General features: G+C 53.3%; 1 protein-coding gene across 1 annotated transcript; it reads left to right on the top strand.

The window, feature by feature from the left end:
* Positions 1 to 31,544: 31,544 nt before the first annotated feature.
* On the top strand, positions 31,545 to 52,621 carry Aspg (asparaginase). The gene is made up of 15 exons (XM_052186674.1): positions 31,545 to 31,626; positions 36,721 to 36,829; positions 37,832 to 37,943; positions 39,219 to 39,344; positions 40,802 to 40,885; positions 41,640 to 41,766; positions 45,311 to 45,423; positions 46,230 to 46,412; positions 46,503 to 46,616; positions 47,112 to 47,216; positions 48,349 to 48,441; positions 48,681 to 48,844; positions 50,191 to 50,277; positions 51,470 to 51,569; positions 51,826 to 52,621. The coding sequence occupies exons 1-15, from the start codon at positions 31,545 to 31,547 to the stop codon at positions 51,931 to 51,933; spliced, it is 1,707 nt and encodes a 568-aa protein (XP_052042634.1). The 3' UTR covers positions 51,934 to 52,621.
* The last annotated feature ends 17,775 nt before the right edge of the window (positions 52,622 to 70,396 follow it).

Genomic DNA, 70,396 nt, shown 5'->3' with positions numbered 1-70,396 from the left:
CACCCATAATACACCAGTCTTTTAGACTTTAAAATGACATCCCGCCCAATGACTTCAGGCTTGGTAAACACCAGTTCTCTTTCTGTAAAAATGGAGCACTGAAGTTTGATTGTACAGTAGACTTATATGACCTTAATACAGAAGGTATGTGCTTGAGTTTCACCTGTTTAATTCTGCATTCACATATTTTAAAATAATTGTCATCTTATTTATATGTTATAAAGGAACCTAAAAGTGGCCTAAGGCGAAAGCTTGGCTCTGTCTCTGACTCGGGCTCTTCAAGGGTGGCCTGTTTCCATCTGCACATTCCTTCAGCAAGCACCTATTGGCCACTCGCTGTGTTCCAGGCAGAGTCGGGGACCCTGGAAATCAGGGGTGAGCATAGTGTACCCCGTATCTGTGTCCTGTGGAAGCTCACTGTGCTGTGCAGCCCTGTAGCAGGTGAATTGATTAAGCATCAGTGGGGGGGGGGTCATCAAAGCAGAATAGTGCCAGACAGGGACACAGACAGCACACTGACCCAGGGCTGTCACTGCTCAGCAGACAGGTGGCAGCAGAGCCACTTCACTCACAGCCTTGGGACCAGCCTGCCAAGCCTCCAGCACCAGGGTCAGCTCTGCTTGCTCCAGGCCAGGTGCAGGACCTGTTCTGGGAGTGCTACAGCTGGTGACAGGCAGGGCCTGCTCTCCTGTCCCCAGGGCCAGGTCTGCTGCCCGCCACAGGTAGTAAGAGGTGAGGAGGCTATCTCTCTCTGGTACACACCACAGCAGGGAAACGAATGGTAAGGCCAGCACTCAGACCATGAATATCACCATTCGTGGTAACAGACTCCTGCTGCTACAGGGCCTTGGACCCAGACATGGCCAGGACCCCACCACGGCCTCAGGCGGTGTCACCAGCTGCTCATGTCAGGCTGTTCCTCACTACCCTTGAGTCTCCAGCTCTGCCTCTCTTCACTGTGCCCACATCCTTCTGTTTCTTTCTCTTATTTCTCTACCACTTACTTGCTCCTCTTAGTGGCACCCAAGCCTCTGGAAGTCTGGGGTTGTCTCAGAAGTGGTCTCAGGAGTGTTAGGCCCTGCTTGAGCATTATGACTTCAGGTAGGGGTTCTCTCAAGCATGGCCTGACTGCCCCCCAAGGCCTGCACTGTTCATCTCAGGCTAGCTCCCTGTCTGGTTCCCATGGAGCCAGCCGCACCCATAGTGGGCGCTATCCACTCCGTGTGGTAGCAATCGTTTCTTGCTGCAACAGCCCAAACTATTAGTGTTGCACTATAAAGAAACTTGATACAAAGCAAGTCTTGTCTGGATGTCCCTAGGCCTGGACTCCATGTCTGGATGTCTGCATCCAGCAAGATTTCAAACCCCACTCTTGCTGTGCCAGGACGCTGTGGGCACAACTGGGTACTCTTCTGAGACAGTGTACCTTCACTCTCCGTGGCCATTTGAGCTGCTTTCAGGTTAATTAGTAGTTACACGTAATTACTAATCTCTGCAGAGATGTATTTGATTCCTCTCAGGTAAATACTGTAGGATATGACGGCTGCCCCATGAGGAAGTGTGCACTTTACTCTTCACTGAACCATCTTAGATGCTTTCCAAGGGCAACCCCTTATTTCTGCATGCAGCGTGTGGGGCCTTCACTGCTCCAGACCCCTGCAGCAGCTGGCACTGCAAGTCTTGGACTCTTAGTCCCCCGTGACAACCCTGAGCAGCAGCACACTGCTGGGGACTCAGTAATCATGTTTCTGGGGACACTGGTGGGGACACTGGCGATGTTCATCTTTCTTTTTTTAAGATTTATTATTATATGTAAGTACACTGTAGCTGTCTTCATACACCAGAAGAGGGCCTCAGATCTCGTTATGGATGGTTGTGAGCCACCATGTGGTTTCTGGGATTTGAATTCAGGACCTTCAGAAAAGCAGTCAATACTCTTAACCACTGAGCCATCTCTCCAGCCCCGATGTTCATCTTTTTACGTGGGTTTCTTTTGTCAGGTTTAAGTCCTCCCCATATTTTCAGAACGGGAGTTGGCTTAAACATGAATTTGAGTTTGTTAGATACATTGGGCACAAGTTGTGAGAGGAGTGTGTGTGTGTGTGTGTGTGTGTGTTTGTGTGTGTGGTGTGTATGTGTGTGTGGTGTGTATGTGTGTGTGGTGTGTGTGGTGTGTGTAGTATGTGGGTGGTATGTGTATGTGTATAGTGTATCTGTGTGTGTATGTGTGTGGTGTGTGTCATGTGTGTGTGTGGTATGTGGTGTGTGTGTGTCTGTGTGTGTGTGTGTGTGTGTGGTGTGTGTCTGCTCACGCAGAGGATCTGAGGTAAATTCTCAGCATCACACAGTAGCTCAGAACCACTTGTCACTCCACTTGCAGATCTGATGCACTCTTCTGGACTCCACAACACTTGTACACGCATATGCACACACACAAATACAAATAAATAAATAAATAAATAAACAAATAAATAAATATAAAAACAAAAATCCTTGGAATTGTTTCTCTGATATCCACAAAATAACTTTCTGGAAGTAAACTCTAGGCCGATAGACTTCCTGTCTGTGAACATCAAGTGTCTCCTTGTTCCTTCAGCGCTTTGGCTGTCATTAGACATTCTAGTTTTCCTTACAGAGATCATATACACATTTGGCTACATTTATACCTAAATTTTTGGGTGATGTACTGTTTTATTGTATTTTAAATTTTAAACTCCAATTGTTCAAGTCAAGAGTAGTGGTGTACACCTTTAGTTCCAGCACTCACGGGGCAGAGACAGGCAGGTCAGCCTGGTCTACAAGCAAGTTCTGGGCTAGCCAGGGATACACAGTGAGTCTTTGTCTAAAAGAGAAAGGAAAGGAGGGATGGAGGGAGGGAAGGATGGAGGAAGGGAGGGAGGGAGAAATGGAGGGAGGGAACAAGGGAGGGAGGAAGGGCAGGCCCCTGGTTCACTGTCAGGGAAAGCAACTGGCTTGTGTCAACCTTGTCTGCAGACCGCCGTGACTCCTTGCTTGTCCCAGCACCCCACACTCCTTGGGGAAGATTCTTTGGGGTGTTCAAACACAACACTTACACTGCATGTGAACAAAGGACAGTTTTGCTTCTCTTTGTCCAGGTTACATAGCTTTTATTTTCTTATCTTTAAAGTTTTCACTGACATATGTTAGATTCACAAAACAGCCTTATTTTCTGCATTTTTATGTGTGTGTGAAGTACACTGCTCAGAGTCCCCCCCCCTTCTCTTGTCCCCCCCACTGGCTCTTCTCCCCTTCTTGTCCCCCTCTTACTTTCAAGGCTTAAAAACACCAGGCCGTGTACATGAGAGAAAGGCCGCTCTGGCCGTTGATTTGTGGGCAGCTCTTGTCTGCTCGTGTCCGTGTGGGACTCTCTCTCCTGTCCTTGGATGTCCTTGTCCTTCCCCAGGTTTGGAAGTTCCTTGCTATCGTTTTATCGCGTAGCGTCTGTGCCTTCTTCAGTCTGAATCTTGGTTCCTAAGCTCAGGCTCCTGACGAATTCCAGAGGTCCTGGAGATCGAGGCCAGGGTGGTTTTCCCCTGTGCTTTGATTGACAGCTCTCTCCCCTTGCCCTAACACCTGGAATTCTTCCTGCCCGGCCTGCGACCACGCTGCCCACCAGCTTTTCCCGTGAGTTACCGATGTTCCCATCTCTATGATTTTCATTTCTTCAGAATCGGTTTCCTGCTGAACCCCTCAGCCAGGCCCTGACCTGACTCCCTTTGATTTATTCAATTAAATCCTCTTTGATCGCTGATGATTTAAAACCAGATGTTTAGTCTCTTTTTCTGGCCCTTTAACCGTCTTTCCATGTTGGCGCAGTTTGAAGAGGTGTGAATGTGGAGGAAAGTTGGCTTCCTCATATTCCTGGGTTTCCTTCTTAGTCCACAAGTCAGTTCTAGATGAAAATCAATTAGCGACCCCTCATCTGGAGGCTCAGTCTGCCATTCAAAGAGAGGAAGATTAAGTAAGGTCGAAGTCCACCATGAGTGGTAGCCTCTGAGCTCGGCACAATATGGAAGACTCCTGTCATTAGCAGATCTCCTTCTCTGACTGTGTGTGGGGAATTCTAAGCCCCCATGCTTGCCTCTCCCTGAGGAATGCCATGTAGCCTTGGTTAGGTAAGAACCTGCTCAGTTAGTACCCGAGACTCGTGAAAGCTCCCCGGACTCATGAGGCATTTGATGCCCTAAGGCCTCAGCCGGTGACCTTTGCCAACCCTGGATGTTTCTACACACTGTCCCCCAAAATTTTATAAGCCTTCAGTCACCCAAAGTGTAGTTGATCTGACTCTGTGCAGCTGGTTACCATGTGACTTAGTCACCGCATGTCCTCACAGGGCTTCCGAACCCTGTCTGTCATCTCTGCTCCCTTTGCCCGAGATCCACTAGGGAAGGAAGAGCCCACACTTGGGAGGCAGAGGTAGGTGGATCTCTGAGTTCAAGGCCTGGTTACAGAGGGAATTCCAGGACAGCCAGAGCTACACAGAGAAGCCCTGTCTAAAAGAGATACACAGACAGACAGACAGACACACAGAGAGAGACAGAGAGAGACAGACGAGAACTGCCACATTACCAATGACTATAGAAAATAAAGTAGCAAAATCAATGTAGAATAAGTTAAATAATAAAGATAAGCCTAACAATAATAAAAGAATGGGATTTTTAAAAGGATCCAGAGGAAGGCACGAGAAATGGCAGTTAGGAGTGCTGACCGCTCTCCAGAGGACCCAGGTTCATTATTAGCTCTGATGCTGGGTGACTCACAACTACCTGTGACTCCAGCTTCAGGGGATCTGAAACCTTCCTCAGGTTTCAGAACATACATTTGTATGTGTGAATAGGAACACACACACACACACACACAGAAATTAAAGGTGCACACAGAGAAAGGAGAGTAAATTAAAAGAGAACACTGTAAGAAAGAGGAATAGAAAAGAGCCAGAAAAAAGTCTGAAAAGTTGGAGCTGAAGAAATGGCCGGAAGAGGGAGGGCTGGGGGCACACACGCTTGCGGGTCCGCGCACAGCGCTAACCGTGCCTCACCTGCAGACCCAGCCCGGCGCGCCTGACACATTTTCTGGCCTTTGTAGGCACATGCACTCGTGCATACCTGCTCACATGTATGCACATGATTAAAAATAAAATCAAACTTTAAAAATATGTAAGATAAAAGTGACTAAATAAAATTAGAGAACCGTGGAAAAGCATTTCGTGTGGCTAGCACATACCTTTAGTCCAAGATCTAAATGAAGTCAACCGTAGGTCAAGAGGTCGGGCAAGCAACCAGCTGAAGGTAAGTAACCGGAAGGAGGGATGCTGGGTGGAGGTACTTAAGAGGGTGGAGAAGGAGCTTTTTCCTTCTGAAACGTCAGCAGAGTGGGAGGTCAGCTGGGCGCATCCTCTGCCTCTGAGCCAGCAGGCTTTCACCCAGCACCTGGTAAGATGGAATGTTTGGGATTTTTTTTTTTTTAACAACAGAAAATTAGGAAGAGGAATAAAACAGCTGTTCTCAGTTGGTTCTGGGTTCAAATCCAGGTCCTTACACTTGCGTGGCCTTCACTTGGCTGAGTGCCCAGCCACTCCTGGTTTTGCTCTGATAGTTTTATAGCTTACACTTTTATATCAAGGTGTTGATCCACTTTGTATTAATACTTGTATAGAGGTGAGGCAGATATCCTGACTTCAGCGAGTCTAAGGAAAGCAGAAGACACGAATAGTTAGAACTAGAAATCCAAGTGCAGACTCTAGCACTGAACATAAGCATAGAAAGGCCTCCAAGAGAACACACCTAACGGCTGCCCAGATGGGAGGGCATGCAGACAGCAGGATCCAGCCGCAGGAGGCTGGTCACGTGACAACACTGAGGGGGGGCAGGGAGGAGGCTTTCTAAGATAGAACCTTTATTATTATTATTACTATTATTATTACTATTATTATTATATGAGTATACTGTAGCTGCACTCAGACACACCAGAAGAGGCCATCAGATCCCATTACATATGGTTGTGAGCCACCATGTGGTTGCTGGGAATTGAACTCAGGACCTCTGGAAGAGCAGTCAGAACTCCTAACCGCTGAGCCATCTCTCCAGCCCTAAGACATGCTTTTAGTGACCTGCTTCTTCCAGCCAGACCTCAGCCTCTAGAGTTCCCGTCGCCCCCCCAATACAGTCAACTTTCTATCCATCCATAGAGTCATCACTGATGGTGTCTTGGGATCCACGGAGCAGCGACCACACCCTTGGGAGGCATTTCAGAGTCAAAGCACAGAAGCTATATGGCTTTGTTTCAGGAAACACTTGTTCAGTAAAATCTCACCCCTAGAGATAATGTCGACTGATACACCTTAAACTCATAAGGTCAAAATGGCGGGGAAGAGCCTGTGTACCTTAGCCGGGGTTTCCCAGGCATGTCTCGCTCATCGTCTGCCCTGAGGCCTCAGCTCTGTCTGCAGCTATTCACTGAGTCAGCGCAGGGATTTCTGCAGCTGCAAGGTGAGCAAGGTCAGTGCAGTCTGCGTGGTGGACCACGTGATCTGCATGGTGGACAGTGCTGTCTGCGTGGTGGACCACGTGGTCTGTATGGTGGACAATGCAGTCTACATGGTGGACAGGGCCGTCTGCGTGGTAGACCATGTGGTCTGCGTGGTGGACAGTGCCGTCTGCGTGGTGGACAGGGCAGTCTGCGTGGTGGACGGTGCAGTCTGCATGGTGGACCACGTGGTCTGCGTGGTGGACATTGCAGTCTGCATGGTGGACCACGTGGTCTGCATGGTGAACAGTGCAGTCTGCGTGGTAGACCACGTGGTCTGCATGGTGAACAGTGCAGTCTGCGTGGTGGACAGTGCTGTCTGTGTGGTGGACCACGTGTGGACAATGCAGTCTGCGTGGTGGACCACGTGGTCTGCGTGGTGGACAGTGCCTTTCTGCGTGGTGGAGCACGCGGTCTTTGTGGTGGAGCACGCGCTCTGCGTGGTGGACAGGGCAGTCTGCGTGGTGGACAGGGCAGTCTGCATGGTGGACAGTGCAGTCTGCATGGTGGACAGTGCCTTCTGCGTGGTGGACCACATGGTCTGTGTGGTGGACAATGCAGTCTGCATGGTGGACAGGGCCGTCTGCGTGGTGGACAGTGCAGTCTGCGTGGTGGACAGGGCCGTCTGTGTGGTGGACCACGTGGTCTGTGTGGTGGAGCACGCGGTCTGCATGGTGGACAGGGCCGTCTGCGTGGTGGGCGTGACCACGCGGTCCTCGTGGCAGCCGTGGCTGTCCTGACACCTCCCTCCCAGCCTGCTCCCATCCCTGCTGCTCCCTCTGTGCCCACACTCCTGGCTTCTGCTTGGATTTGCCCTCCTTTTGCTCCTGGGTGAAGCCTCCTCTTTCTCCCAACTTCCTGCAGCGCTGCCTCTGGCTCCTGGATACACTTAAGCATCTCCCGGGCTACAGGATGTGTAGGAGCTGCCAGAATTAAGCAACACGTTGACCCGCACTCATTTTTATCACTGGGAGGAGCTCTGTTGAATGCTGTCGCCCTCTGCTGGCTGGTGCTGGCCTCTCCGAGTCAGGCATGTCCATGTGGGGCTGGGAAGAGAGTGCTGAAGTGCCCAACACCTAATCAGATGAGGTGGGTAGTTGAGGAAGGAATGCTGGACTGTGTGGGCATCTGCCAGGGCAGAGGAGGCAGCAGGTCTATGTCCAGGAATGACTGGGACGTAGCACTCCACATAAGAAGCAGGAACAGTACAACTACCATGGAGACAACCTGAACCCCAGAGCCACCCCAGCAACAGCATCCTGGGGCCGGTTGCTATGGAGATGTCAAAGTGCTATGTTCAGACATGACAAGGACTTGTTCATGTAAAAATGGGTTGCGGCGTTGGAATGACAGCAGTTCACGGAGACTAGCAAGTACAGAAATAAATCACCTCAAATGCAAATACGTTTAGGGAAAACAACAAGACAAACCCAGCTTTCCACAAAATGGAGGACCAGGCTGCTGATAACAAGAGCCTTCCGCCTGGGAAAACTCACAGCTCAGCCAGGAGACAAGTGCCCCCCCCCCACCCCCAGCACAGCCCCAGGACTATACACGCAGAGCTTTCAGCCCGACCTTGCCCTGCTCTCTGATTCAGTGGGTGTGGAGGGCTTTGAAGGAAGGTTGATGGTCAGGTGGAAAAGTAGGCAGCGTGGGACAGGCTGAAGGCATTCTGAAAATGTGTGGAGACTCCCCTCACGTGGAGATGCAAGTGGGCCAGACAGGGTGTCTGGGCTGTGAGCAAAGGGAGGGAACAATGGGGAGGCACAGAGCACGGGGTGACACCAGGTCTCGCCTTCTGTCCCGGACATTCCGGCCCGGTACTGCAGAGGAACACGTGGCGTACAGGGGAGGCCTTTGAAACGCCAGGAGAAGGTCATAAAAATAATGAATCCGGTCAGGCCTGTAATCCCAGCTACTTGCAAGAGGATCACAAGTTCCAGGTCAGCGTGACTTGCAACATTTTTTTTTTTGTGAGAGATTTACATAAAGTGATGTGCTCGACTCTAAAGAGCCACGTTTTTGATGAGAAGAATTTAGAAACCTCGGCTTTCATCATAATCCATTAAAACTGTGCGCATACATAATAAAAGTGTCAGCCTCCCTCTTCCAACTTATCGGAAGATAAATGCCAACAGCACGTTCGTTCCTAGACCGCTCGCTTTTGGATCAAAGAGGAGATCACAGGACATAATCACAGCCAGCCGGAAGGAAACGAGACCTTCTACTGCAAACACGTGTGAAATGCCCAGGCTGAAAGATACCCAGCGTGAGCTCCTTAAAGCTCGGGAAAACAACTGCGGACAGGACCTGTATTTGACAGGCGGAGCTAGCGGTGAATGGGGGTAGGTGTATCAGGACCCAGATCCACAGACAGATAAGCCCCTCACTGGTCTGATTAAAAACCAAGGCGCCCAGACTACTACGCTAAAGCCTCACACTTCCAAGGAAGCTCTCAGAGCGCTCACACAGGCAGCAGAGCTTCACCAGATCCCTGCTTCCAGGCTCCCAGTTTGGTGCAGCCTGTGCGTCCCATAGCACCCATATGCAGATGGAGAAAGAGCATCTTCCAGAAACCAATGAATCAAACCTGAACAGGAGAAGCGAACCATCGGGTCTCCCAATTAGCATGCAAATGCAATGCGGTCCTGACCTAATTAGAACCCCAATGGGTTTTGTTTTTTTTTAATAACTGGGTAAAACCATCTTAAAGCCAGAATGGATGTGAGCTGCCTTCAGCAGTTGGAGAATGGTGGAAGTCTCCAGAAATCCAAGTTTCCAGATGCGCCCACAGGCCCTGCCTTGCCAGTAACTTTTTTGTTTTGTTTTGTCTTATAAACAGGGTTTCTCTGTGTAGCCCTGGCTGTCCTGGAACTCACTCTGTAGACTAGGCTGGCCTCAAACTCAGAAATCTGCCTGCCACTACCTCCCGAGTGCTGGGATTAAAGGTATGCACCACCACTGCCCTGCTAACTTCCCATGGCTTGGCCCTGCAGGCTTTTTGGGTTTGGTCTGTGTTACAAGCAGCCAGACACATCTCCTGTGTGATAAGGTGTGTACCGAAAACAAAGAAATGGATGCACTCCCAGTGAACAAGTGAGGAACGTGCTAACCAGGATCTGAGGCCCACGGAGATGGAGACCAGGACAAGTGTGGAGTGAGCCTCTGTTTCTTCCAGGCTGCTTATTCAGATGTTGAAACTCAAGGTCAGTCCTGACTCAGATCTGCTCCTCCCTCCAGAAAGCAGAGAGCCAGGCCAGGAGGCACACGGTAACCTCAGAACTCAGGAGGCTGCTGCAGGCAGAGCCTAAATCAGCCAGAGCCCAAATCCGAGGCCAGCCTTCAGAATATGACAAAGGCAACACATTCAGAGAGAGGAGGTATGAACACTTAAAACACCAGGACTTGGCTGGGGTCGTCCCTCAGCTGGTACAATGCTTGCCTTGCTTGAAAAGCCCGAGTCTAAGAGCCCAACAAGTGACACATGTCTTAGATCCCAGCACTCAGGAGGCAGACATGTGAGTTCTGGGCCAGCTTGCTCCATAGAGCTAGGTCTAGGACACCCAGGGAAACCCTGGCTTGAAAAGAAATAAAAGAAAAAAGAAAGAAGGAAGGAAGAAGGAAGGAAGGAAGAAAGGAAGGAAGAGAAAAAAGAAAAGAGGAAACTGAGTTTGCCCCGAGCGCCACAGAAACTGGAGATGATGGTGCTCACTGTCCTCGCAGGACGCAGAGGCAGGGGGATCAGAGGGAATCAAGGTCCTCCTTAGGAACTAGTAAGCTTGAAAGCAGACGGCTATGTGAGACCTTGTCCAAAATAAATCAAAACTCAAGTACTCACCTCAAGGGCTTAGAAAAACATGAGCAAGCTGTTCCACAGACCTGTGGGGAGAAGACGGGGGTGGCAGAGGCTGACGAAACAGAGAGACTCCAGGAACAAAGGGTCGAGTAAACAGAGTTGGTTCTTTGAAATTACAAACGAGATGACCAGGCAGTAGCCAAACCAATCAAGAAGCGGAGAAGACCCAGACGATACAAAGAGGGGGCACTAATACATGCTTGCGAAGTCTGCAGCATCTTTAAGGAATATTTTTTAAAATGTATATATTTAAAATCTGGGAAATCTAAAAGAAATAGATGAAGTCTTTGGTATATATGTATGACTTGCCAAAATGTAATCAAGAGAATATAAACAACAGATCTCAGCGGGTCTAAAATGAACAATGACGTTAATATAATAATAATAATAACAATAACAATAATAATCCCCTGACACAGGAAAGGCCAGGACCAGACAGATCGACTGCTGATTCTATCAGACTTTAAAAGAAGAATTATCACCCACACCCCACAAACCTGACCAGTAAATACGAAAGCACTACTGTACAAAGCCAGTGCCATCTTGATCCCCAGACAGGACAAAGGCACAACAAAGAAGCAAACTATAAACTAATTCCCATGATAAACAAATACACAGGTGTTCCCAATAGGGGGCTGGAGAGGGGCCTCAGAGGTTAGGAGCTCTCGCTGCTCCTCCAGAGGCCCTGGGTTCAGTTCCCAGCATCTACACGGCAAAACTGTAACTTTGGTTTCTGGGAATCTGACACCCTCTTCTGGCTTGTTCAGACTCAAGCACACAGGTAATACACAGACATACCCACGGGCAATATACCCATACACATAAAAATAAATACATTTTAAAAATAGAAAAGAAGAAACTAAAAAAATACTCTGAAGCCAAATTTAATAGCTTATTTTAAAAATATATATCATGACTGATTTTTTTTTTCATTCTGGAGATTCAAGGATGGTTCAAAACACATCAACAAATGTAATTCAACATGTAAACGAGTTAGGGGGCAGAACTGATTGCATAATCATTTCAAAAGATGCAGAAGAGACCCTTAACAAGGCTCAACGTCCTTCCCAGTAAGGACCCTGAGGAAACTAAAAATATAAAGGACGATGCTTCGGTACAATAAAGCCTGCGTACTGCAGACCTATAGCCACTATCGAGTTACACAGGGGATGGTGAGAGCGTGTCCTAAAGTTGGGCACAAGATGAAGATGCCCACGCTGCCTGCTCTTGTTCAATAGAAGCTTTAACACACAGCCAGGGAAACAAGGCACAAAGAGAGACCAGGGGGCACAAAGAGAGACGTCAAGTCAAACTCTGTGCCTGTGTGGATGGTAAAGACCTACCAGACACCCAAACCAGCCTCGTTACCAAAAGCAACTCCGTGTACTGGCTGGTTTTGTGTGTCAACTTGACACAGGCTGGAGTTATCACAGAGAAAGCAGTTTCAGTTGGGGAAGTGCCCCCCTCCCCCCATGATCCAGCTGTAGGGCATTTTCTCAATTAGTGATCAAGGGAGAGGGCCCCTTGTGGGTGGGGCCATCCCTGGGCTGGTGCTCTTGGGTTCTATAAGAGAGCAGGCTGAGCAAGACAGGGGAAGCAAGCCAGTAAGAAACATCCCTCCATGGCCTCTGCATCAGCTTCTGCTTCCTGACCTGCTTGAGTTCCAGTCCTGACTTCCTTTGTGATGAACAGCAATGCAGAACTGTAAGCTGAATAAACCCTTTCCTCCCCAACTTGCTTCTTGGTCATGATGTTTGTGCAGGAATAGAAACCCTGACTAAGACAAATTGGTACCAGCGTAGTGGGGTATTCCTATGACAACCTGACCATGTTTTGGGGAGGACTGTGGAAGGACTTTGGAACTTTGGGCTAGATGATCCATTTGGTGTTAAGAGCTCTGTGGAATGTTCTGTAGGAGCTTGGAAGACAATGTTACGAACAGTGCAGAAGATGGAGGCCTGACTTGTGAAATTTCAGAGGGAAGATTAAAGACTCTTATCAGGGCCATGTTTTGATTGCGAAGATTCTGTGGTTTTGGTTAGCTGGGGCTGAAGAATCAGCTGTGATTAACAAGATACCAGAACCACTAAAGCAAACCTTTGTGCTACTGGGACTATTGATGCTGGTTAGCTGGAGCTAAGAAATTAGCGGTGATTAAGAAGAGACCAGCATCACTGAGATGAAATCTTCTGGGAAGTGTTTTCTGAGAGCACAGAGAGTGTGTTCCAGAGATAGCCACAGTTGTATTTTGTGCTGTGGCTGGACTTGGTAATGTGTAAGAGTAACCCAGATGGTACTGGTTTTGAAGGCATGAAGGGGGTCATGAAGAGCAGCTGAGGCTCTTGGCACAGTGAGAGGCCACGGAAGGCCATTGGTGAAGGTATAGCCTCGGTTGCAATTGATTGCCCAGGACTTGAAGAGGTCATGCATAGGAGCAGAGGCTTGTCACCCTGATGAGAGCCTATGAGAGGCTATTGGTGAAGCCTAGTTACAGTGGAAGACAGCACCGTTTTGGAGATGCCAGTACCATGCAATGACCACCAAGAACAGCAGCAGCAGTGGAGTACAGGCAGCTGGAGCCTAGAAGACAAGCTATGTGCTACAAAGGGCAGAGCTGGAGAAGTGACCCACGCCCTTGGAGGAGCCGGGAAGATCATGAGTTGGATCCCAGACATTGAACCATTGGAGTTTGAGTTTTGCTTTTGGTTGTGACTGTGCCCTGATATGTTTCCCTCTTGAAGGAATAAAGTATTTTAGTAGAGCCCACAGTTAAGAGACTTTGAATTTTTAAAAGACTTTGAATTTTAAAAGATATTGGACATTTTAAAGGGATTGAACTTTTAATATGTAAAGACTGTGGGACTTTTAAAGTTATTTAGATCTTGGGAATGAATCAGAAAGTAAGGGTTGAGGCTTAATAGTGATGTGTTTATGTGTCAAGTTGACAAGGGATCAATTGTACTGGCTTGTGTGTCAACTTGACACAGGCTGGAGTTATCACAGAGAAGGGAGCTTCAGTTGGGGAAGTGCCTCCATGAGATCCAGCTGTGGGGCATTTTCTCAATTAGTGATCAAGGGAGGAGGGCCCCTTGTGGGTGGTTCCACCTTTGGGCTGCTGCTCTTGGGTTCTATAAGAGAGCAGGCTGAGCAAGCCAGGGGAAGCAAGCCAGTAAGAAACATCCCTCCATGTCTTCTGCATCAGCTTCTGCTTCCTGACCTGCTTGAGTTCCAGTCCTGACTTCCTTTGTGATGAACAGCAATGCAGAACTGTAAGCTGAATAAACCCTTTCCTCCCCAACTTGCTTCTTGGTCATGATGTTTGTGCAGGAATAGAAACCCTGACTAAGACACTCCGGATTCAATGCAACCCTGTAAAGGCTCCTGTGCCTTTCTCCACAGAAATAAAGCAAAGACATGTGCAAAAGACTCTGGATGACCAAAGCAGTCCGGACAGAACAGCTGACGCTGGGAACCTCACCTCTCCTCACCTCTAGTGATACCACAGAGCCATGGTTTAGAACCCAGTCACGTGCGAGCAGAAAAGACAGGCTGGGAGACAGAGGACGGGGAAGCCACGGAGCTACTGCCACCTGTGGTCAACAGAAGTGCCCCAAACTGGCATCTGAGCAAAGACAGCTTCTTTAACACGTGGAGCTGAGGAAACTGAGTGTCCACCTGTGGAACGATGACTTAATCCCTCTCTATACAAATCAGTTCAAAATGGACGCAAGCCTTAATGACCTTAAGCCCCGACACTCTGAAACCGATGGGAGAAAAATGCTAAAAGCTGTCGGACGAGGACCCAGTGTCTCAGGGAATCAGAGCAAGGACTGAACAGCAGGACTGTATAAAAATTCACATCCTTCACACTGCAAAGGAAACAAGAACAAGGAGACAGGTTGGGAGAAAGCTTTGCCAGATGAACGTCTGATGGTCAGATCTCAGCCACAGAAGCCATAAGCACAGATGGTGGGCGGGAAATGAGCGCAGACAGTCGTCAAAAGAAGCGCTAGTGGTCAGTAAGTCAGCGGCCTGCACATGCTCATGGCTGGGAAAAGACTACCCCTCCCACCTCAGCATCCCTAGGTTTCTGTAGTCCCCCTCCTCCTCCGGCTCCTCCTGCTCCTCCTGCTGTCCCTCCTGCTGCCCCTCCTTCACTTTTGGGAGGGGGTATTTTCTTGTTGTCAAGACAGGGTTTATCTGTTTTAGCTCTGGCTGTCTTGCAACTTGCTCTGTAGATCAGGCTGTCCCCCAACTCATAGAGATTAGCCTCTCTCTGCCTCCAGAGTGCCCACCATCCAGCTGTAGTCCAACTTGAGGCCTTGCGTGCTTCCTGCCCCCCCCACCATGTCTGCCCACCTGTTCGTGTTGTCTTTGTTTAGGAAAGAGCACAATTGTTTATCCAATGCCACATGTTCAGACCTGAAAACAGGTAACTGTTGGATTTATAAGTTTAGGAATACATATAGATAGACAGACAGACAGATATATCTGCAGCAGCAATTAAAGAAAAAAGAAACTAAAGATTTGAAAGAGAATGAAATTATATTTTATATACATATATGTACATATACATATATGTACAGACTATAGTATATGGACACACACACACGCGCGCGCGCGCGCGTGTGTGTGTGTGTGTGTGTGTGTGTGTGTGTGTGTATGGACACTGAGACTCCAGGCTAAACGCAGTAGTTCACACTTATAATCCCTGTGCTCCAGAGGCAAAGGCAGGTGACTCTGTGCATTCAAGGCCAGCCTGGTCTACCTAGAGAGAATCTGTCTCAAAAAACAAGCAAACAAACAAACCCAACCTCTCTTGATATTCCATCTTACCCAAGGAATTTCGAGTTAGCCTGCTACAGAGATGCTTGCACAATGCTTGTTGTGACTCTGTTCTCAGTGGCCATGACACTACATCAGCCTAGGTACCTGTCAGCACAGAAACTGGAAAGGAACACGTGGTGTACACGTTCAATGGGAGTTTCCTTAATTGTTCTGTTTGTTTGTTTTCAAGACAGGGTTTCTCTGTGTAGCCCTGGCTGTCCTGGAACTCACTCTGTAGACCAGGCTGGCCTCAAACTCAGAAATCCACCTGCCCTTCCTCCCAAGTGCTGGGATTAAAGGCTTGTGCCACTACAGCTTTTTTTCCCCCTTAATTGTAAAATTCCATTTTTTTTTTTCAGGAGAAATGGACAGACTAGGCGATCATCCTGCTGAGAATAATAAAAAGCAGAATCAGATAAATGCCCTGCATTTCCCCCAACATCCGGAATCCGGGGTTTTTAAAACATGGACACACGTGGGAGACACGAATGCAGAGTGGGAAGCAGAGGTGTCCCAGAGCAGCTGGCGCTGAGCAGAAGCAAGAGCAGGGCGCACACATAAGGAGGCGGCGTGAGGCCGCTGCTTCCTGGGCTAACTCTCTCTGCCTCTGAGCAGCGCGGGCAGCACAGGCAGGCATCAGAGTCCATGCCAGCAAGCACTCTGGGCATCTTCTCTTTCCACAGAATGGGCACAAAGACCAGGCAGGACCTGTGCCCACCTGGAGCCTCACTGCAGAGGCCAGGCGGCCACTCCACAGGGAAGAAGGTGCTGGAGACAGTGCCTACCTTTCAGTGTGCTGTTTGTTATTTGGATTTCTAAAAGAGAATGCCGTGCTGACCTCAGAACCCTGTAACATTCCAAGGCTTTCGAGGAGTCCGAAATTATACTGTGCTCTTGAAGACCTGCAGCTGGGAAACAGGGTGCTGGCGCTTAGGCGATGTTCTCCCCTGAAATAGTCTTTTCCAATGAGCCAGTTTCAAGAAATAGTCTGGGAAGGCTTAGCTTCCAACTTGGTCATTTGGACCACCACTGCCACCTACTGTATGCCATCCAGCACTGCACTTAGCCAGTACCCGAGTCACCAGGAATCAGTGACATCCTATGAGCACAGGCAGCAGACCTGCAACCAACCCACTGAAGCGGGACTGTTGTTTGTTTTATGTGTATTTTGTTTTATGAGCATTTTGTCTGCATGTATATATGTGCATCCGTGAATGCTCGGTGCACTCAAAGGCCAGGAGGAGGCTTGGAATCTCTTCTTGGAAATGGGCTTGCAGGCTGTTGTGAGGTGCCATGTGGGTGCTGGGAATTGAACTTGGCTCCTTTGGAGGAGCAGCTAATGCTCTTAGTAGTAGAGCCATCTCTCCAGCCCTGGAAGGCATAAAGTTAGTGGTCTGGATATTTTTGTTTGTCCTTGTTGCTTTCTTAGTGTCCTAGTTTCACTTCTGTTGTTATGATAAACATACTGACAAAAAGCAACTTGAGGGTTTCCATCTACACCCAGAGCTGACCCAAATTCCTCCCAGAGAGCTGGTCTCCCAGGAGTACTGACACATAGGCTTTCAGGAAGGACAAGCCACAGTCAGAGACAGCAAGACCAGCCAATGCCAGAGTTAACCAGAAGAGAGGCAAGGGCAAGAACCTTACCAACAGAAACCAAAGATACTTGGCATCATCAGAACCCAGTTCTCCCACCACAGGGAGCCCCGGATAGCCTAGAAAAGAAAGACTCTGATTTAAAATCACATCTCATGATGATAGAGGACTTTAAGAAGGACATAAATAACTCCCTTAAAGAAATACAGGAGAACACAGGTAAACAGGTAGAAGCCCTTAAAGAGAAAACGCAAAAATCCCTTAAAGAATTACAGGAAAACACAGCCAAACAGGTGAAGAAATTGAACAAAACCATCCAGGATCTAAAAATGGAAATAGAAGCAATAAAGAAATCACAAAGGGAAATAACTCTGGAGATAGAAAACCTAAGAAAGAGATCAGGAGTTATAGATGCAAGCATCACCAACAGAATACAAGAGACAGAAGAAAGAATCTCAGGTGCAAAAGAAATCATAGAAAACATTGACACAACAGTCAAGGAAAATCCAAAAATGCAAAAAGCTCCTAGCCCAAAACATCCAGGAAATCCAGGATACAATGAGAAGTCCAAACCTAAGGATTATAGGTATAGAAGAGAGTGAAGATTCCCAACTTGAAGGGCTAATAAACATCTTCAACAAAATTATAGAATAAAAATTCCCTAACCTAAAGAAAAAGATGCCCATGAACATACAAGAAGCCTACAGAACTCCAAATCAACTAGACCAGAAAAGAAATTCCATCACAGTTAAAATACCAAATGCACAAAAAGAATATTAAAAGCAGTAAGGGAAAAGGTCAAATAACATATAAAGGCAGACCTATCAGAATTACACCAGACTTCTGACTAGAGACTATGAAAGCTAGAAGATCCTGGGCAAATCTCATCCAGACCCTAAGAGAACACAAATGCCAGCACAGGCTACTATACCCAGCAAAACTCTCCATTACCATAGATGGAGAAACTGAGATATTCCATGACAAAACCAAATTTACACAATATCTTTCCACAAATCCAGCCCTACAAAGGATAATAAATGGAAAATGCCAACACAAGGAGGGAAACTACACCCTAGAAAAAGCAAGAAAGTAATCTTTCAACAAACCCAAAAGAAGATACCCATACAAACATAAAAATAACATAAAAAATAACAGGATGAAACAATCACTATTCCTTAATACCTCTTAACATCAATGGACTCAATTCCCCAATCAAAAGACACAGACTAACAGACTGGATACGTAAACAGGACCCAGCATCTTGCTGAAAAGATCTTTACCAATCCTACATCTGATAGAGGGCTAATATCCAACATATACAAAGAATTCAAGAAGTTAGACTCCAGAGAACCAGATAACCCTATTTAAAAATGTGGAACAGAGCTAAACAGAGAATTGTCAACTGAGGAAACTCAAATGGCCGAGAAGCACCTAAAGAAACTGTTCGAAGCCGGGCAGTGGTGGTGCACGCCTGTAATCCCAGCGCTCTAGGAGGCAGAGGCAGGCGAATTTCTGAGTTGGAGGCCAGCCTGGTCTATAGAGTGAGTTCCAGGACAGCCAGGGCTACACAGAGAAACCCTGTCTCGAAAAAACCAAATCCAAAAAAGAAAAAAAAAATGGTTCAAGGAAATGCAAATCAAAACAACCCTGAGATTTCACCTCACATTAGTCAAAATTCTAAGATCAAAAACTTAGGTGACGCCGGGGCGGTAGTGGCGCATGCCTTTAATCCCAGCACTTGGGAGGCAGAGGCAGGCGATTTCTGAGTTCAAGGCCAGCCTGGTGTACAGAGTGAGTTCCAGGACAGCTAGGACTACACAGAGAAACCCTGTCTTAGAAACAAAACAAAAAACCAAACAACTCAGGTGACAGCATATGCTGGAGAGGATGTGGAGAAAGAGGAACACTCCTCCATGGCTGGTGGGATTGCAAGTTGGTAAAACCACTCTGGAAATTAGTCTGGTGATTCCTCAGAAAATTGGATGTAGTTTTACCTGAGGACCCAGCTATACCATAAGTAGCAGAGGATGGCCTTGTCAGGTATCAATGCCAGGGCAGGAGGATGGGTGGGTGGGTGGGGGGAGCCCTCATAGAGGCGGTTCTGGAGGGGAGACCTGGAAAGGGGAAAACATTTGAAATGTAAATAAAGAAATATCCAATTTATTTTTTAAAGCAACTTGCGGAAGAAAGGGGTTTATTTCAGTTTGTAATTCCAGGTCACAGACCATGATTGTGGGGGCATCAAGGCAGGAACTTCAAACAGCTCGTCACATCGTATCCATAGTGACACCTATGTGACACTTGTGTCAAGCAGAGAGAAGTGAGCACAGGCACACCCACCTGCTTGCTCTGCTCAGCATGGTTTCTCCCCTCACAGACAGTTCCGGACCCCAGGTTAGACAATGGAGCTGCCCACCGTGGGCTGGGTCTTCCCACACAGCTAATCTAGACAACCCCTTACAAGCTACCACAACACATCTCAACATGGACAGTCCCTCACCGAGTCTCTCTTCCCAGGTTGTGTCGGGTTAACAATTAAACCACAAGGGCTGATATAATACGAAATAGCCCACATGATCAATCAATACGAGTTCAATTCCAACTGAAGTGGAATCAATATGACTTCAACATCGATACTCGTGTTACCTTTCTCACCCAGTGAAAGAGCTCGAGGTCACACTGCATCCACAGCCAGGAAGCAGAGGAGAGGAAAGCTGGGACTGGGCTTGCTGTCTTGTCTTCAGTCTAGGACCACACAGGATGGTGCAGTCCACGTTTAGGGTGGAGCCTCCCCCCTTAACCAACCCCAGCTGGAAACACTTTCACAGACACGCCCAAAGGTCTGCCTCCGAGTTGACGCTAGATCCTGCCCAGCTGACCGTATTCACTGCTGGGGCTCTTCCCGACACCCAGTCTCCAGGAAGCCAGTGAACGGGTGTGAGATTTGGCTGAAGCTGCTTTACCTTTGGCAACTCTGTCAGAACAGATTGTGTGGTCAAAAAGCTGTTTACATTTTGGCAGTTCTTCTGTCCTTAACTCTTTGCTATGGCATGGCTAAAAGCCACTGGCTTCTGGTAATTTACTCCCTCTGAGAGCAGGAGAGGAAATTAGAAAAAAAGGCTTAGTTTCTCTCTGGCTCAAGGGCCCTTCACTGGCCAGGTGAGAGGCTTGGAGTTTGTTAACTCTTTGTGAGCCTGAGAGAAAAGAAGAAGAAAAAGGGGAGAATTCAGTCACACACACACACACACACACACACACACACAGAGATACACATTTTGGCCCCACCCGACTACCTGCTTCAACAATTCCATAAGTGTTTATGCACACTTACATACACACACATACACCTACACACATGTGTATGTACACACAGACAGAGCTATACATATGTTCATTTGGTGAATGGGGCTGAGCCTTTATTTCTTTCCTCTGTCAGTTTACACCTTCTCAGACAAAAGTTCATCGTAAAATTACCTCACAGAGAAAATGTTACACAAAAGGGGACTTACAGAAGGATGTTTGTAGTAAGTTCAAAGCAGTGTTTTATTCTATAAGCTCCAGATACACCAGAAGAGGGCGTCAGATCTCCTTATGGATGGTTGTGAGCCACCATGTGGTGCTGGGAATTGAATTCAGGACCTTCAGAAGAGCAGTCAGTGCTCTTAACCACCGAGCCATCTCTCCGGCCCCTTAGTGTAATTTATGAAAGTTCATTGTATTCCTTATTATACAGCCTTTACTTACTATTCTATGAGGAGGGGGCACATTCTAGTCTCGATTCTTTATTACATCTTTCTGGCAAAACAGCTAAAACCATCTCTTTAAATTTTCTTCTTAAAATTATTTGAATCAAACCAGGAAGTCTATAAAGTTATGAAGTCATCTAAATAGCATTCATTCATGAAAACTCATCTTCATGTTGATCTGCAGGGGATTTTCCCAGTAGGGTGGCCTGATGCCCAGGAATCCTTAGGCTATGTAATAATGGCAGGAAAGGTACATCAGCAGCGAGAAGCAGTCCTGGGGTGAAGTCTCTGGGGCTGTGACCCTCCAGAGTGCACCCATCACAGCCGTGCAAATGGTGGGCCATCTCCAGGAAACTCACTCACCTGTCATAGCTGTTCCTAGACAGCTTTTCTCAACTCACCACCTCAGTGCGCGCGCTCTCTCTCTCTCTCTCTCCCTCCCTCCTTCCCTTCTTCCCTTCCTTTTTTCCTTCCTCTCTACACCAGATATTCTTTCGCCCCACTGCAACTGTCTAAGGTGCATATCACACTCAGGGAGCCTGTAAGTCTGCTCTGTGGCAAAGTGAACCGAGCTGGTGCCAGCCTGTGCCTCCTATACAGGACGACAGGGCGTCCCTGTTCCCTGTGGGAACAGCGCTGCTATACCTCAGAATCTGTGTGGCCCCCTATGGTCACTCTGCTGAGTGTGAGTAAGTGTGTGGAGTACACGTGAGGCAGACCCTGTTGAGTGGACTGTAGGGCCAAGCTGCTTTCCCTCAACAGAATGTTTTTAGGTTTCTTGGGTCATTGTGTAAGTCCCTGTCTGTTCTCCTCAGCCCATTGCACAAGCGTGCCCATCCACATCCGTCTCCCCCAGACAGGCGCGGGGCCTTCTCCTGCTTTTTGTCTGTCACGAGTACAGCTGCTACGGACAAGGCTCTGGTCACATTTTCATTTCTCCTGGATAAGTGCCCAGAAGCTGTGGGGTTACTGGATCATGGAGCAGAGGTAGTTTAAGGTCACCGGAAGTCACCACCTCCCTACGTGGTGTTGCAGCGCTCTGCCTGTCAGCCCAGGGCCACTCTCCTGCTGCCCACAATGGGACAGAGCAGGAGCTCACTGTGCTGTCCCAGGATGCCAGCAGAGGGCTTGGGAGGGCCCTGCAGGAGGGCGGCTGGGCTCACCGATGCAAAGCCTCCCAGGAGATTCTGGGGTACCTGGTTCCCACTCGCCAATGCTCCCCTAGAGTCAGTGTGGGTTAGTGAGGCTCTGCGTGAGTGTGTTGTCCCCTGGCAGCGCCCACGTCCCTTCCTGCTGTTTTGTCTTGTCTTCCCTTGAGACAGGGAGCTGCAGAGATTCGCCTGGAATGGGCCTTGTAGAGCAGGCTGCCCTCGAACCCTCTTCCTGCCTCAGTGTTCTGAGTGCTGGGACCACAGCTGTGCACCTCCGTGGGCCCAGCTGCACCACACACACACACACACACACACACACACATTTTACTCATTTATATTACCTTTCTGCCATGTGTGTTAGGTCCTACGCCACATTTAGGGGCTTGTTGGTTTGAGACAGGATCTCACTCTGTAGCCCAGGCTATCCTAGCACTGTGGTCATTCTGCTCCAGCGTCTTGAGTGCTGGGATAGCAGGTATGTGCCAGCACACACCCATGTTTATGTTTTTATTGAGTTGTGGGGTTATTTATTCACAGCTCAGTCCCTCATGAGATGCATGTCTTGTGGGCATTTTTCTTTGCCTCATTTTTGAGAAAAACTTCAGAAACAGAAAAATTACCATAGTAACTATTTGTGTTTATATAGGTACATACATGTCTGTATGCAGGTACATGTATGTGTATGAAGGTGCACATGTGTTTTGTGCATATACAGATACATATGTGATATGAAGGTACACATGCATGTATGTATCTGTCTGTATGCAGGTACATGTATATGTGTGAAGGTGCAGATGCTTATGAGTTTGTGTGTATGTAGGTACATGTATGTATGTGGAGGTACATACGCATGTATGTGTATCTGTGTGTATGCAGGTACATGTATATGCTTGACGGAGCAGGATTGTGGAGGTCAGAGAACAATCTCACAGAATTGTGGAAAATGAGTGTATGTGAGTACACTGTAGCTGTCTTCAGACACACCGGAAGAGGGCATCAGATTTCATTACGGATGGTTGTGAGCCACCATGTGGACCTTCGGAAAAGTGGTCAGTGCTCTTAACCGCTGAGCCATCTCTCCAGCCCACCTACCTTCTTTCTTAAGACAAGGTCTTTCTGCTTTAAACTTCCCTAGCTCTCCAGGTTGGCTGACCGGCAAGCCTGTCTTCGCTTCTAGGCGATGGGATTAGAAGTACACACCCACCACCCTTGGCTTTCATTTTGCACTGACCGTGAACTGAACTCAGATTCTTGTGATAACAAGTACTGTACTGGGCCAAGCTATCCTCCCAGCCTGATGTAATTCTTAAGTGTGTGGGTCACTAGTGTTCAGCAAGTGTACACATACTTGGGATGGTGCGTGTGCCCGTGTGCCTGTGTGTGTGTGCACGCGCATGTGCGTGCGCGCACGTGCTTTGTACATATGCCTGTGGAGCCTGGAGGTTGACATCAGGTATCTTCCTCTGCTGTGTTCATATTATTTTCTGAGACACAGAACATGAGGCTCACTGTTGTGGCTAGCCTTGCTAGCCAGTGAGGCCCTAGGATCCATCTTTCCCTAACTGAGGTGACAGCTACGGCTGTTTCTCGATCCCCAGGGCTATTTCATCTTTCATATCTGAAACTCGGAGCCCATTCATCAACTTCCTCACCCTCCTTCTCCCAGCCTGGTAACCAAAATTCTATCTTTTGTCTCTATGTGTTTAACTATGCTAGCACATTAGTCCATTTTGTGTTGCTGTAACAGAATACCCGAGACTGTATCAGTTATAAAGAAGAAAAACTCTGAGACTGGAAGTTCATGGCCTGGTATTATGAGAGCCATATCTCTTTATCCAAGATGGTGCCTTGAATACAGTATCTTTAGGTGGCAAAGAGCAAAGGAACCAAGTTCCCTTGGTGAAGTCCTTGAGTGATGGCATTAACCCATGTGTGAGCGTGAGACCCTTGTAACACCTCCCAGAGACCACACATGCCTACACTGTTCACTGCAGGTTCAGTCTCCAGCACATTTGGGTGCCTCGAGGAGCAGACCACCCCCCCCCCTCATGCGTCTCTGTGATGGGCATATATGTCTCTTAACTCTGTCCTAGGAGTTTGTCCTTGAGTCACGTGACAGGATCCCCTTCCTTCCCATGTCCAGTCTACAATTCTCTAGAGCATGTGACTGTGGCCAGACGTGTTGCTTTTTCCTCCAGCTCTTTTAGTGGTGCTGTGTGTGGTCGTGGGTCCAACTGTGGACCCAGCCCCCAGGCGGCTTCCCAGAACCCTCTCTGTTGTAGTTCCACCTGCAGTGCAGGCTGTCCCATTTTCCCCAACAGGCTTTATTTCCTTTTCTTTGTTTCTGTTCTTTCTGTTTTATTGTTTTAGAGTCCTCATCTCGGGGTGGGGTCGGGTGTGAGGCAGTAGCTGCTTGAGGTTTCGCGTGCCACAGTGCACTTGTGGAGGTCAGTTCGCTCCTTCCATAATCACGTGGGTTCTGGTACTGGAACTTTGTAATTACCATTTCAGTAACCATTAGTGGTGGTGAGCCTTTCTTTGCAAGTGTGTTGATACTTGCTGTTTTTAAGTTGGTTATCTCACATCTGAGTGCCTGGGTAGCCATTTCCTTAGTGGACAGAGCCTCTGGACGCCCCCTGCATCTGTAGGCCGCCCTTCTCCTCTGGCTGTTTTCTGCTGATGTTTTCAGTCTCACTCCCGGGTGTGACAGAAGTTCCTTGTCCTGTTGTGTTCTTCTGCGTTCTCCTAAGAGTCTCTTCAGCTTAAATCCTGCCTTTAGAGCTTTAATGTGCTTTAAATTAGGCTTTGCATAGATCTAAATCTCTGTTTTTTTTTTAAAAAAAAGATTATTTTTTTGAAAATTTTTTTGGACTCATGTATTATATGTAAGGACACTGTAGCTAACTTTAGATGCCCCAGAAGAGGATAGCAGATCCCATTATGGATGGTTGTGAGCCACCATGTAGTTGCTGGTATTTGAACTCAGGATCTTTGGAAGAGCAGTCAGTGCTCTTAACCACTGAGCCATCTCTCCAGCCCTAAAAAAGATTCTTTATCATGCATATGTGTGTGTGCCCAAGTGTATGCACGGGCACTGTATGTATCCAGTGTTCGTGGAGGCCAGATGTGGGCACCAGATTCCGTGGAGCTACAGAGGGTTGAGAGCTACTTGCGGTGGGTGCTGGGAACTGGTCCCAGGCCCTCTGGAGGAGCGAGAGCGAGAGCTCTCTACCGCCGAGCCTTCTCTCCCGCTCCAGCCACCACCCCTTCTTTCGCTCTAATTACTTTTAATGCATCTTTTGTTTTTTCTGTTTTTTTACAGTTCGGACTAGGGTCTCTCTGTGTAGCCCAAGCCTACACCACCATTACCAAGGTAGTGCAGAGTTTTTACTGATCGGAAGTGGTTTTCATGGTTTGATTTCTGAGGTCTGAATTTTTGTAGCTGGTTCCTGGCACTGACTCACTGGGAGACAGGCCACAAACAAGTCCTTCTTTGTTTCCTTCTGGAAACTTTGTAGCTTTGGCCTTTTCTCTTGGGTTTGTAAGCCCTTCCTTGCATCTCTGGGGGGGGGGGCACTAAGGCTGGGGTTTGTTTTTCTATGAGAATGTCTTTTGTTGGCTGCCACTAGAGGCTTCTCTGCTTCACATGAGGCTTGTGGGTGCTGTGACACCCCTGCTTCTCCCAGACTGTTGGGTTCTGCTGCTGCAGGAATTTGGAGATGGGGGGGGGCGGGGGGGCGGGGAGGGGGAGAGGAGGAGTCCCAGCTTTCTGTGTTCTCTGGGACTGTTGAAGAGACAATGCCTCACAGACGACACTGTCCTTCAGAGGAAGCTGGAACCCACCACTGACCGCCTGGCTCAGTGGCTGTCTACTGCCAATATGTGACATTTCCGAGTACCCATGTTACAGGGGTGTAGATCTTGAAGGCCTTCCCCTACACACATACCCCATGCCTGCCCAGGTGGCTCCCTCTTCTTTTATGCTTGTGGCCCTGCCAATTCCCGTCAGCCGCTGGGAATGGGGCCATGCGCCCCTGCCTGGGTTGTATCCATGGTTCCAGATGGTCTGTGTGCCTGTTTCTTACCTGCCCAATAGGACAGTGTCTGCGTCAGCACCATGCCCAGGGATCCATGGAGCAGCATTCCTATGGAATTTTCAGCATCCCTGGCCCCAGGCGGTCACCATAGAATCTGTCACAAAGGAAGGCAAGAGAAGACCGCCCCAGTTTGGAGAACCTGCTATATGCTTAGCCAGGACTGTTCCTGCCGATAGCTGTGGAAGAACACTAGCATATTATGTGGTCCTGTACCCCATGGAGTTTCATCTGTGTGATGTAGCTGTGTGGTCCCTAAGGCGGAGAGACCCTGTGGACAGCAGCCTGCCCTGCACCTGCCACAGATGGAGTAGGTAGGGATCTTAGTACAAAGCATTCTGGGAGCCTCCTGACAGCTGTAGCTCTGAAGCGGACTGCCAATTACTATCAGGGCAGAAGTGGCCTCAAAACAAACACAGAGCTGCTGGCTGGACAAAGTAGGGCAGTGGAGGGGGCCAGCAGCGCCTCCTGAACAAAACATTTTTACCAGTTAAGTGCCAACAGAGACCTGGTTGTAAACTTGTAGCAACTTTCGGTGGACCCTGCTTGTGTACAGACGTTTGGTAAGTCAGGTGGACCCAGCTCGGTCCGCCTGGCACCAACTAGTGCCCTGGAAGTTTGAGCTTCAGTGTGCAGGGTGCATTAGAATTCCACGGAGGAGACGGGCCAGCTTCCGGGACTTGGCCAGTGGCTGCAGAGGGGGGACTCTTTCCTGCCTTGGCTCTGCTGTGGCTCTGTGCTTCAGCTGTGGACAGTTCATTCCAGTGGCAGGTTCAGCCTCCACCCACGGAGACCGCCCAGTGACCTGCCACTCCTGGAGTCTGGGAGAGCGGTAAGGATCCCAGCCCTGCCGATGTGTTCCACAGGGCTGAGCCTTGTTTGGTTCCCAGAAGCCCAACGAGAGCTTTGGGAGTGACATTTTCCAGAGCTTGCAGACTTGCTCTGCAATGGACGAGTCCTGGTTAGCTTCCCAGGGCCATAGAGAACTTCGAGCTACAATACTTCTCAGGGTAGTATCAGCTCTCAGCTAGCATCCTACGCTACCAGGAGCTCAAACTGGTTTCATTTAACCCAATATAGCAATCTGTGTAATCCCCTTAGGGTGTATCCCAACTGCCGATAATCTCTCATCTGAAATCCCTATCTGTCCACTGCATTCTTGGAGAAGGGCGGGACAAGAATCCAGTTGGGGACAGGTCTTCTGCACCTGTTTCATTGATGGAAGTCCAGCTCTGTTCGTGGGAACTAGCTTGCTCCTCACAGTAAGCCTGGCCATCGAGGAAAGCTGTCTTCTGTTCAAAGCAGGTGTGACAGCTTTTCCCTGTGGGCCGTCATCCACCGGCTCCTGGGTGCGTGGCTCTTCATCGTGGTTTGTGTGGGTGGCCTCTGGAGGGTGTGCCACAGTGTGAGTTGCTGGGTCCCGTCAACCCCCGAGTCAAGAGGCCCCAGCGTGAGGCCTTGGGTTCCTGCCATTTCCACAAGCTCCAGACAGTGCTGCTGGGTCAAGGGCTACAGTTTGAGGACTGTGCTCTGGAGAAGTGAGTGTAAAACTAAAGTGGGCAGGGACAGAGGGGAGGGAGGTGGGCGGGGCCGGGGCCTGGGGGGGGGGGGGCTGCATCTCCAATGCAGTACTCAGAGGTGAGCATCTGAGAAGGGACCGGATTCTAAGGACTCTGCTCTTGAGAATAAATGACTCTATTTGTGGGTTCACAGCTGGATGGGTTTGGGAGAAGAGTGGGGGTTGGGGGTGAAGGGGCGTCTCCATGACAGAGTGCTTATTTGATTTGTATATAGCACGTTCCATGCTAGTACCACAAGAAAACAAAAATAAAACACACATGCTTTTGTTCTGCCCCAGTGCTCCCACACCGTGCCTCTCTTCTTCTGGGACGGCAGGATTAGAACAGCTCTGCACCCACAGTGTCCCTGTTGTGGTGTTGGGCCTTATCACAGGCCTAAAAGTACCAGTGCACGGAGTACCTTGGAGACTGTGAGCCTAGACACGTCCTCCTTTAAGGTGGTTTTCTTCTGTGTTTCTCACAGTGACAGGGAATTAACTAACACAGTGTCATTAACTGCCTAAGCTTTCCCAACTCAGCAACAGGCTTGCCTGGAGGCTACCTGGCCCAAAGGCCTGGGAGCTACAATGTTTGGACCTGTAGTGTCTCCCAAAAGCAGCACTGATAGCTTAGCTCTCACCTGTGGAACTATAGAGAGGTTGTGGGAATCTTTAGTAGGCAGAACCAAGTGGGAGTGTCTTAAATCCTTATGAGTGTGTCCTTGAGAGGCATACTGGGTCCCTGACCCCTTGTAAGTCTTTTATCCAGAGGCAAACAGATCTCCTATCAGGCATGTACACCATGGTGTTCTGCCTTGATGCAGACCCAAAACAAGGGAGCCCTGGTCAACCATAGACCAAACTTAGGAAACCATGAGTCAAAGTATACATTTCCTCCTATGATTTTCTTTCATTAAGTTTTTTTGGTTTGGTTTGGTTTGTTTGAGACAGAGTCTTAGTAGGTCCCTGGCTCTCCTGCAACTCATTGTAGACCAGGCTCTCTTTGAACTTAAATATCTGTCTGTCTCTGCCTCCCATGTTCTGGAATTAAAGGTACCACTATGCCTGGCTCATTAAAACTTTTAATTCATCTCTCATTTATTGTGAGGCTGTGTGCACGCTCACATGCACCACAGCACAAGTGTGGAGGTTCTGAGGCTGTGTGTGCACGCTCACACACAGAGGTGTGGAGGCCAGAGCACAGCTTTCAGGGTTTGGCTCTTGCTTTCACTGTGGTGAGCTGGGCCCCTCTTGTCTCTGCCATGCTGCATACTCTGGGCTAACTCTCCTTCCAGCTCCTGGATGATTCTTCTGCTTCCATCTCCAGTCTCGGGGCAGAGATGGAGATGGAAACAGAAGGTGTTAGGACCACCACATCTGCTTTTGCTCTTTGATGTGGTTCTCAGTGACCACACTCAGGGCACCAGGCTTGTGAGGCATGGCCCATGCCTTTCCCTCCACGTCATCCCACCCAGTTCTCGATAGCTCGGGCTGTCTTCAGACTCACTAAATATGTACAACAGTGTAAACGTATCTTTTATTTGCCCAATATAACTCATCTCAGAGCCTTACTGCTGAACAAGCTCACCCTTTCTAGTTCTTTCTGAACTCTGGCCGACTGCTTAACTCAGCTGTTCTGGCTCAAACTCCTCTCCAAGCTGACTGATTCAAACTGGCTTCTCTGGGCTTCTTGCTGAATTGCTCTGCTTGGCTTCAAACTAACTCTGGCAATTTGTTCTAATTTGGCTCCTTCTTGTTCTCTGGCTTCAACTGCCTCTGCTCACCTGTCCTGAACTGCATGGACTCACGAACTCAGTTCCACTGCACTGCATTCACTAGACTGAACAGAACTGAGTACAACTGAGATCCGCAACTCCGTCTCCTGAGTGCTGGGATTAGAGGTGTCTACCACTGTGTCAGGGCCTAAGCTTTCTCTTCTTCTTTTCTTTTTGTGGTTTTTTGGATTTGGTTTTTTCGAGACAGGGTTTCCCTGGCTGTCCTGGAACTCATTCTGTAGACCAGGCTGGCCTCGAACTCAGAAATCCTCCTGCTTCTGCCTCCTAGAGTGCTGGGATTACAGGCCTGCGCCACCACCATCCAGCTCCCTAAGCTTTTTCTTTACCTAAAAATTGCACTATACCAACTAGGCTGGCCTTGAACTCAGAGATCTACTTGCCCCTGTCTCCTTGGATTAAAGGTGTGTCTATATTCTAGCCAAATCACACAGACCTAGAAGGTCTTTGGATGTGATCCCTTGCCAAAGCAGCCTTGCTGGATGAAAATTCCTCTACACAACAAGCTGGCCTTGAACTCAGAGACCAGCCTGCCTCTGCTCCCCACACCATCCCCAGTGTAGAGATTAAAGGCACACACGTGCTAGCTAATCTTCCATCTTCCTTTTTTTGTTTTGTTTTGATTTGATTTTTGAGACAAGGTTTCTCTGTGTAGCCCTGGCTGTCCTGGAACTCACTGTGTAGACCAAGCTGGCCTTGAACTCAGAAATCCACCTGCCTCTGCCTCCCAAGTGCTAGGATTAAAGGCATGTGACAGCTGGTGGCCGCACACCTGTGATCCCAGCACCCTGGGAGGCAGAGGCAGGTGGATTTCTGAGTTCGAGGCCAGGCTGGTCTACACAGTGAGTTCCAGGACAGCCAGGGCTATACAGAGAAACTCTGTCTCAGAAAAAAAAAAAAAAAGCTAAATCCAAAAACCAAAACAAAACTAACAGACAAACAAAAAAGAGTGGTACTGCCCACAGTGGGTGGCCCCTCCCACATCAGTCTATCAAGAAAATGCCTGGCAGGACAATCTCATGGAAGCCTTTTCTCAGTTAATAGTCCCTCTTCCCAAACGACTCTAGCTTGTGTCAAGTTGGCAACAACCAGCCAGTGTTGGTCTAGCCTTTGCCCTGGGTACCTGCTCCCACTGCCTGGCATGTCTGTCCTGCTCTGCCCTGACTCTACCATCGTGGAGACTGTCTCTGCATGGAGACCTTGGTCACCAGCCATGGCTGGGAAGCACTGTCATCTTTGGGTTGTGTTTATGGCTGCCGTTGTTTCCCATATCCCCCCCACCCCCCACCCTCTACCCCACCCCCACCCCATCCCATTTTATCCCTTGCTAGCCTGTCTCCAGAGGAGCAAGAAGCTGAGTTCCCAGGACAGGAACCTGGAGACAGGTGACCAAGTCAGGGAACGGCTCCCCGGCTAATAGACAGAGAAGGAGCAGAACCGTGGGGCTGTCACAGCTGTCACAGCTGACTCCTCCTGGCTCCTTCGTGGCTTTAGCTTCTGAGCTGGGATGTCAGCAGAGATGCCTGCTCCTAGCCAGACATGGTATCCTGGGTTTGTAAGTCAAATCGTGCTAAGAGGGTGGGGCATGTCCTGGGTGACAGATCAGTATTGAAGGAGATGGGTTGGATTTGGGCGTCCAAAAAAACGGAGAGACCAAAAACATAGCAAAACATCATGTCCCCTCAAGAGGTCCCAGAAGCATCTGAACCTGTGCCACTGAGGTCTTGAACTCTCAGCCTCTGGGCCTCAGAGCTCCCAGCAAGTAATCAAAGCAGGGGATCATTGTCTGCCATTCCATTTGAGATAGCCCCACCTCTGCCTAAAGCAGTGGAAGGGCCATTCCTGGGGACAGTACTCAGTTCCCTCTGGGCAGCTGGATCTGCTCAGGAACACAGTAGGTGTGCTATCTCTGCATGGGGTCTCCCAGCTCTTAGAGTCCTGCAGTTCCCTGACCTCCTGGTGCCTCTAGATCACAAGTGATTCCGACCCTCAGAAACCCAAAGAGTTTGTGGAGAGGGTCTAGACCGGGACCGGAGTGTGGCCCTGACTGGGCATTCTTGAGGTCCCTGGCCTGAGTTAGGTAAGGCAAACCCAGAAAACCCGCCCCATTTTGAGGCCCCACCCACTATGGTCTCAGCCCATCCCTGGCAGACATCCTTCCTGCCCTTTACAAGAGTCACGCTGTCTACAAGTGTCCCGCTCTCTACTTTGAAGGCGACTCCTCCTCCACCCCAGGTCCAGCCTACCTCGGATCTTCAGTTCCCACCAACCAGAGGAGCCCCAGATCTCCAGTAAGCCCCACCCTTCAGGCCCCTCCGCTTCCCGGTCTTGCTTTCCCTTTGGCTCTGTCCCCGCTGAGGAGTCCACTGTCCCAGCCATGGCGCGTGCTACCGGACCTGAGCGGCGGCTGCTGGCCATCTACACGGGCGGCACCATCGGCATGCGGAGCGAAGGCGGAGGTGAGTCTGTGTCCCCACGCCGTTAAGCAGAACAGCCTCAGGGCTGGGCCACTGGGAACTCCGGGGCTGCCTCTTGCAAGGGTAGACAGGACCCTTCCTCCTCCGGGAGATCTGGTGGCTGGAGTCTGAAGCCCAGGCTCTAGAAGGGGGTGAGGGGCAGGGTAACGCTTCCTGACCTGAAGGATCCCCGAAGCCGGGAGACTCATGGAGAGAGGAGGGACCTCGGAAGACTGCGCTGTTCTGTGCCTGGGGCGCTGGGAAGGATGCTGGAGGATTCCACACCCTCTGGCCTGTGAAAGCCCTTAGGGTGAGCCAGCTTCCTTTGAGGGACTAGCGCGGCCTCAGGCAGCGCTACCTGCCTGCTCTCTCCCCGCAGAGAACCTTTGGGTTTCCTAAACTAAGGGCCCAGCTGGGTGCTCAAGGAGCTTGGGCGCCAGGGTCAGGGTCTTGGAAGGCTGTCCTGACACGGTCTGCTGCCTCTGGTGGGGACACCCTGGTGAATGCCCTTGAGGACACCCCGCTAGCAGGTGAGGCGATGGATGGCCAGTTTGCTTGGTCTTCACTGGTGTGATGGACATAGGGCAATGACAGCCATTAAGGGTGAGCGCCAGAGGGTCAGGTACTGCCAGACCTTGTCCCACCTCTTGCCGCTTCCCCTCTGGACTTCACACACGGGCGACTCCGTTCCTGTTGAACTGGTATGGCCCAAGCTGAGGGACCAGTGGACTCCGAGCACAGTCCCACCAGTGGTGACATTGTGCCTCATGTCCCTCGGATGTTCCCGTGTGTGTGTGTGTGTGTGTGTGTGTGTGTGTGTGTGTGTGTGTGTGTGCGCGCGCGCTACGTTTCTCTTAAGAGGCTGGAAGAGCATGGTAGGCCTGGCGAGTGGAATACCTTGAAGCCCCGAATGGGTAGGGTGTGGATTTTCAGATGGGCGAAGATCTTCTAGGACCTGCTCCTAGATCTGGGATACGCAAGCCCTGGGAAGAGATGGGGGCCGACAGGCATCTGCCCTGGCTTAGGAGCCCCCTCCTCAGGGAGGCAGATACTCCACCCAAGGAGACCAAAGCGCAGCAGGCTTCCGACACCCGGGAGAGGGCAGGCAGCAGCCAGGACAGTGTGGTTCTAAGCTGAGGGCTCTAATCCCCAGAGCGGCTATGTCCAGAAACCCATCCCAGCCTTGATGGGACTCCGCGGCCTCCATGGGGCTGTAGCTACTGACCCTTTTTCCTCTTTAGAGCAACTTTAGTTTTTTGTTTTGTTTTTTTGAGACAGGGTTTCTCTGTGTAGCCCTGGCTGTCCTGGAACTCACTCTGTAGACCAGGCTGGTCTCGAACTCAGAAATCTGCCTACCTCTGCCTCCCAAGTGCTGGGATTACAGGTGTGCGCCACCACGCCCGGCATAGAGCAACTTTAGGGAGCCTTGGGCCTAATCCTCAGGGAACCAGGGAGAACTAGAAAAGAGATCTGGCTTTTGACGACCCCGAGGGGGATCTACACACATGAAGGAGCAGCCTGTGCGCAGTCTCAGAGCCTTGGGCCTGCCTCATGAGGTGTGGCTCTTCAGATAGGCAGATATGAATGGGTGCCTTGACCCATAAAGGGAAAGGGTTTCTGGAAATGAGGCAAACCCCAAAGCGAGGCGCATCGGGTCATGCCTAAGCCTGGGACCTGGGGCTCAGGCATGTGCCCGGCTATGGATTGCTGAACTGTGGGCTGCAGGCGCTGCCTTCCCCGCATGGCCCCACAGGCATAAATGATTAACCAGCTTGGCCCTGCTTTTCGTGGGTCCTGGCCCCTTGCGAGTGGGAGTGGCAGCTTCCGCTACAGGGAAGCTGTTTGGATTGCTGCTGTTGGGACAGCTCGTTCACCTGCTGGTAAACAGTGCCCAATGCCGTGTGGCGAGTCCTGCCAAGGCAGGAGAGGGCAGAGGTGGCAGCGTGTCTCTCCTCTTCACCACCCCTTTCAGGGTTCTGTGGAAATGTCACAAGTCACAAAACAACATGTGCTGAGTGACCCCAAGCCTGGCTTGCTTCAGTGACACCTGCGCACCCAAGGGCGTCCTGTGTTAACTCGGGTACCTCTTGCCTGCTGCCCTTGGGAGTCATTCCTTGCAACCACCGCAGGGCAGCTGAGCTTCTGCACAGAGGAGCCAAAGCTGCTCCCTGCCCAGTGGTCACACTTGGCGCCAGCCCTAGAGCCTAGTCAGGTGGGATGACACGCAGTGTGACCCTTGCACAGGCCAGCCGGAGTTCCCAGGGGGGCTCAGCATCCCAGGGTTATATGCTTTTGGGAGTACCCTCTGTGGGAAAAGGGTGCAGGTTATAAAATCAGAATTGGGAATGAAGGCCAGTATTAGAACACTGAAAGAAATCACAGAAAATTCTAATTTAAACAGAATCCAGAAAAATGGTCTCACCTGGCAGCCCAGGTCCTGCCTTCCTTGACTGTTTCTGTGACGATATTTTTTGTTTTCTAGGATTTTGTCATGTGATAACAAGTTTGTAGTTTCTTCCCAGGAAGAATAGCATAGGAGAGTTTAGATTTCTCTTGGCTGGTTTTAATGCTTGTCAGGTGTCTTCCTTCAAATGGGGCTCCCAGGGTCTGTACCCCCTCAGTCCAGCCCATGATTACCCCAGGAGCCATGGCCCATGGTCAGAGTTAATAGTCCAGCTGTAGACAGAGGACCCTTGCCTGATGCAAACATGTTCACAGGTCCCTCGCCTAAGTACCCTGTCCCCTTCCCCGTCCCTGGAGGTGAGCCGCCACTGGGCTATCCAGTGCCATCTGCTGTCCAGGGACATCTCATGGAGACTGAGGTCTCAGTGTCCTGAGGTTGTCAGCCGTTCAGCGACGAGAGCCTCAGGGCCCGTCCCTCTTTCTGGAGGCAAAGTTTAAAGTCTCAAGGCCTTAACAGCTGAGTGGTTTTCCTGCCGCCTCCACCTTCTGGTGGCTGCCAGGCTCCTTGGTTTGAGGCCACATTCCCCCTGCTGTAATGAGACAGCACCTCTGTTCTGTGTTCTGCATTGTCAATGGCCTCCGGTGTGTGCCCGCCCCTCCCCTGCCTGCCTTTTCTTAGAAGGACGCACAGGTGAAAATGCAGCATCTTCTCTCCCCCCCACCCCCGGGTACTTTACACAGTCATACCGTCAAAAACTTTGTCACAAAAGACAAATGCCACACGCAGGTTCTTAGACAAGGATGCTGGGCGGCCCCTGAACGTGGAGGCAGGCTCACGGGCCTGGTCACACGGAGGGTGTCTTTGGAGGCCCATGGGGCTGACTAAACACACAGGGTCCCTCCGCTTTCTGAGCCCAGTCCACGAAACATTTCCATAAGTGGCAGTGACCACAGACCACACCCGAGAAGTTTTAGGGACTCCATGCTAGGCCGGGGGTGTGTTGTGTTGGAGATGGGAGGGGGGTAGAGAAGCTGGGGCCATGGCAGGGGACAGCGTTGTCAGCTCTGGATTCTGTGGGCTCCTGACCTGCACCTGGGGGCTGGTATAGAAGCGCATCTCATCTGTGTTTTACTTGCGACCGTGGTCTCAGGAATGAGCGCTAGCCTGTAGCAGTGCAGGGTTGGTAAGCAGCAGCAGCAGGGGGTGGGGGTGCGGCGCATGCTCAAGTGTCACCCAAGAAATAGGATGTAGCAAGAGCATCCTCGGGGAAGGTGGGCCCCTGGTCAGGAGGTGGGCTGGATGTTTCCATGGCTGTTGGCATGAGGGTGAGGCAGGCATCAAACTCGGTTGACGCTGGCACTCCGCTGGGGCCCACAGGTCTGCAAGCTGTTTAAGGGGATGGCGAGGGCTGAACCCTCCCTCACCTTGGCACCCCTCAGCACCAGTCGCGCCTTCTGGGGTGAGTTCCTGTCAGCTTGGTTCAGGCGTGGTGGAGAAGTGAGGAAGGAAAGCCCACTAGGCCATAGGTGGGGCTCCTCCCCGTGGTCCCCAGAGGTGTCCATGTCCCCACAATAAGCACAGGGCCTCCCAGCAAAGGGATTCTGCAGCTGTGACCAGGGGAGAGGCAGAGGGGGCCAGGTATTGAAGAGGGGGCACGGGATAAGAGTTGGGAATGAGTCCAGCGGGTAAAAGCCCCTCAGCCTGCAGCAAATGAGGCTGATTCCTGCAGTCAGGGCTTGGCTGTAGATCCCCAGGTAGCAGGCGCAGCGTGCCCACCCAGGGCTGAGAACTGACCAGGCTGTTGAGGGACTACAGACTTGCTAATAGTGATGCAGCAACAGAAGAGGGTCCAGCCAGCAGAGGTTGTGCTGTGATAGGTGACACCCATGACTGACACACCACCACCTCCTCCTGAGGTCTCACGTGCCTTTACTGCTGCGCTCTGGGCCCAGGCCATGTGGGGACACTCACACAGGGATCAGTACAGCAACTGTGTCTGAGAAGGTTACCCAATCTGCCCAAGGTCACGGAGCTAGCAGAAGGTGGCATAGAGCAACGGCTGGGGCTTCAGTCTTGTTTTCTGGGAGCCTCTGCCAGACAGTAGGACCCACTGGGGGTGTGTTGGGAACAGGGCTCACAGCATTCCCTGAGATCTGGGTTCCCCAGATACTAATGCTGCAGGATGGGTTGGGGGTACTTGTGTGCTTGGCCTTTGGGGACAGGACGGGGTGCCTGAACTGGACCTTGGAGAAGCTGTACACAGTCCATACTCTGTGGGGTGGGGCGGACAGGTCAGGACTGTGAGTGTATATAGCAGCCATTGGCTCAACGCCTGGAGAGGACCTGGCCCCACGGACCCCTCTTGGCGGGGTGTACAGACACATTTGATACAAGCAGAGGCAGGACAGAGCAGACACTGGTGCTCGGAGCTTCTGGGATCATCTGGGTTCAAGATTAGGACTCTGAGGAGCCAGCTCCAGAGAAGGGTGCCAAAGTTTCCAGGTGAAACTGCTACCTCAGTTACCTGAGGTCTTTGGGGCAGCCGCGGCCCAGCCCTCCCAGCCTGTGACATCTGTGCTAGTCTTGTCTGGTCTGGTCCGGCTGAAGCCTGACCGGCCCCTGCCACCCAGGAGGAGGGACTGGTGTTTGACTGCGAGCGTTTGCTATGACCCTGATCTGGACTCTGCCCGCAGTGCTGGTTCCTGGACGAGGCCTGGCTGCCGTCCTGCGGACACTTCACATGTTCCATGATGAAGAGTATGCCAGGACCCACAGCCTGCCCGAGGATACGCTGGTGCTGCCGTGAGTGACCACTCTTCCAGGCTCTGTGGCAGGGATGGCGTGCAGCTGTCCTAGGGTTGAAAGGGTGGGCAGGTCCTGCCAGGGCCAGAGGACGCAGCCTCTGGTGTGAGCCCCTTGCATGAGGCATCTCTGACACCTTGAGTTCATGGGCTTTGGCCTTTGCTGTGGTGCAGAGGAGGACCTGTGCCCCATGGTGTGCCCGGGACTCAGCTTACTGTCCAACTTTCCTCCTCCCCTCCCCGTAAGCTCTTGAGCTCGAAAGGGCAGGAGTAAAGGAAGCGTGACAAGGACTCACCCGTCTAGGTACCAAGCGTATCAGACGAGGCTGGGCCCACCCAGGTGGCCCTTCCCTCTTCAGACGGCTGTCTTGTGTATCCTCACTGCCCCAGCGACCTTGTACCCTTCACAGCCGAGTGAGGTAGATTTCTGCCTCACAGGAGCTGGTGGTCTTGACCTCTCTCTGAGCTAGTGCAGGGACACTTCCTTCAGGTTAGCCTGTCTACCTCTTGGAGATGCACTGGAACTCACGGTAGAAGGGAGGCTGGGCTCATCTCATGATATGCTGCTAGTGAGGGGAACCCATTTACAGTAATCATACAGCCCCCTTTCACATGTGAGCCCCTGCTAGGCACAGCCCCTTCCACACCCTACCTCCCAGGATGCCACAGCCCCACCCACACCCTAGCCCCTCCCAGGATGCCACAGCCCCGCCCACATCCCAGCCCCTCCCAGGATGCCACAGCCCTACCTTCACCCTAGCCCCTCCCAGGATGCCACAACCTCACCCACACCCTAGCCCCTCCCAGGATGCCACAGCCCCACCCTCACCCTAGGCCCTCCCAGGATGTCACAGCCCCGCCCACATCACAGCCCCTCCCAGGATGCCAAAGCCCCTCCCAAGATGCCACAGCCCCGCCCCACACCCTAGTCAGAGAACGCCGTGGAGGTGGGGCTTTGGATCAGGAGAAAGGCAGAATGGGAGACTGGTTCTGCCTCCTGCAGCCCGGCAAGTCCTGACCAGAGGATCATCTACACGGTTCTGGAGTGCCAGCCACTCTTCGACTCCAGTGACATGACCATCACTGAGTGGGTTCAGATTGCCCAAACCATAGAGGTAGCGGGTGGGAGTGCGGGCAGGGCAGGAGTGTGGCCGTGGACGGGTCATGGGCGGGGCTGTGGGGTGTGGGTGGGGCCAGAAAGCTAGGTTGGGCTGGAAGGTGGGAATGGACGTAAGGTGGATCCTGGGGGCGGTTATGGTGTGGGAGGGGCTAAATGTGGGCGGGACTGGAGGGCAGGGCAAGCCTCCTGCAGAACACTGGGCAAGTGAATAACTGTGCGCTCATGGTGAGTTTGTGTCCACCTGAGACGTGGCAGTAACGTGCATCGGGAAAGGGCTGGGTCCTGGGCCACGCACTGCAGCCTGATCACCTTTCTCTCATACGAGTAGAGGCTGGTTGCTCACACAGTTCGCTTGTTCCAGTTAGCACTGGGGTGGGAGATGTGGGGGCTGAGTTTCTTTGTGGTCCTGACCCCCTCCCCCGCCCCCAATCTCAACCTTAGAGCGGCCTCTCAATGGATTTAGCTCCAAACCCTCCCTCCCAGTGTCTGGTACTGGTAGTCATAGCGTCGAGGGCAGCTGCAGCCAACCCTCCCTCCCCTCAGCTTTTCTCCCGTGGTCACACACCTAGCTCTCAGGTGCAGCTGTAGCTATGTTTACTTGCCCGCCCCTAAGAAGCCCCAGCTGTCCAGGATAGGGTAATCTGGGCTCTACGTTCCCCAGAGCAGTCTTCCTCACTTGTGACTGACAGAGTCTCCAGGCTAGGTCCGCTTGATGCTACTCTGTCACGAAGCAGGGTAAGCTACACAATCTCATGAAGGCCTGGTGCTCCTCATACCTGGGAAGCAAAGCAGCTGTACCGCATATGGCCAGCAGAGGGCACACTGCTCCACGGGACTGCCTAGCTCTTCTGGTCTTTCAATGGGTCAAGAGGTTCCTGTGCAGCGTAGAGCCTCTCAGCCTTCAGAACTATTGTCTTGGCAGCCACAGCTTTGGCCAGCATGCCACAGGGACATGATGGTTAGAGAGTGTCCACCATGGACCGTTTGCTCCTGGGAGCTGCCAGCTGAAAATTTGGGTAGCTAGAGTCCCTGGAGCCCACATTCCCTCATTCTTTAAAGCAAGTTACAGAGTGGGACTCCAGCAGAGCGTCCAGAGAGGGCCTGTGGGGGCTGGAGGGACGAAAGAGTGCCACACCCAGCCCTCTACCAGCATCCTAGGCCTTTTCTCTTCCTCGTGGCCTGTGAGGAGATACCTGCCTGCTGCCATGTTCCCAGGAAAGGGCCTGTGGTGGAGAGACCTGTCCTGTCCTGAGCTCATTCCTTCCAACAGAGACACTACGCCCAGTACCAGGGCTTTGTGGTCATCCATGGCACGGACACCATGGCCTTTGCTGCCTCAGTGCTCTCTTTCATGCTGGAAAACCTGCAGAAACCGGTCATCCTCACCGGTGCCCAGGTAACATGCCCTCAGAGTCAGAGACCTCCAGGGGACACAGAGCCAGGCCGTGGCCAGCCCTGGGCTTCCCCCTCAACAGCTGTGTCTGGCACCGTCCTTGCTACGTAGAGTGTGTAGACCCTTTAGTGGTGGCCCTGCCTGGCCACCACAACCTTGCTGAGCTTCCGGGATGAGCTACCAATTCATTCCTGAAGCGAGGGCCCCACGGGCTCCTGGAGGTCTTACCCATTCAGGTCTCGAGAGTTCCCAGTGCCCAGCCCGTGGGGCTCTACCATGCCCCTTACAGCTCTACCATGCAGGGATTTTCCCTTCTTTCTACTGGGCTTCCTGTCCGCTGCTCAGTGCCACCTCCCAAGAGTCATCACGGTAGCTGCACGTAGGGCATCTCCTCAGGAGACTCCCCCACCTGCCTCTTGTACCTCTTCTTTCTGGTGCTATCCGTAGCAACCCTTACATTTGACACCCCCTCCTCTAGCCCTGACCAGTATGCCTTCGCCCAAACCAAATGGAATGGAATGCTGTAGTAAATAACTATTTGAGTAGAGGGGTTTCTGTGGCTCTGGGTGGCCACTGGAGCCCAATCCTACCCAAGCCCTTCAGAACCTCCCACGGGGCAGAGGCCAAGGCCTACGTACAGGAAGCCAGCATCTGGGCCCTCCTCTTTGAGCATAACCTGGGGGTCCACAAGGTGGGAGTTCAGCTGTCCCGCATGGGAAACCCTCTTTTCAGAGGGCCAGGTACTGTTGGGAGTGCTGGGTCAGTTGCTCTGATGCAGTCTCTCCAAATTCCCAGAGAACCACATAGTACAGTAGCCCTACTCTGGAAATGTCCACAACAAATCATCCCTAGTTCTTATGATTCCACTGGAGGTCCGTGGCCACAGGTCCTCCCTAGCTCGTGCATGAGGGGGCGCCTCCCTCCAGGGGCGCTGCACTGTCCGCTCCCAGCTGCCCGTTCTCCGTCCAGACGCTCTTGCAGCCCGTGTCCTCTCCATATCCCACAGCGCTCCCGTCTACTTGTGTCCTCTCGGGCACTGCCCAGCCACTCCAGGCGCTGTCTGTGGTATACCTGTGCAGTGAGGGGACAGGCCAGCCTGCTCTGCAGGCCTCAGGAAGGAAGTTCCACCCTGGGTCCCCTTGCCTGCCCCATAGCTCTTGGAGTAGCGAGAGGACTGGACTTTGCAGCTTTGTCATCTGGGGGCCAAAACTGGACCTGGGTGTTTATTGGTTCCTTCCCTTCTGTGGCCACCAGATGGACAGGTCATCCCAGTGCAGACATTCAGAAGCAATGCCAGCGGTTGGCAGCCTTGGGAGTGGACTATATATCTCCAGACCCCAGTCCTCAGCCCAAGCCTTCCTCGGCTCCCCTGCCTGGCTAGGTTGACAGGTTTACCTAGAGTGGGGATCTGGGTGTGCCCTGACTTCCAGGCCTCAGCCACCTCTCCGCCCTCTCTCCAGGTACCTATCCACGCGCTGTGGAGTGATGGCCGTGAGAACCTGCTGGGGGCTCTGCTCATGGCTGGCCAGTACGTCATCCCTGAGGTATCTGGCCTGGCTGCGTGTGTGGCCTGGGTGGGGGTTGGGGGAGTGAATGCCAGGGATGTGGTATGGCACACGCGGGACCCGCAGGAGGTTGGGACATCTGACCCTATCCTCCCAAGTGATACAACCGTGAAAAGCCTGGAGTTGACCAAGCCGAGGAAGGAGGCCCGGCCCCCTCTGCACCGACACCCCTGAGAGCAGCCAGGTTTTATGTTGTAGATACTCTACACTGTGTTGTGTGCATACGCATAGTCCATGAAAATGGACTGTGTCCACCTTAGGCTTGGAGTCTGTGGTGTCCTTCCTCATGGGCTCCTTGTCTCAACTAGCAGAGCAGAAAGACGACACAGGCCTGTTCCTCACAGGCCAGGCTGGGAGTCCTTTTGTCTTTAGCTGCTCCCTGGAGATTGGCGAGGTCATGGTCAGGAATTAGGAAAGATGAGCAGGCAGGTAAAGGGTGGTCCCCCAACCTCGGTCACCTTAGAGGAGTCTCTGGCTCCTTGAGCACCAGCGGAGAGGTGCTGGCCGAACAGCCGGCCAGCGCCGCCGGCAGCCATCTATGTGTTCAATGCCAGGCTCCCTGGGTCCTGGGGGACTTGAGTCTTCACTTGGTGGCATTGGCAGGCAGGTGACCTGGGAGGGACCCTGCCCGCTGGTTACCTTCAAGGTTTAATATGTGGGTGCTGGTGGTCTGGGGAGAGCGAGGGGGTGTCAGGGGCCGGCTCTGAGCTGCTTGCCATCCTGCCTTCCACAGGTCTGCCTGTTCTTCCAGAATCAGCTCTTCCGGGGCAATCGGACAACCAAGGTGGATGCTAGGAGGTTTGCAGCTTTCTGCTCCCCTAACCTGCCCCCTCTAGCCACTGTGGGCGCAGATGTGACAAGTAAGGGGGTCTGCCTGCTGGCTGACAGTGGGGAGGGGGGCTGGGGTCTGCGTGCAGGTGGGAGACTCTGTGGTGAACATCGCTCAGAGCTTGTGAGTCTGGCTCACATGACCCTCAGCTGAGAAGTTCCTCTCAGTGACAGCCTGTGTTTCACTGTGTACACTGGGCCTTCTTAGAACCTAGCTCTTTGTAGTATAACATGACCCTTAGGAGTCCCAGAGGGTCCTGGTCTTGGAGCTTCCAGAAGGGAGTAGCTATGCCTTACCCTAAGTGCAGAGTGACCTCTGATGCCAGTCAGACTTTGACTCTAATGGCCCCCAGCCTCCCATCTTAGATCTGTATCCTCCTAAGAAACGGTGTCTCTATCAACTCAGGGCAACTGGTCTTTCCCTGGCCTGTCCTAAGCAGGTATAGAGGAGACTTGAACAGCCATCTGATTCTGGGGCAAGTGGCCCCACTGCTCACTGGTCCCAGGTTCTTGAACCCCTCCCACGCCTGCCTATAACTGAGGTGCAGACCTGGGCTCTGGTCCCTGCCCTGTTGTCTTTGGAATTCCATTAGGGTCCTGCACCCAGTCACACTGGGCTTCCCTGTGCATGCTCAGGTCGGGCTGCTAGTCTAGAGCCAAAGCAGCTCTTCTTGTCTGGCAGGATGATTGGCACTGTCCCATCTCTCTAGGAGGGTGGAGGCAGCCCTCACCCACACTCTGCGTCTGCCAGGGCACAGTAAGTCCTGTGGGTGGGACACAGCATTGCTGGGACCTGCAGGTTCTTGGTACTCTTCCTTGGCATCAGAAGCTGTTGCAGGTTCAGGAGAACCTCCAGGGAGGGCTGGGCTACTTCCTAAAGGCCTTCCCTTCCCCCTACCCTGTAGGCAGGGAAAATCCCCAAGCCCGAGCACCAGGGTCTCTGGGGTGGCAGAGGTCCGCTTGTTATCTCGGGCCCGGACCTGTCGAAGCCTCCTCGGAAGAGCCTGCTTAGACTGTGGCTTATGGTGATCTAGCTCTTAGCCCATGCTGGGTGGTGGCACTAGTGGCCCAGGGAGGGAGCAGTGGACACCGCTCTGCAGCTCAGCTCTCTAAGCCTGAGTCGTTCCTTATCTGGGCTCAGGACTGGAGATTCTCCTGTGGGCAGATAGGCCTTCACGCTGGTTCTAAAAGACTCCTCCACACTGGGACATCTGGCTGCCCAGCCCAGCCCAGCCCAATATCCTGATCCATCCTGCTGTGTGGGTGTGTGGGAACCTGCACCTCGCTTCTAGCTATCGGCAGGCTGCCCAGCCAGTTCTGACATCTCATGTGGAGAAATCTTGGGTTCTGCTCAGGGTGTGGTTGGTAAGGCCAGGGGAGGGAGGGAAGGAGGGAGGGAGGGAGGGAGGGAAGGAGGGAGGGAGGAGGGAGGTGGGGTTCCTGCATACATGTGCCTGCCTCCAGCCAGCTGTCCACAGGACAGATCCCTGACACCACATGATGTGGGCCTCCTGAGGGCTGCCATCGACTCTTCATGCACCCTCTGGGAGGTGAGGGGTCCAGGGACCATCCTTAGTGATAGACAGGAAAGATGTAGGCCGTAGCTGCTCAGTCTGCTCTGCGCCTGCGCAGGGATACGGTGCCTGGGGGGCGGCTAGGCCTTACTGGCTCTGCTCATTCCTGTGTGCCTCCGCCATCTCCCCCTCTTCCTCACCCCTAGTTTGCTCCTTCAGCTCTGCCTCTGCAGGGGAGCCTCCCAGCCCCCCCCCCCCCAGAGCAGAGGAGCTGAGGGAGGGAGCCACATTGCTGCAAAGGCACCCCTTGATCTTGCTGTCCACTAGCTCGGGGTCTTGCGCCATACCTTTGACACACAGACATGTGCCCTGCTCTGTACTTAGGAGTCACCTACCTCCTGCCAGAACCGGCAGGGCCACCTCAGACCCTAAGGCTAAGAGCAGGCTAGACTACTGGGCTAGATTGATCTCTCTGCCTGGAAGACAGCAGGGGCTCTTAAAGGATCAAGGTGACAGTCTAGTTTAGTCACTGCTGCCTTCCCCTTTATGTCCCCAGAGCCCCCACCCACCCACCCGCAACCCATCATGGGGAGGACTTAAAGATTCCAAGGAGAGACTTCCGGACTCATCAGGAGAGTGGCTGGCCATGGGGTGCTCCTTTGTCTGCGCAACCCCACCCCCACCCCCACCCATAACTCTTTTGATGGCAGCAACTGCGCCATCCAGCCTTATCAGTCTGCCCAGCTGAGATGCAGGTCCTTAAATTAAAGGACCCCTCACACTGCCATTGTATGAGCTGATGGGTGCCGTAGCTTATAGGGTGTGTGTGTGTGTGTGTGTGTGTGTGTGTGTGTGTGTGTGTGTATGTATGTGTGCGCATGTGCGCAAGCGTGCGCGCGCGCGCGCGCGCGCCCCGCCCCCATCCCTCTACCTTCAGTGCGTGTCCGGAATATTGTCAGGTTGATTATCACATGTGGCTGCTCTGTCTGCAGACCTCCTGAGTTCATGACCCCTTCGCACGGCATGAGGTCAGGAGGACAGCAAGGGTGGGCAGTCTTGGAGGAGGAACCTGGAGCTGCCGTCTTGTCCCAGTCCTGTGCGTGGCTGTGCGTGGCTGTGCGTGGCTGTGCGTGGCCGTGCGTGGCACGTCAAGGGTGCCGCTCCCCTCTTCAGGACGCAGTTTTCCTAGGCTGGAGTAGAGGATCCCCTGCAGTCTAGTACAGGAGAGCCACCGACATCCCACCTCTGGAGGCCTGGAGGCTTCTGGGTAACTGGGATTCATTAATTTCAAGCGATAACTTGCCATGCCTTTTCCTGCCCGTGTGGCTGATGCCCTGGTGTGAACTCACCATGGCCTTTGACCCTGTGGACAATTCCTCCTCTGGAAGGTCCCCAGGCATGGCTCTGTTCAAGGGATGCTGACCCCAAATTCCTACCCCCCTTCCCTCCTTTGGCCCAGGACTCTCACATTTCTCAGCCTGGGAATGGGAGGGCTGACTCTACTGGGCCCCTGGATTGGGGTGTAAAGAGATGGAGGCTTGCTTTCTTTAAAGGTATGGCTTGAGAAGATCGACTAATTGACTTGATGGCCAGTGGGCATAGAAGGTGCCCAGTGCTCAGCAAGAGGGCAACAAGCTGGACTGTCTGATGAGAGGGAGCCACTGGGCTTCCTCTGAGACCAGCTGACTGCTCCTGCCTCGGCACACAGCAGTCCCTCTGCCTGGCGTGCTGTCCCTACCCCACACACATCGCCTCAGCTTAGTCAGGCTTGCCTGGGCGTCTTCCTTCCCTTCCCTGTTAGCTGCAACCCCCAACCCTCAGCGCCATCGTCCGTGTCACCACCTGATCACCACTGCTTGGCAGCTGATCTTTCTCCTAATGTCACCCCAGCCCGTGGGATTGTATGGAACGTGGCACCGGCCTACGGGAGACCAGGCTGAAAGGATTTGATTCCTAGAGGAGGATGAGCAGGAGGGTGGGCAGGAAAGACTGGAGGAGGGCTGGGGCCTCAGCTGTCTGTGACCTGCGGCTTTCACACACGAAGACCTTTCTCTGTCCCCAGTCAACCGTGAGCTGGTCCGGAAGGCCAGCGGGAAGAACCACCTGGTGGTGCACAGCAGCATGGAACCCGACGTGGGCCTCCTGCGCCTCTACCCTGGGATTCCCGCCTCCCTGGTAGGGGAGCCTTAGAACCTTCTGCCCTACAGCATTCTTCTCCATGGCCCCTGGGCCCGCATGCCCCCCTAGGGCTCCCTGGAACGTGGTCCCACTTCCGCCCACCCCTGGCCCTGCTTGGGCCAAAGTCTGCATAGAACCACGCTTGCCCATTTGGGGAGGGGCTTCCCTGTTGAGTTGGGGCTCCACTTCCTGGGATGGAGCCCTGAGAGCTTGAAGGTGCAAGGCTGAGCTCGTAAGCTGAGTGTGGGCTCATGCACGAGTGTGGACGCGTGAGGATGCGTGTGGACGCGCGAGGATGCGTGTGGACGCGTGAGGATGTGTGTGGACATCTTGTGCTACCCTTAGGATGCTACTCTGAGGCTGGCTGCGAGTGTCCCCAGGACTCTGCTCTCCGCTGTTCCTGTTTTCTTTCTGGCCAGGCTGGCCTGCTTGTACGTCCCCACCCCACCTGCATCTCTCTTTGCCTTTCCTCACGCTTGCCGGCCCTTTTCCACTTCCTGTCTTCAGCCCTCTGGACCGGCTGTTCCTATAGTGTCTGTGGTGCCTCCTTTACCTATTACATGAGATGCCAGTAGGACACAAAACTGTCCTCTGTCCTTGAATGTAGTTGTCTTGCCTGGAGGAGTCTGGGCAGGGCCCATTCTGAGGGTCTTCAGGTGTCTTCATGCTAACACAGGAGGGGGAGGGGGATAATGAGGCTCAGCTCGCCCCACAGAGAGCCTGGCTACCCCGAGAAGGAAGCCTGGGATATGCTCTGTCGCTCTTGCCAGCTGAAGCCCCCCAAATCTGTGCTCCCTGCCCAGATACGGACCTTCCTGCAGCCCCCGCTGAAGGGTGTGGTCATGGAGACCTTCGGCTCCGGGAACGGGCCCACCAAGCCAGACCTGCTCCAGGAGCTTCGGGCGGCGTCTGAACAAGGCCTCATCATTGTCAACTGTACCCATTGCCTTCAGGGGACTGTGACTTCCGACTATGCATCTGGCATGGTAGGAGTAGAAAGTGGGCCTGGGGGAAAGGGAGGTTCTGTCCCCCTTCTGCTGGGGAGGTCCCTGAGCCAGCCTCCTTCCCTCCCACAGGCCATGGCAGGAGCTGGCATAGTTTCGGGCTTCGACATGACATCAGAGGCTGCCCTGGCCAAACTGTCCTATGTGCTGGGCCAGCCAGGGCTGAGCCTGAAGGACAGGAAGAAGGTGGGTGTACCCTTGGGACTCAGAGCACTCCTGTGAGCACAGGAATGCCTGTTGACTCCTGAGAGGGCCACAAGGAGCATCTGTGTCTGTGTTCTGGAAGTGGAAGGGCAGATAGGACCAGTGCTGACCCAGTTCACCGAGGCCACACCCTATCCTTCTTTGGGGAGTCTTGGATTCTGAGGACCAGTTCAGTACCCTCCCCCACCGCTCCTGACACCCTGCCCTGCCTCCTCCTTCCCAGGCGGGATTCACACACAGTGCCTCAGGCCTGTAGGCTGCCAAACCCTGGCTGAGGTCTTAGGAAACCCAGAGCTTATAGGGAGGAAGGGCAGCGTTAGCCTTCTGAGGGGTTTGTGGGTCACACTAAGCCCTTGCAAGATGTCACACCGGCTGAGTGTTGGGCTCCCTGCCCAGGGATCCAGGTCGCCCTAAGTAGTCCAGACTCCTGGCCCTGGGCTGGCTGAGCCCAGCAGCCTCCATATCCTCCTGTTGTAGCTGCTGGCCAAGGATCTTCGTGGAGAGATGACGCTTCCTCCAACAGATGCCTTCCTGCAAGATGGCTGCAGGGTAGCACGGCTTCTCAGTATGAGTGGCAGCCAGGTACCAGCAGCTGCGTTGTGTGTGGGTGGCAGGGTCAGAACACTGGTGGGAGGGCAGAACCTACCATCTCTGGCACTGTGGGTCTGGCCTAGCGGGAGGACCAGGAAGAAGCTCTGGGCAGATGGTGAGCGTTTGGAGGGATCTCAAGGCGGAGTCAGGAAAGGAAAGGGGGTGTCTGTTGTATGGAAATAGAAAAGATGGGGCAGCCAGCAGGGGCTGCTGTGGTCAGGGCATGTCCTGCCGGCTTGTCACCACAGACTGGGATGAGCTTCAACAAGGTGGAGGTGCTGTCTGCCCTGGGTGATGAAGAGTCAGGGCTGACTAGGGTCTCCTCAGGACTCTGAGCTGAGGGTTCCAGGCCACACACCCGCACCTTGGAATGTGGTCTAACCTTGGAGCTTCCCTCCGCCCTCAGTACGTGAGTGTGCAGACCCTAGCTGGGCTGAGGGAGCTGAGGACCTAGGAGCCCAGCAAGTGGCCTGTGCAGAGTCACCTTATATGCCGGGTGGCTAATGACTCCATGCAGGCTGTGTGCATGGCTGTGTGCGTGGCCTGTCATTAGGGTGACTGTGTGATGAGGTTCCTCGTCTCTGGGGCCCTGCTGGCCTGGAGCTCTGGTTAGGCCAGCATGGTCGCTGGACAGAGTGTCACTTTGAAGGCTTTGGGGGGCATTGGCAAGGCCCTGGGCAACTGGGCAGTGTTACTATACTTGTGTACCGAGGCCCTTCCAGTGTGTGTGTGTGTGTGTGTGTGTGTGTGTGTGGTGGGTCCTGCACCATTTCCCATGCTCTCTCAAGGAATGACCTGTGACCATTATCCTGTCTGCAGTGGAGGCAGAAAATGAAATAGATCCTGGGGATCAATGGCATAGATGGCAGATAGAGGAAACGGGTGCTAGCCTGGTCTTTGCTCCCAGTGTGTAGGGGCGGGTAGGCTAGTGGGTGGGCACGGGGGATCCTCCCAGAGCCCCCCGTGGAGCAGTTTTGGTGCTTTCCTCCTGTGACCTCCTACCTCACCATGTGGGGAGATGGGTTCACACAGACAGGGGACTGCCAGCTTTGTCTGTCCTTATGCTGTGAGTACTCAGTGCCTCAGAGCGTGGCAGTGGCCCCTGTCGCCATTGCCTTCCCAGGAGGCCGATGCCATGAAGGATGTTCTGCCCGGCCTGGCCCTGGCTGCAGCTCACGCTGGTGACCTGGATACTCTGCAGGCCTTTGTGGAGCTGGTGAGTTCCCCACCGAGGGACAAGCTAGCGGGCGGGATGCTGCTCCCACGGGCAGAACACCTCCCACGGGCCCCACTGTTGTTCCCTGGGCAATGGGCCTGCATACTAGCCCAAGGGCCTGGCTGGAAGCTGGGGGGCTGGGGACCCTATGAACCCCACTCATCTTCCCAGTCCTTTAGGTGGCTCACCTGACCTGGCCTGGCCCTGTTTTGAGCCTGTGTGCCCTTGTGTCCTCCTAGGGCAGAGACCTAAATCTGAAGGACTACAGTGGTCAAACCCCACTGCATGCGGCCGCACGGAGGGGCCACGCTGCAGTGGTCAGCATGCTGCTACAGAGGGGCGTGGACGTGGATGCCCGTAATGAGGATGGCGAGAGCCCACTGCTGCTGGCCGTGAGGGGCAGGTACCAGGGGCCCGGGTGCTGCAGGGAGCATGTGGGCAGCTGGAGAGAGGACGTCTGTCTGATGTGAACAAAGATCAGGTGGAACACATACAGGGTCCGAGACAGAGGCCTGTTTCTGTGAGGCAATCTGGAAGGGCTACATGGAGGAGGTGGCCTCGGAAGACGCTGGCAGTGTCTAGGAAAGGAGAACACCACGGACAAAGTGTGAGGAGTTCCTGGTGATCCCTGGGCATCCGTGTGTCCCAAGATCCGGCAGAAAAGAGCTAGCAGAGGGGCTATGACAGGCACAGATGACCTGAGCAGCACCCCATGTGGAATGGTACCCACTTATCTCCAGTCCTGCCTGCCAGGCCCTGCCCTGGGCATGCTGAGAGAGTGTGGGTGTTTGGGTATTGCCCAACATCTATGAGGGAAAGAGGACAGGACCCCGTGGGTGCCCTCACACCTGCTAGCTTCTCCTGTCCCATGCCGGAAGGCTGAGGCCGCACGGTGTAGTTCAGTTGATGACCCAAGAGCAGCGTTGGGTGCAGAGGTCATGCCAACAGAGTTGGGTGCTTCCTCCTGTCGCCTGTCCATGTGGTGGCAGCTTGTCGTGTGGCGGTGGCACCGACCAGCTGGCAGAGGCGTCTCTACCAGAGCAGCTTCTCCCAGCAGCGCCCAGCCCAGCCCTCCCCTCAGACACTGGGGTGTTAGGGAGTGGGCTGCCAGGGATACCAGATGGTAGTGTCCAGTCCTGGTCCCTCCCTGGTGACACCCCCACCCCGTGTTGTGGATGCTGAGGCAGAGCCTTCTTTTCGGAACAAGTCTGGGAGGCTCTACCTTGGCCCTGCTGACACCCCTGCCCCAGCAGGCAGCTCCCCCTCTGGATGTGACTTAGCTAGATAAATTACCTCAGGAAATGGCTCCAGCCATGCTAGACCCCACTGTTCCTGTTTCCCAGCCTATATCCAAGGGTGGAGTCGGGGCACAGCTGATTTGGTTTTCCCAGAGCCTATCCTGAGTCTAAGCAGAGGGAGGTCACTTCAGATGTGTGACACATCGGGACTGACTGGCTGAATGTGTCTGGGATGCTACTCCCAAGAGATGAGGGAGGCCTCCTGGGGTGTGCAGTTTGCATAAAGAGCTGTTCAGCCCGCAGACTGGTGTCTTGGGACTTGGGACACCCTGTGAAGGGGCCAATAAATGGAGGCCGTGGAGATGGCACCCTAGCCTGGGCAAAGAGTCAGGGGACAGTCCTTGTCTGGAACCAGGCAGTGGGTGTCTGGGTGGGCACTCCCCATCTCTGAGAACTGGGTGAGGCTGGCAGGACCCAGGCCACACTGACAGTCACCACTGTTTCACAACAGGCATCAGAGTGTCATTGGGCTGCTGCGGGCTGCTGGGGCTCACCTGTCTCCCCAGGAGCTGGAGGGCGTTGGGACAGAGCTGTGCAGGTGATGGTCTGAGCGGCCGTATGTATGTAAGGGGGACAGCCTTATGGTCCAGGAGAGCCATGGGGCTGATGGGAGGATCAGGTCCACGGGGTGGGGCTGAGGAGGGGGAGCCCACACCCAGGTGACACCTGTTACAGGAGTGCCCAACAGAACAATCCAGCCCGGGGGCGCATGTGCTCTGGGCTTGGTAGGCATGGGGGTAGGGGGAGTAAAGACAGGGAAAGAGAAAAGCAGATCTGGGCTGTTACAGCTGGGGTTGGGTGCTGTCACGCAGTGTTCATCCTGGGTGATGGAGATTATCATGAGACTTCAGAATGACTTGTTGGGACGCCCTAAGTCTACAGGTCTCAGTCTCAGGCCCCTACACTGGTCTGCAGTTTCCCGAGGGGGAAAGGGCTGTTTACTGACTTCTCTCCAAGATGGAGGGATGAGGGCGGCTTGCAGAGGCGATGGGGTGAGCGTGGGAGGGAACAGGAGAATGGAGGCTGGCCATAGCTGGCTTTGAAGACCTCCTGGGGTAGCTTGGTTCAGGACTGCACCTAGGCAGACATTGGCTCTGATGAAAGATGAGGAAACTGAGGCAGCATGCAGATCCCAGGAAGCCGAGGCTAGAGTCAGCCATCCCCAAGAACTCTGCTTTCCAGAGCCTGGGCTAACTTGAGCTGCTAACTGGACTGAGGCGTAGGGAGAAACAGTGTAGGTGAACTGGCAGGGGACGCTTCCAGCATGATTCACCCCAGAAATTCTACAGTGCCACCTGGGGACGATGGCCCTTGGGTAGCCATTGGCTGTCATTACTTCCTTCTGCCTTGAGGCAGGCCAAACACGTCACAGAGTCTGTGTTGTGAAATATGAAACTGGCAGGGGTGGGTGTGTGCATGCTCATAGGTGCACTCGAATGCGTGTGTGTGTGTGTGTGTGTGTGTGTGTGTGTGTGGTGTGTACGCACATGTGCTCTTGAGCTCCTGCCCTTGACCTGAGTCACAGTCACACCCCATTGGTGAAACCAGACTCCAGGCCGCCCGCCCGCAGCTTAGACTCCTGCCCCAGGGCTGGGTGCTGCTGGATCAGCTGTTTAGGGCTGTCTTTGTAAGAGCACCTAGGGCACTGGGAGAGGCACCTACGGAAGGCGGGCAGGTGAGGGACCCAGCAGGTTCTGACAGTTTCTCTCCATGCCCCCCCCCATTCCCAGGCTGGCATCAAGGGGAGACAGCGAAGGCCTGAAGGCATGGTGGCAGGCTGGGGCTGACCTGGGACAGCTGGACTATGGTGGACACTGTGCCCTGCAAGTAGTGAGTGCCTGCCTCCTCCCGGGTCTCCTCCTCCCGGGCCTCCTGGAGGGCCTCAGCCACCCTCCCAACTCCTCCACCAGGAACCGTCCGCCCGTTCCTCCTAGGGAAATAACTTCCCTTAGAATCATCCCACTCCATGATGCTGTGTCTGGCCGGTCCCCAGGGTGAGGGTGGGGCATCTGTAGGGGTCAGTGGAGCTTTGGGGCTTCTGGGTGCTGCAGCCCAGGCAGTCCCCACAGGTCTCTCTCCCCTACAGGCTGAAGCAGCTGGGAATGCAGATGTGGTGAGCCTGATACGGAGCCTTAAGGACGAGGCAGCGGCCAGCCCCACTCGGTCCTGGGCTGGGCCGATAGCGCCTCAGTGACCTCTCATTGCTTTGCAACTGGATTGTGGCACCTGGTGTCCCAGAGCCTATTTTGGAAACAGCTGGAGGACGTGGATATGGGAGACGCGTCATCCAGAGCCTTTCTTGGGGACCCCTAGAGTAAACACAATCTTCTGGAGATAGAGGCTGCTGGGGCTTCATGTAGGAGAAGCCCATCTCAGACCTTCGCCCTATCCAGTCTCGAGCTGAGTAACCAGAAAGGCCTAGGCCTGCTCCCAGCTGACATCCATCCAGTTTCTCTGGAGTTTTGAGACTGGGTGGGTGACATCCAAACTCCTGGGACTGCCTGGACTCCATACACAGCGTGTCTGGGGTGCAGTAGGGGGAGCCCTACCTCCGGATGCATCCCTTGCACATCCTCAGCAGACCTTGTTTTTCCGGAAGTGCTCCTTGCCCCCCAACCTGCCACCCTGCTGCAGCAGGAGCGCTTCCTTACTGCCCAGCGGACCTCGGGCACACAGCAGCCGACTGGCTAACGTTGTATCTGGTGAGACCTTGACGGGTTTCAAAAGCCAGCTCTGTTCTCGCCTTGTCATCCCCTCCAGCCACGCGCCCCCGGAGCTGACTCAGGGCATCGGACTTTACCCTCCCTAAGTTGGGGTCATCTTCTGATAAACTGCTTCCCAGCCTGTTGGTATGACAGTCTGGAGGTCTTTGATGAGCAGAATATCATCAAAGTTGTCAATAAAGTTGTCAGGACAGCTGCTCCTTGGCCGGATGGGTCTGTGGGCTGTGACTGTGTGCAATTGTGGGGAATAGGCCTCAGGCTGTGGGGCAGAGAGCCGTCTCCACAGCAGACAGTAGTCCTCTTAAGCAATCATCCTGAGGCCAGCCTGGGGCGGCAGGATAGGGTGACAAAGGGAGGGCCAAGCTGCCCCACCCCACCCCATCCCCTCTGGCGGCTTCCGGCCCCATCTACACATCCTAATTATTCTCTCCTGGGGCTCAGTCACCTTTTGAGGCAGCCATGGAAACCTGGGTGTTCTGGCCAATAGACCCCAGACATGGTGTGTGTGTGTGCGTGTGTGTGCGTGTGTGTGTGTGTGTGTGTGTGTGTGTGTGTGTGCATCTTCCAGCTCTCAACCCGCTCCCCTCTGTGGCCAGGGCTGCTTGTGGGGAAGGCAGGGATCCTGCCAGGGTGACAGAGTGGGCAGCTGCTGGTGCTGACTAAGGCATAATGGGACTTGAGGAAGCAGGCACCTCTCAGCCCTCTGTCCAAGCGCCTAGCAAGGACACGACCCTCTCAGGGCTCCAGGTCCTCAGGTGTGAGATGTGGTCACCTATTCTGCTGCGTACAGCCTTTGCCCTTTCTTGCTAGGAGCCAGAAGCCTCCCGCTCTCTTGTACCTATGTGAGGATGCTTATCTGTCCTTTGGGCCCCTAGACAGGGCTCAAAAGCACCCAGGCCCCCTGAGAATTTACACCCTAAGGATGGTGAGCAAACGTGACCCCAAGAGCCGGCCTTGTCATTCGGGTGAGCCAGGCTGAGGCTCCCTACCCACACCTTAGGCTCCTCAGCCTGGTTCCCAGGCCCCAGCAGACGCTGCCCTGGCAGCCTCCCAGTTCCTCACCCAGACAGGTGTGCTCACACCTTGCACAACCTGGTGACACCACCTGAGTGCAGCAGGAGCCTAGGAGCCTTTACCCCACACCTCAGTGAATCCCTGATGAGTGGGTGGAGAGGCACCACGGGGCATGAGTGTCCGCAAGCTCTGATTTCACCTGTGGGCTGAGACTTCCGGGGTCCGGGGCAAGGTGGGGAGACTGTGAGACATACATATGCCTGAGGAAAGTGTGGAAGGTGAACTCAGCCTGCTGTCCACATACCACAGGCCCTCACCCTCCTCCTGAGGGACCGGCAGGGCCATTGCTTGGGGTCCCCACACTTCGTAGACTGTGCAAGCCGAGTGGCTCCCTTCCCCGTTCTGCCGAAACACCCCCAGTCCCCGCCTGCCAGCTGTGGAAGTCTGACTGAGACTTTTGCCCAGATCGCCAGCCACAGGTTCTGCAGACATGAGCAGCAAGGGTCAGGGGGCCCAGGCCGGTTCTCTGGATCCTCTAGGATGATGGCACTGCCCAGAAGGCAGGTGCTGTTAGTAAGGGCCACATGGTAAGTCGCTTAGACAGATGGCATGGTCCATGAGGTGACACTTGAGACACTCACATGTTCTTTTCAGGCTCCTAAGAAGGGCACCGGGCCATCCTTCCATCAGCAGGAACACTGGGGTCCTCTATGGCACATGCAGGTGATTCAGGCTGCTCTCAGACCAGAAACTTCTGTTTACGTAAGCTGGGGAGCCCTATGGCCCTCCTCACAGTGGGGGGAGAGCCGAACCCTGCCCTCAGCAGGCAAGGCTCACTGCTATTTTGCACACTGGTAATTTCCCTCTAGGGAGGCTTCAGCTCCTGGGCACCAGGACTATCTCTAGGGAAGATCTCCCTTTCGTCACGCCCTCTGTGTTTTCCCAGCGTTTTCTATTCTATAATCGAGACTCCCCAGTTGAGCCCTCCAGGCCACCCCCACCCATCTCCTCATACACAAGTGATCTCTTGCAAGGTTACCCTTCTGGTTGTAGTATTTCCTGTTGCAAGAGAGCCATCAGGGCCTGGAGTTATCACCTGCCTCTCAAAAGTCCCCTCTGAGGCACAGTGCCCACGTTTGCTGTGGGAAGGAAGTCCACTCAGGGAACACTGGGTGCGAAGGGCTTTGTTTGTTTTCCTGTCTTGCCGTTCAGGGTTTCTCACTGAGATAGGGGATGACTTCCAGTCTAAGTAGTAAGACTTTGGCATGCCTCTTTGTGGACATTCCCTAAGTCCTCCATGCCAGCTCCCACCCCTGACTTCACATTCAACCAGACTTACACGCTGCCAGGGGCTGTGGAGCCTCTGAGAAGGCATGGCTTCTCTCTGAGGCTGCAAACCCAACTGCAAAATGACACACAAAAACCTCCACTATTTCACCCTACAAGCTGAATGCAAATGTTTAACTTGACAGCGCCATCAGTGAAAAGTCTATAGCCTTCCTCACAGCCCAGTGGCTTCCTCCTGCCTCGGTCCAGTCAGTGGCGCTCAGCACGGCCGACACTGTGTTCCTTGGGGTGGCTGGCCTGGACTTGAATGCATTATGACAGCCTTCTGCTAGTCCTCAGGGATTCAAGTTCTGCAGGAAGGATTCTGAGAGTGACTCCAATGGCTCTCCATGTCCTTAACACTGTCCTTACAGCAGGCTGCTCTGGAGGGGACTCTGGAAGTTCAGTGACTCAGAGGGCAGGGCGCCTGCAGGTGTGGAGCACGCGGGGCCCTTTGGACTGCGGGCAAGGTCCCTGGTAGCTGGCACAAGGACCCAGGACTAGGCTCGCCCCGCCCCCTCCGATCGCTGAGAGGCCCAGGTCTGGGAAGCAGAAACTCGCCGCAGCCCCCCCACCCAGTTTCACTTTCTCTTTGTTCCCTCCTTCCCCTCCCACGGAGTTCTCTTTGAAGCGAGTCCTCGGTGCGGGCGTGTCCGATCCCGCCCCCGCGCCGCCCGTGGGGCTCGGTGCATGCCCCGCCGGCGTGGCCCCTTGGCGAGCCTTGCAAAGCCGATGCTCCGGCTTCCAGCGGGCGCGGCCCCCGCGTCGACCCCGGCCAGGTGCGCCGATCTGGGCGCCGGGTGCGGCCGGTGACTCAGGGCCACCCCCGCGCGGGCACGCGGAGCAGCTCTCGGGGCGTCGGGCCGACCCGCCGCGCGACCCACGGGCCTGGAAAAACCGGTCCGGCCAGCGCGGCTGGCGCGTTCCGGCGCCGAGCCGGGCGGCCGTGCTGCATAAAAGGCGCAGGCACGCAGGCCGCCGCCGCACAGAGTGCAGCCGGGCCACGCGGGCCGGGTCGCAGGAGGGCGCTGAGCGGTGGCCCCGGAGGTCCGGGCTGCGCAGAACTTCCGTGTGCAGGCGCGCCTGGTCCAGTGGTTCTTAACAGTTCAACAGTTCTGTAGCGCAATTGTGAAATGTTTAGGACCACTAGACCCGGCGCGCACGGCGGCGACGACAGCAGCGACGGGGTGGCCCCGACGGCCAAGGTTGGCTTGGGAGGGGCGGTGGGGGCACCGCGATCGCTGAGACCCGTGCAGTCTCGCAGCCTGGCTGGAGTGCAGAGCGACGACCCGGGACGCACGCTGGCCCTGGACCCGCGCGGCAGCCTGCTCTTTCGCCCACACTGCTGACACGTGCGCTGGCAAGAGGCGCTTGCCTTCCTTCTCTCCCGATCCAGTTCCACCCCTGTCTAAAGCCACTGAATCTCTGGCAGGAGCCTCCGGGTCAAGGGGCATTCTTTGCTCCTGGGCGTTCTTTGCTCCAGGACGGCTGGGGCTTTGGCTGGCAAACCCTCAGTAGTCTTGTTGTGGAGCTGAGAATTCTTCTGCAGGAGTTGTCCCTGTTCCAGGCTGGGGTTAGAGATCCTGTGAGTGTGTGCTGTATGAATGGACAACTTCCAGGGCCAGACGCGGGCTGGAGAAGAGATGTGAAGAGTGGTAGTGGGACAGCCCAGTCCTGATGCGGAGTTGGGCCAGGGTGACCTTTCGGGGCCTCAGGCCCTGCTGTTGGGCGTGTGCACCCGTGGGAGAGGTCTGAGTGATGTCTTAAGTGGCTCTGAGCAGAGTGTGCTTGATTTGACATTTCCGCCTCCAGGTGGTCAGGGCCTGTCAGGTGGGGCTGTGTGGAAAGAAATGGATGGCTGGACCCCTTTAACTGACAACCTGTCGACACCCGGAAACAGGGCCTCCTCCTGTCCCAGTTTCCTTGGCCCAAATATGGGAGCCACTGGACAGCCTAGGCTGAATTTGAGGCTGGTCAGAGCATTTCCCGCCGGATGAGCCCCTGAGACCCGACTACACATTGGAGAGATACCCTTGCTTTGCAGGCGATGTGAGCCCACACCAGGCAAGTCCAGGAGACAGCCTGAGGTGGGAGGGAAGGGTGTCCCCTGGGGTGTCCCCACTCCCTACTCGGTCAGCATCTCTCCTGTTGGCCAGAAAGTGCCAATGTGAACACCTTGGACTACTAGAGAGCAGGTACTCCTAGGAACCAGAGGGCATCCCAGGTGCTGTGTGCCTGACCTCAGTGAGTGCCCTTGGCCACTCAGCCAGGGCTTGGCATGTTGGTTGTCCCTGGTCTGTAGTTATGAATCATGTAACTTGGTTTAAATGTGTATGTTGTAGGTTGATAAAAAATAAACATATTGCAAAGCATCCCCGTGTCCTTGGGTTTCTCACTGAGACCTGTGTGTGAGGCCTTGTCCATCCCGGCATCCTAATCGCCAGAGGAGGAGAAAGTGAAGCCATTTATTGGGGAGGGTCACTCCAGCCCCAGGCCCTGCCTCTACTTTCCTGACTGGGGAGGAGGCCTCCTCTGTGGCTGCTTCTCACTGCCCTGAGGGAAGCTGCAGGGCCAGACACCCTCTCTGGAGTTTGAGCTGCACTTCCCAGGGCCAGAGTGTTGGCTTGCGTTTCGGAGGCTGAGAATCCAGCCCTGCACTCTGTTTCCTGCCTCTTTATTGGCTTTGACTGATGCGGGCTGGAGACCATAAGCTAGTCTTGGGGACCTGGTTCTGAATTGAGGGGCTGGAAAGAAAGGTGTCTCATCCCCTCATCTCCTACTCCCTGTCCTAGACACATTTCCTCTTGAGCCTTGGCTTGGGTAAGGCTAGGCGTGGGTGTAGGTGTGTCTGTACACCATCCTCCTACAAGCAGGAGACCTTGTCAGTGCTCTTAAGCCCTGGAATGTGCACATCCTCTCACAAAGAGGGAACGTGGGGGTGGCTGGAAAGGCCATTGGAGGAAGCACAACGGTCACAGCTGTGGCTTTGTGGACAAACATTGCTTCACAGTGGAAGACCTTTGATGGGCTCGCTGGAGGGGCACCTTACAGCCAGGGCTTCGGAGGATCCACTGAAGGCTCTGGGTAGCCCTGGGCTGAGGCTCCTAGGGGGGAAACAGCTCCTACTCTGCAGGGACCATATGCACACTTCTGTGCCCCAGCCCTGGCGCTCAAGAGTTCCCAGAATCCATTGCCCTTGGTGATGGATCACACTGCAGTGTTAGCAGGCTGCTCACAGATCCGCTTTCCTAACCTGTCCCTGGACTGCAGAGTGGACTCTTAAAGGTTTGCTTGGACCTCCCGGCTTAGCACTGAAAGTCGTATGATTTGGAAACCTCTCTGTCCTGAACAACTGGGAAGGTTGTTCATCCTACCCAGGACCCGCTCACAGAGCACACCGCCCTAGCCACTCAGGCCACTTTCTACTCCCTGGCTTTCCCACGGGCGAAGCACACCTGTGTTTATCAAGTTGATGTTATTCTGGTCTCCATTAAAGCTGCTAAGCCAGTATGCTAGCTGGGTTCTCAGGCTTGGGTAGGCTGAGTCACCTGGAGGGCTAATGAAGAGCAGAGGCCCGGGCTCCTGAACCAGGATGGCCGGTTCTGGGTGGATGCCCCGGGCTGAGAACAGTATCGAGCAACAGGCCTCAGCAGGGAGAGATGATTGCAAGAGGGGGCAAGCCCTGTGCTGCTGAGCTTGGGAGATGCCCTGGGCCTCCTGTCCTAGAGGAGCCCAGGACACAGCTGGCACCTCAGCCCTCAAGCCAAGTCGATAACCTGAAGGAGGCCTGAGTGAGTGCAGACACTAAACATCACATAAATAAAAACCAATAAAGAGGGCTGGGGAGGTGGCTCAGCGGTTAAAAGCACTGACTGCTCTTCCAAAGGCCCTGAGTTCAAATCCTAACAACCACGTGGTGGCTCACAACCATCCGTAATGAGATCTGATGCCCTCTTCTGGGGTGTCTGAAGACAGCTACAGTGTACTTACATATAATAAATAAATCTTAAAAAATAAACAAACAAAAAACTAATAAAGAGGAATAAGCCCTTAGCCAGACTGATGAAGGGAGAGAGAACACAGACATGAAATTTTCATACAAAATAAGCTATTGAGCCAGATGTGGCATTCATGGGCCTAATCCAGGCTCAGGAGACAAAGAGGAGGATACAGCCGTTAGAGGCAGCCTGTTTCACTTGGGAGCTCCAGCCAGCCAGGGCTACGGCCTGAGACTTTATCTTTGAAAATGTATATATACATATATATGAGATATAGGACATATACATTAGTAAAACAAAAAATGGAAAACCTGGATAGTTCTATACTTAACAAAATTTAGAAATTTAAGTTAAAATGTTTTTGAGATTCATTTATTTTTATTTTATGTGTATGCTTTTTGCTTGCTTGTAGTCTGCGCATTGTGTGCAGGACCCACAGAGGCCAGAAGAAGGCGTCAGACATAGGCCAGGCAGATGTCAGCTGCCCTTGGATCCCTGTCCATCTTGGAACTGGAGTTACATAGCTGTTAGTGGCCCTGTAGATGCTGGGAATTGAACCCAGGACCTTGAGAAGAGAAGCCAGTGTTCTCAACTGCTGAGGCATCTCTCCAGCCCGAATTGGCAGCTTAAAAACCTCCTAACAAAAGTTTCAGGGGTGTTGGAAAGGAGGGGACAGGAAGGATGGATACTATCTTTAGGGAGTTGAGAGGAATTTGCTCATGATCTTGACTGTGGTAATTAATATTTTTAAAATATTACATCTAATTCACTTGTTTGTCTGTGTCTGTGTGTACATATGCACGGGGTGGGGTGGGCACGTGGCAGTCAGGGGACAACCTGCGGGATTGCTGCTCTCCTTGGGGAAGGGCATGGGGATTGAATTCACGTTGGCAGCCAACACTTTTCCCCATTGAGTCAGCTCACCAGCCCTGTTTTTGGTTTGTTTCATTTTGAAACATTGTTTCACTATGTAGCCCAGGCTGGTCTGGAACAGAGATCTTCCTAAATCTACCTCCGGAGTCCTGGGCATACAGGCATACAGCCACCACCTGCCTCGCTAATGAACAATATCCAGCTAGATGTATGAGGTGCCACTTCTTTTCTTCTTTTGCCCCTTTCCTGTACTGGTTGCTCATGCCATCCCTGCGCTGTACCCTCAGCCAGCCCATACCCATCCTCCACCTCTGCATTTCCCAGTGGTGGCACTCAGGTCACACAGTTTGGCTCCTGCAAAGCATATCTGTTGTGAACGTGGGTACTGGAGTCGGCTCCATGTGAACAGCTTTCCAAGAGACTGTGCTGAGCCCTGGTAGCTAACGGCGGTCCTGCTCTCTGCAGACCTGTACTCTGCTGTGTGTGTGGCAGGCTTGGTTCAACCCCATGAATCAGGAGCCGAAGTTCTGTGCAGCTCTCTGATACCATGTTGCGTCTATGCGCAGACAATGCACAGAGCCCCTAGGTCTCTCCCTTTGGGATCTCTGTAGGCAAGAAGATGGTGCAGTGCTACAGCCACCTACCTCCTTAGCCTCCGACCCTTCCGGGGTCACTCTCTTGGTGTGCTCCTTAGCCAATGCCACATACTCTGCCAGTTTTGAAGCTGTTTTTCTTCAAAGGCAAAACTGTGTTCTTGCTATTCTATTTTGCCCAGAGTAAAAGTCCTCCTTGGCACCCCAAGAACACACTTTTTCTCCCTTTGGGCTGTTCTCTTCTAAGGATTCCCTGTCCTCCTTTGGGGCATGCCAAGGTTGCACATGTACCCAGTAGGCTCTCACTTTGAGTTGATCTCCACTGGGCTCCGGGGCTGTGTTGCCTTCTCCTGAGACTCAGATGTGCCAGCTGCCCTGGGGGCAAGCCACACTCCCCCATCTCCTTGACAACCAGGATTCAGGAGTGTATCTGACATGCACAGTTTCCCTAAATGTTGAGGCGAGGCGGCACGAGTTTAACACACAAGAAAGCAGCCTATAGTGGTGGCTACCCATAATGCCTGAGGCCCGGCCGGTGTGGGCGGGGCCGGTGTGGGTGGGGCCGGTGTGGGCGGGGCTGGTACAGTCCTGAGGAAGCTCTCAGACAACTCTTACCCTTCCATGTGTTAGTCTTCCCTTAGTTCTGGAAGATATTCACCTAAATCCCGCTTGTGAATGCACAGTGCCTTGGGCAGATACCCCAATGCATAGGTCAGAGCTACGTCGGTCCTAGGTCGCACAGGCACTGTGATGGGCGAAGTCTGCCTTATGTGGTCTTTGTTCTCTCTTCCTCTCTAATGTACCCATATGAGGATTTTCCTTTGAGAACTGCTTTGGTCTTGAACCACAGGTGGTGATGTCTTGTGTTCCTTTTCTTTGTAATTCCACTGAGATGTCTTTGTAAGTGACACAGAAATACACTGTATCTTTGATCTGCTTATTGAAATTGAACAAATACTTTTTCAAAAAGGATTTAAACAAGGATATGATTTTAAAAGTCAAATTGATGGGCCTTGGAGGCTGGGGGACGGCTCGGAGAGTAAAGTATGTGCTGCGTAAGCACAAACACTTGAATCCAGATTCTCGGCGCCTACATAAAAGCTGGCGTGTGTTTATAACCCCAGTGCCAGAGTCAGACAAGACGATCCTTGGCGCTCACTGGCCAGCCAGTTTAGAAGGTGACTGAATGTCAGGTGCACTGAGAAACTCTGTCTCAAAAACCTAAGGTGGGGGAACAGCTGGAAAGATGACCCAGTGGTTAAGGGCATGTCTTGCTCTTACAGGGCGACGATGGGGCTTGGTTCCACACACCAATATCCAGCAACTCACAACCACCTATCACCTCAGCTTTAAGGCTCTGGCATCTGCTTCTGGCTTCTTCTGGCATGCACTCATGTGCACACATGCACATACAGGCACACAGGCGTACATATAACCGACATAAACATAAATCTTTAAATAAGGTGGGGTCAGAGGCAAGGGCTCAGCGGTTAAGACTGACAGCTTGAATTTGGATCCCCGGAGCCCAGGTGAAAAGCCAGATGCAGCGGTGCACATCTGTATTCTGGTGCTCCTACCGTGGGTGGGAGGCAGAGACCAGAGAATCCTATGGAAGCCCCTGGGCCAGCTAACCTGCAGTGTGCAGTGCAGTGGCAGAAACAGAGAAAGACTGTCTCCAACAGAGTGGAGGAAAAGCAGCATCATGAAAGCTGTTCTGTCACCTCTACACATGCACCAAGAACTCACACATGCACTGTTCACACATGCACAGGCACACACACATACACACATGTCACCTCTACACATGCACCAAGAACTCACACATGCACAGGCACACACACATACACACCTGTCACCCCTACACATACACCAAGGGAACTCACACATGCACTGTTCACACATGCACACACACATACACACCTGTCACCTCTACACATGCACCACGGGAATTCACACATGCACTGTTCACACATGCACAGGCACACACACATACACACGTCACCTCTACACATGCACCAAGAACTCACACATGCACAGGCACACATACATACACACCTGTCACCCCTACACATGCACCATGGGAACTCACACATGCACTGTTCACACATGCACAGGCACACACACATACACACCTGTCACCCCTACACATACACCAAGGGAACTCACACATGCACTGTCCACACATGCACAGGCATACACACATACACACCTGTCACCCCTACACGTACACCAAGGGAACTCACACATGCACTGTTCACACATGCACACCTGTCACTTCTACACATGCACCAAGACAACTCACACATGCATTGTTCACACATGCACACGCACATGCACACACATACACACCTGTTACCTCTACACATGTGCCACAGCACTTACACATGCATTGTTCACAAGCACACTTGCATGCATGCACTCACGTGATCAAATTGTTTCAAAACTTAAGGGAAACAGAAACTTCCCATCCCCCTGCTCTGTATCCCAGTCCAGCCCCAGGGGGGGCCTGGATGACCCCTCCACTTTGTGCCCCCCTCTCTGCTTCATACCACTTTGCCCCCCTGTGCACTTTCCTTCCCGTGTTGCATCCTGGGATATGCTATTTCTGACAGTTTCTATCCCTGGTCCACTTGCATCCTGTAGCTGGGTCACAAAGTTTTACTGAATTGACATTCAGAGCGCTGTTAATACTGTGGGCTATGGGAAGATGAGTCACAGTTGAGCCTTGGAAGCTTGACTCTCTTCTAAATGGGCCCACATGCACCGCACAGCCCCTCCCTCCCTCTCTCCCTCCCTCCCTCCCTCCCTCCCTTCCTCCTTCCCCTGCCTCCCTGTGCAGGCTTCCTCTGAGTTCTTGCTTCAGTCTGGACCCTTAGGGACTTTAGTTCAGTGCACCCTGGGATACCAGCTCCCCACCTTGCCTCTTTTTTGGGCTCTGTGTCTCCTCAGTTCCATACCTATTTTTCCTTGGTTCAGGTCCTTTGGCAGTGCGCGCGGGTGGGCATTAAACAGGAGCTCACCTTCTCAGAAGTTCAAGAAAGGGGAGCCTTCTGGTCTTTATCCACCTCCGCACACAGCCGAGGGTTTGACCGGGTGTGTAATCTGCTTCCCTCCGCTTTGGAAACTGCTGTTTCCTTCCACCTTCAGTCAGTGCTGCAAACTGTGATGTCTGAGCTCCTCCGCCGTCCCCTCAAGCCCGACAGGACCTTCTTCTGTTCATGCTAGCATTGTCTGAAAACTTTACAAAGTGCTGACCTCCCCTCGTGGTGCGCTACTGCTGAGGAAGACAGCTTCTGCCTGAGGTTCCTTGTTGAATACTTCCTCACTCATTCATGTGTGTATGCACACACACACACACACACACACACACATGTACACACATGCATACACCTGCACATGCGTGTGCACACACGCACACATGCATTTTCTTGTTCATCAACTGTCTCCTTCCTGTTCTAATATGGCAGGTCCTCGTCCTTTTTTACTTTTATGTGTGTGTCAGTGTCCTAATGTGTGGTGTTCGCAGGGACCAGAGAGGGCACTGGATCTCCTGGAACTGGAATTATAGGCAGGTGTGAACCAACTGTGGGTCCTGGGACCTGAACCCTGGTCCTCTGGAGGAGCAGCCAGTGCCCTTAACCACCAGGGCATCAGTGCCCTTAACCACTGGGGCATCGCCCCAGCCTCTCTTCTTCCTTCGTTTTCAATCATCCTTCCTTTACCTTTTGGAAAATCTCTTTGGTATTATTTTTTTAATTAAAATTAATTTACTCTTTGTGTATGAATGTTTTGCCTGCATATCTGTATGTGTACTACATACATACCCACACAGGTTGGAACAGGGCTCCAGATGCCCTGGCTCTACAGTAACAGATAGCTGTGAACCATCTCGTGGGTGTAGGGAACTGAGCCCAGGTTCTCTGCAAACCTGCTTTAAACCGAGGAGCCACCTCTCCAGCCCCGTGTTTGACTCTCTCTCCCTCCCTCTCTCCTCCCTCACTGCTGCTATTATCTATTTATTAGCCAGATGCATTGTGCTTGCTCTGTGAATTGTGTCTGTGCATACATTAATGGAGTCCAGCATCGCAGCTTCATCCAGGACTAACTGGCAGAGCCACAGGGAATCCCAACCCCCAGGAATCTGATTATCTTTGCTGTGGTCAGCGGTGCTGCCTGGACCTCTCAGTCCACGTTCACTCACCCAGCCATCAGCTCAGGTTGCAGCCACCCTCTGGGACACTGATACCACCACATGCCCATACTCAAAGCCATAGTTCCAAGGCTGCCTTCACACCCAACCACAGAGAGCTCCCTGAGGTAGTGGCACCCAACAGGGCCTAGCTGTAGGGGACAGTAGGTGCAGTGGTGAGATCTTTGGGTGATACATCTGTGCCAGGAATTCCTAAAGGTTTCCAGATTGTACCCTCAGTCAAAGTGCCTGGAGAGCCAAGGAGGACTCTGACTACTGCATTCCCTTTCTACTGGACACTGCCCATTCAAAGATGGATGCTAAGCCCAGATTTGGAGTAGAGAGAGACACAGGAAGGAAGTTAGAGATCTTGGGTGGAGGACTGCCAAGCCCTGTTAGGTGTGTACAGGATCTCAGGGAGGTATCAGGGCTGGAGGCGGGAGTCTTGGGGACCATGCCTTGAAGCATCTCACCCTGTCAGGTATGCAGAACAATCTTACCCCAGGTCCTCAGTTTCTCTATCCACATAATCGAGATCAAGGGATCACTTTAGTTCCTGTCATAAGGACTATGGCCAAGGGCGCCATCTGCTGGCCTTAAGCACAATGGTGTGGTGTTGGGTGGGCTGGGCTTGTAGTTTGGGAGGCTGGGGGTGTAGAGGACCTAAAATGAAGGAGGTGAAGGGGGGGCTGAACTGCAGGCGGGGTTCAGGGTCCTGCAGGCTGTCTGGGGATTGCAATTTTGGATGGAGTTTCCAGGGAAACTCTCAGAATCTCTACCGGGCCAGCATTCCCGTTGGCTGAGGCTGGAGGGACCGGGCTCTCCCTCACAGCTGTGTAGGGGACCGTTTGGGAGGGTAAGGGGCATTTAGCACCACGAGCATTTCTGCCCTGGATCTAGCACTGCAGCCATGCCTGGGATGGAACTTGCACAAAGCCAGAACCTGGGAATCCTGATATTTCTCAATTTTGTCAGCAAACAAAAGGGCTTCCTCTTCTCTGCTTGAGGCCTTGGGAAAGAGCACAAGACTTCCTGCCATTTTTGAGCTGACTTTATGATAGGTGACTGACATTCAAGAAGAGAAAAGTTTAATTTGTGGTAAATGACAAGGAGGAGAGTGGAAGCACAGGAGGGGCTGGGAGGAGCTGTCATGGGTGGGGATCTTAGTCAAGGCATCGCTCCAGGACAACCTGGAGATAAAGGAGCCAGTGCTGTCTGTGGGAAGAGCGCCCCACCTCCCAGCTGCAGCCACAGAGCAGAGCCTCCTCTGGGAGCAGCGAGGAGGCCCATGAGGCTGGGCCTGAGGAGAGGGGTGCCAGGCCGCGGGGATGATGGGACGCAGAGAAGGCTGTGTGCACGACCGTCTGACATCTCTATGCTCGCTTTCCCACTGTGTTGGCACAGAAAGGGATGCTATGGGTGCATGGTCTCCAATAGGGGATTGGAGGCAGGAATGGAGGCAAGGATAATAGTAGCTAGGACACACAGGTGTTACGCATCCGTCTGTGGTCGTGCGGCCTTAGGAAGAAGGAGGCATTAGGGACAGGGGCCTGGATGGCTGGGATATCCAAGCCTTGGGTGAGTTGGGGTGCATTACTCCAGAGCAAATTCTGAAGGCAGAGATGGCTTCACTCACCGCTTCCTTCCCGAAGGTGGGCGCTGGCCAGGGTGCTGAAGCCACGTGTCTGCTGCGGTCCCAAGTGCTAGGTCTGAGCCCCTGGTGGAAAGGGTGGGATGATTGAGTGGAGAGGGAGGGGTGGACCAGTGACCATCGAGGGTCTGCATACCACAACATGGCTGACCACAGTGGTCTTTCTGGCACGTCCTTAGCTCAGAGCTGACCACCCTCCCTCCACTCTGGTGTCTGTACCACCCCCTCTGTAGGACACTCTCAGGTTAGAGGTTAGCCCTTTACCACACTACTGCTCTCCTGAGACTAGGTCCTGGGGACAAAGGGATCAGGAGGCAGCGAGGCCCGTCGCTGATGGCCCAGACTCCGTCCACCCAGCGAAAAGCTGTGTCTCTGAGTTCAGCTTCCTCATCTGTGAAATGGGATCGTAAGGCACTTTTTCTAGCATCATGGTCAGGAAAAAGGAGTGAGGATTGTTGTGTAGGTGGCGCATGCCCACAGACATGCCCCAGTCCCAGTGAGCTACCAGGCATGCAGAACTGAGGAAGGGTGGAAAGCGCTCCTGGAACGAGGCGCAGGCCTCCCTGTCCTGTCACTAGCAGAAGGCTGAGGTTGCTGACGCCGAATGGGGTTCTGGGATCATGGGCTCAGAGCCCTTAATGCTACCAGTCTGGACCACCTAATCTTATCCAGTGGCTTTATTAATTACTCAAACTAGTGTTCAAAACAACCCACCGAGTTATCTGGTTTTGGAGGGGCACATGTTTAATCTTGGGAGACAGAGGCAGGCAGATCTCTGTTGATTTCAAGGCCAACCTTGTTTGCATGGCGAGCTTCAGGTCAGCCAGGGCTACATAGTGAACCCCCCAAACCTCAAAACCAACAAATCTCAAAGACAAACCAAACAAATCCCCAAACCCACACACAATGGCATTAAACGAAGCAAAGGCCGCTTCCTGGTCTCCCCCAGGAGCAGAGCTGAGGCCACACCGTCTAACGCTGTGCTGTGCTCGTGGGACACCTAAGCCATCATTCCACAGGGCCACCGCCGTTCCTACCTGAGGTCCGTCCACTGCTCTTGTTGATGAGTTTCTAGGATTGGTCGTGTTGTGTGTCCTGCCTGGGCTGCATCTCCTAGCGCCCGTTCTGGGAGCTAGTCTAGATGCCTGCCTAACATTTGCCAGCTGTAAGTAGATGCCGTTTTTCTTGAAGGTCTGAAGGGTGGGAGTGGAGGTACTGGACTGTGTTATACAGAGTCCAGGGAAGGAGGCATCGCCAGCAGTTTGTGAGGTCCAGAGCCCCTCATGTTCACTGCAGGAACACGACCACTGCAGCCTTCCTGAAATAACTTGTGTTTGGCCTTATTGGAAACTGGGCTCTGGCAATTAATCCTGTGGAGGCGCCACTCAATTGCGGGAGGTTTTTCTGTTTAGTTCCCTCGGCCTAGATTTCCCTGGGGACAGCTCTGCCCAGGCCTCGACCTGGTAAATGAAATGTTAAAAAATCCTTACAGTGACTTTAATCAATCCACAGAGGTGGTGGATGGCCTCCTCCCAGGGTTCAGGGGCTTGGAGGGGACTGAGTGGGGGATGAAGACGGGAGTGGTGTCCCTGAGAGGAAGCCTGATGTCCTATTGGAGCCTGGGCGTCAGAACTGGAGCTGAGAGGAGGGTCTCTATTCCTCTGAATGGCGTGCCCTGATCTCTGTCCCAGACTGCAGATGGCTATTGGAGTAGAAGGGTCCATAGCCCCTCTTGTTCCTTTCCATTTAGAAGCCTCGGCAGACACTGGGCGGCTGTCTGGGCGGCGGACGCCGGTCTGCCCAAAGCATTGACACTAGAGCAGAACCACAGGAAGCCTGGCCTGTCAGGCTGAGACACTGAACTCCGGCTGCCACAGCGGGGAGTCAAGCCGGGGACCCCCAGAGCTGGAGGGTCTCCAGCTGAAGGAGCAGAGACTAAAAGAGATTAAAAGGTTCTCCACAGTGGAGTGTGGCGGCGACAGGGAGTTTCAGCAGCCTAGCCTGGCCTCTAAAGATGTCTCCTTCCTGTACCTGCTGTCTTTCCAGGTCCTGTTCCAGTTTCCTGTACCTCTTGTTTCTGATACCCTCGACCTCTAAAAACCTGGGGGCGGGTTAGGTTATTTAGGCTACCCTTTCTCTTCCGGACTGACCCTCCGCCCAGACCTTGTGATCCCACCCCCGTAACCCCTCCCCCCCAAGGCTCTGGAGTGCGGGAGCTTGTGTTCAACAACAAGCTTGCCTCACAAGCTTGGGGAGGGGGGGGTAAGGGTTCCTAAACACTGCCCCAGGCGGAAGCGCCTCGGAGCACGTGCAGTGTTGGGAGCACAGGGTTGTCTGCCTCCCTGAGTCTGTCTGTCTTTCTTTTTTCTATTCTTTTTTTCAGACCGGATCCCAAGATGCCTAGGACAGGATAGAGTGAAGCTAGAAAGATGCCCCTTATCTGCAGAGGTTTCCAGGAGCCCAACTTGGTTGTGGTGTCCCTTCCTGGTGCTAGTGCCCACAGCAAAAAGTCTCGGTGTCTTGGGGCGCAGACGGAGGATAGGTGCAGACCAGGTTGGGTCTTGGTCCCCCATTCTCTTCTATATATCTCTCCCCAACTCGGGTCCGCGTGTCCGGCTCGCCGCCCGGGCTGAGGGGGCGCTGTCGGCGCGGGCGGGCGGGGCTGTCGGCGCGGGCGCGCGGCGCGGAGCAAGCGCAGGGCTGGGGGGCGCCGGCCGCCGAGAACTGGGGGCCTGGTGGGCGGCGGGCGCCGTGCGGGGCTCGGCGACGGCGGGCGCGCGGCCAGGGAGCGCGCGGGAGGGGTGGTTACGGCGGCGGCGGCGGGAGACGCGGGGCCGCTGCCCACGGTCCACTCCTCCATGGCGATGCCGGGGTCCCCCGAGCCGCCCCGCGGCGCGCCCCGAAAGGTTCCAAGCCTGCTGGAGATGGGGTCGCTCTGCCTGGACTCGGACATCATCCTGGGTTTCACCAGTCACCTCCTGCGGCGGCGAGGCAAGGTGAGAGCCGGCGGGGCCGGGCTGGCAGTGGTGACGCCGTCCCGCGACTTTGCTGCGCAGCACCGCGAAAACGCGGCAGGTCCCGGGCGGAGTCCTGTATCTCGCACAGAGACTGCACTTTCCTGGGCTGGTGCTGCTTGATTCTTCCTGTCTAGTCGAGGCTGCGCTGGAACCCGAGCCCTGAGCAGCGATCTTCTACAGAGGAGAGCGTAGTGCAGAGATCCTGGTTCTCACCTTGCAGGGATGGGCAAGGGAAAAGGCTGGGGGAGATGATCTGAGTTTCTGATATCAGGAAACCCCAGGAAAAGGCTGGGGGAAGGTGATCTGAGTTTCTGAGATCATTCCAGTTGCTTGGTGCACCCCGGGGCCTTGCGAGGCCGTGTTTTTGTGTCCTCTGGGAACTCGAAGGTAGTGTGCTTCCAGAAGAGCCGCACTGGTGCTGGGAAGTGAAGTTGCGGGTGTGGCCCATCGGGAGCGCAGGCCCTGGGTTCTGGGTGATGGTTCTGGGTGTGCGTGTGAAGTGTGTGTGTGTGTGTGCATGCGTGTAAGTCGGTAACAATGTGTGAGCCTCCTGGGCCCCGGGTGTTTGTTTCAGTGCCGTAGAGGGGCGGGGTGACGCTGTTTGTAGTGATTGCAGGGGTGGACTGAGGAGGGTGGTGCCTGAGGCTACCCACATCCCAGGGTCGCCTGAGCCTGCCTGTCTTCCTTCCCAAGGCTGAGAAAGGCCTGGAGGCTTGGAGGTTGCAGAACGTGGGGAGCCCGTTCCCAGTTTATTCATGTGTTTACAGACTCTTTTAAGTCATAGATGACCTGGAAAACCGGATCTTCCTCCTACTCTTAGCCAATAGTGCATAGGAGTGGAGGGCTAAGTAAGCAGGGTCGAGGTGGGCAAAGGGGACCCTATATTGTGCAAACGCCTGACTGCTCTGGGGATGTCCGGCCAGGGTCTTTGCTTGAATTACCCTGGCTCAGCTGTCCTAAGTCTCAGCCTCAAGCGGAAAGCTGCGCTCAGAACGCATGCTGTCCTGTCTCTGTGCCCTCGAAACCTGTGCGCACGACGGCCCGCAGGTGGCGCTTGTGTCACGGGGAGCCCCGCCGCAGTGCCCGCCTCGCTCCAATCTGGGGTTTCGGACTGATCCACAGCTTGGGCCGGAGTCCCCTGCGACCTCAGATGGTAGTGACATTTGGGGTCTGACTTGGGCGAGTGCAACTGGTCGCTGGGGGGAGACCTTCGGTCGGTGACAAACAGGCAATTAATTCCGGAGCTAACTCCCCATCTGCCAGGCCAGCAGAC

Source organism: Apodemus sylvaticus, chromosome 6 (assembly GCF_947179515.1).
Source record: "Apodemus sylvaticus chromosome 6, mApoSyl1.1, whole genome shotgun sequence".
Lineage (NCBI taxonomy): Eukaryota > Metazoa > Chordata > Mammalia > Rodentia > Muridae > Apodemus > Apodemus sylvaticus.
Note: the sequence above shows the minus strand (reverse complement) of the source record. Positions and strands in the feature narration are given on the sequence as shown.

What these genes read in the sequence shown, in the direction of transcription:
- Aspg (XM_052186674.1), top strand. Translation starts at nt 31,545, where the DNA reads ATGGCGCGTGCTACCGGACCTGAGCGGCGGCTGCTGGCCATCTACACG. An exon ending in GCCTGAAGGACAGGAAGAAG is followed by an intron (nt 46,617 to 47,111) that starts GTGGGTGTACCC and finishes CTCCTGTTGTAG; the next exon opens with CTGCTGGCCAAGGATCTTCG. An exon ending in GTTGGGACAGAGCTGTGCAG is followed by an intron (nt 50,278 to 51,469) that starts GTGATGGTCTGA and finishes CCCCATTCCCAG; the next exon opens with GCTGGCATCAAGGGGAGACA.